The following is a 72089-nucleotide window of genomic DNA, read 5'->3' as shown; positions in this document are numbered from 1 at the left end:
AATCAATAAAATATATATTTTTTAAAAATTGTTAGGGGAAGTGCAGAAGATGGCTGTGCCCAGGTAAACACCTAGCCGCAGCCACACACAACAATTTCAATAAAATACAACTAAAATATAAAATGGACATTACCCAGAACTACAGGAAAGTCGACTGACTGGAAATTCTACAACGAGAAGCAAGGAGATAACCAGAAGGAAGCGCGGAGGAGCTGTAAAAGCCCAAGGTATGGAGACGCAGCGGCGCGCGGAGAGGATGGAGCCAGAGAGGAGGGAGGCCGAGTGCCTGGCTGGTGTTCCCTAGCGGGAAGGAGATAAAACTCCGACTGTGTGGGGCCCCAGTTCTCACTGCTCTGAACCCCAGTTCTAGGCCAGACCCTGAGGACCCAGGCTCATCCATAGGGAGCTGGGCTGTAAGGCGGAACCCCAGGGGAGCGGCAAAAGGAGGTCCCGGAGGCGCACACATTGTGCGCAGAGAAGGGACGGTCGGCTGTGCCGCGGGATTGCCCTGGCCGGAAGGAGACTGGGGCTCCAGTCTGCTCTGAACGCCACCTCCAACTCTACTTCCAACTGAACTGAACCCAATACCGGGCTCACTGGGGGAGAGCATAGACTGTTTGGCAGCAGGCGAAAATCGAGGACACCTATCTCTCAGAGGTGCTTTGCAGCGAGTACTGAAGGACCCTGAGACGCAGGAGCCGCATAGGGCGGGGCTGACGGAAGCTAAGGCTGTAGGCTCCACCCTGAAATCCCGCCCCATCTGTAACTGCGAAATGCAACAACAAAATAGATCACAAATGAAGGAAATGGAGGACAAGAAGCGACTGGATATAGAGTTCAAATCTACGCTTATAAGGTTTTTCAAGAATTTCCTAGAAAAGATGGATAAGACCTATGAGGATATGAAAAGGGATCAACTAGAATTAATAAGGGATCAACAAGAAATGATAAGGGATCAACAAGAAATAAAGAATACATTGACTGAAATAAAAAATATTATACAGAGTCCTAAAAACAGAATGGAAGATCGCAAGAATCCAGTCAAAGAGTTGGAACATAAAGAGCCAGAAGACACTCCTCCACAGAAGCTAGAAGGCAAGAGAATCCAGAAAATTGAAGATAATGTAAGAAACCTCTGGGACAACTTCAAGCGAACCAACATCAGAATTATGGGGGTCCCAGAAGATGACAGAGAGCAAGATATCGAAAACATACTGAAAGAAATAGTGACAGAAAACTTCCCCCACCTGGGGAAAGAATTAGACTTACAAGTCCAGGAAGCGCACAGAACTCCAAACAAAAGGAATCCAAAGAAGACCACACCAAGACACATCATAATTAAAATTCCTAGAGCGAAAGACAAAGAGAGAATATTAAAAGCAGCAAGAGCAAAGAAGGTAGTTACCTATAAAGGAGCACCTATACGATTGTCAGCTGATTTCTCAACAGAAACCATGCAGGCCAGGTGGGAATGACAAGAAATATTCAAGGTGATGAATAGTAAGAACCTACAGCCAAAGATAATCTATCCAGCAAAGCTATCACTCAGAATCGAAGGTCAGATAAAGAGCTTCACTAATAATAAAAAAAAAAGCTAAAGGAGTTCATCAACACCAAACCAGAATTATATGAATTGCTGAAGGGGGTTCTTTCAGAAGAGAAAGTAAATAAAGATAAAAATTATGAACAACAAATATGTAACTATCAACAAGTGAATCTAAAAACCAAGGAAATTAAAAAAATCTGATGAACAATATTAACTGTTGAAAATAATAGAATCAGAGGTATGGAAGGGGAGTGAACTGACGATTCTTGGGGAAAAGGGGAGAGGGGGATGTGGGAAGAGACTGAACATAAACTGTGCACCTATGGATGAGGACAATGGGGAGTGGGGAAAGGGCAGAGGGTGGGGTGGGAACCTGGTGGAGGAGAGCAATGGTGGGGGGGGGAAAATGAACATTTGTAATAATATGAACAACAAAAACTTATTAAAATAAATAAATAAATAAATAAATAAATTGATAAGTGCAAAAAAAATTGTTATGGTAGGCTGAATTTAGGTATCTATCCTATGCCACCATCTTGGTTTCCTCACTATGGTATTTTTCCAATAAAATATATTTAAATAAATAAATAAATAAATAAATAAATAAATAAATAAATAAATAAATGATGTCGTGCTGTATGTCACCTATATAGGCTTCAACAAGGTTCGCCTATATATCACTCATTCACTGGGATTCATTGTGGAATTTCTGGGATTTCCCGCTCTGCTCCACCTCCACCCCTCCCAAGAATATTTTTTATCCCTTTTGACTGAATGGAGGAATGTGAAGCCAGAGGATGTAGGGCCAACAGTATCTCCAGAGTAGGAATTGGGAAGAGAAGTCTGGGCTCTCAAGAACAACGCAGACTGTCTGGCGGAGGTGGAAGAGTTCTGCAAGTAGCTTTCTAGTAGGAGAGAGGGGCCCGAAATAGAAAGAGAGTCAAGTGTAAAGGCTTTTATGAAAGCCCAAGGAATGTTTCAAAAAGGAGGAATGGGGAGGCAGTGCAGTTTACTGAGAGGCCCAGAGAAGCCTGAAAGGCAAGCATAATTCAGACTCTGGTGCCAAAGGTTTGCCCCTCCTTCCCCTAACCCTGCCTTCGACCACAGCCCAGGGAAGGACTGTGAGGACAGGCCTGTGGGCAAAGGAAAGGATGCTGCTGAGCACAGCTGAAAACTCAGGTCACCACCAGCTCAGCACCACACTAACCTTGGATTCTGCTTTCCTCCCAAGAAAGACCACAGAGATACTGGAGCCTGAGCAGGAGGAGGGATTGTCTGTTCCTCTCCTGACTCCTTGAGAGGTGTTTGGGATCAGGGAAAAAGTAGGTACTGTTCTTGCCCTCAGCCTCACAGCTTGGTCAACAGTCCCCAGCCATTCTCCCCTGACGCTAATCCACCCCAAGCCTTTCTCTGCCAAGCCCTCAAAACACAAGCCCATTTTCTGCCCTGAGAGGGCAGCCACACCCAGAATTCCAGCATAGCAGTCAGCCCGCCCAGGCTGTCATGGAGCCCTAGGCATGGGAGTAAAAGCTGTGTGCAGCCTGGGGGCCTGTGGAAGGTGCATCCACACGCCCCGCAGTTCCTGGCCTCCCTGCAAAGGAAGCCCCCACCCCACCATGGAACCCCTCTTGCGTGGATGCCCAGTCCTAAGGAAGCCTGGCCAGCTCTGCTGCCTCAAACTGTACTCCAGCTAAGGATTCACATTCCTGAGCAATGACCTAGTTTTAAGGAGCTTGCTGGGACCTTTTCCTTCAGGGAGAAGCCCTGATTGTCCAAATAATGGAAACTCCCTAGAAACGCCTGCTCTTGCCAACATTATTCAATATTGCTCTGAAGGTTCTAGACATTGCACAAAGGCAAGAAAAATAAATATTAAAAAGACTCTTGTTTATTTGAAAGATGGTAAGATTATTCAGAGGACATACTATAATCAATTGGGAAAAAAAAACAAACATAAGAAACTGGCCAGACATTCTTATACTTAGGCACCTGGCTTGTTACAGAAAACCGGAGAAGAATCAAGCAATACTTAGAGAGGTGGAGTTACATTTATTATGCGTGAGTCCAGAGGAAAATGTCTCTCAAATTCTGGGCCCCAACATGGAAGAACTTTCCCTATTTATATGTTTTTACCTCCTTTGTCTCCCAAATATGGGGTGTTTCTGGCCTCCTTTGCAAGTTCTTAAAGAGCCCTATGTGCTGGGGCCTTGAGACCTCACTCAGAGGCCTGGCCAGGTGCCAGCACTGATAATTTTTTTTTCCTGGGAAGATTTAATGGTCTCTCTGAAGTGCAAGTAGTCTTTTTTTTTTTTTTTTTTTTTTTTAATTTTATTGATTTTGTACAGAGAGGAAGGGAGAGAGATAGAGAGTTAGAAACATCGATGAGAGAGAGTCATCGATCAGCTGCCTCTTGCACACCCCCTACTGGGGATATGCCCGCAACCAAGGTACATGCCCTTGACCGGAATCGAACCCGGGACCCTTCAGTCCCCAAGCCGACGCTCTATCCATTGAGCCAAACCGGTCTCGGCCAAGTAGTCTTATTTTTCTTATTATTTAATCAAGCAAGCATTTACAGAAGCAGAATAGCAGGGTTAAAATTTCAAACAGCAGTTCTTATATAAGATGGATGCTTCAGGTTAGACAGAGCTGTGATTGGAATAGAAATATAATGACCTCTAATGGAACTAATTATTATTTGGTTACAAGATTAACATGAAAATCAGTAGTTTCACCCTGCCTGGTGTGGCTCAGTTGCTAAGAGTGTGATCCTGTGCATCCAAAGGTGGCAGGTTGGATTCTTGGTCAGGGAACATACCCAGATTATGGACCCCATTCCAGGTCCCAGGCAACCTATCAATGTTTCTTTCTCTCTCTCTTTCTTTCTCTCTCTCTCTCTTTCCTTTCCCTTCCTCCCTCTCCTCTCCTGCTTCCTCTTTCTCTAAAAAAAACAAAACAAAAAAAAACAACAAAAAACAACAAAACAAAACAAAACAAAACAAAACAGAAGTTTATCTGTAGACCTGCAATAAACAGTTGTAAATTATATTTGGGAAAATTATTCTTATATGTCAACAACACACATAAGATACCCAAGAATAAACATTTTAAAATGTAAAGAAATATGAGAGGAAAATCGCAAACATTTTTAAAATTACATAAAAGGTGACTTGAATAAATGGAGAGATAAACTCTGTTCTTGAGTGGGAAGATTCAAAGTTTTAAAGAAGCAAATTTATCTCAAATTTAATTTAAGGACTTTGCCCTACCATATGTTAGAACAAATGACAAAGCCAAATTAATTAACGTAACATAGTATTTGCTAGTTTAGTAAAGATTAATAAACCAATAGAACATAAGTCCAGAACATTACCTATGGGTATATAATTAAGAACATATTTCAAATAAGAAAGAGAAGAATAGATTGTCCAATAAATGGTATTGGGACAATTGGCTACCAAACTACCAGTCACAAAATAAATTCAAGATAGATTAAAAATCCAAATATTTTCTAAATTAATAAAAAAAAAACTAAAATAAAATAGAGGAAATTATTAAAATATCAGGAAATGTTTAAGCAAAATATAAAACCCAGAACACATAAAAATATGAAACCCAGAATACAATAAAATTAAAAACCTTTCTACATCAAATAATGAACTGGTACTTTTTATTATTATTGATTTTCAGAGAGGAATGGAAGGGAGAGAGAGATAGAAAAGTCAATGATGAGAAAGAATAATTGATTGGTTGCCTTTTGCACGCCCCCTACTGTGGATGGAGCCCACAACCCGGGCATATGCCCCTGACCAGAATTGAACCTGGGACCCTTCAGTCCACAGGCCAACACTCTAACCACTGAGCCAAACTGGGTAGGGCTGAATTAGTACTTTTTAATATTTAATGAGCTCATCCAAGGCAAAAGGAAAAGGTAAAGTAATAGAAAAGTGATTAAGAAGGATATGAGGGCAATCTGGCTGCCACATCTGTCACCCCATTGATCGCCAGGATTGATTCGGCTGATCTGGCTGACTAGGCGGGTGTCCCCCTCCTCCCTCACCGATCCATGTGCGTCCCTCCCCAAGCTGCGCGCTCGGTCAAAGAGGACGACTTTCCCCCAAGAGGAGAGGACCGGTCTTTGATCAAGGGTATACGAGTAGCTGCGCTCCCCTGCTAGAACCTCCAAACAAGCTCTCAAGAATATGAATAGGCCAGTTACAAAAGAAATCTCTCTGTTAATAAATATTTACCTATCTTGTTCATACATATTTAAAAATTATAATGCTCAACATTACCAGGAATGTTGAAAATAAGCATTCTTTATACCTCATGATGAGAGTGAAAGCTAAATTAACCTTTCTGACATATATCAATGACTTAAGAAATGCAAATCCTGCCCTAATTAGTTTGGCTCAGTGAATAGAATGTTGGCTGTGGACTCAAGGATTCCAGGTTCTATTCCAGTCAAGAGCATGTACCTTGGTTGCGGGCACATCCCCAGTAGGGGGTGTACTGGAGGCAACTGATTGATGTTTCTAACTCTCTGTCCCTCTCCCTTGCTCTCTGTAAAGAAATCAATACCATATATATATATATATATATATATATATATATATTGATATATATTGATATATATTGATATATATATATTGATATATTGATATATTGATATATATTGATATATTGATATATTGATATATATATATATATATTGATATATATATATATATATATATATATTTTTTTTAAAGAAGAATGAAATCCAAATCCTTTGACCCAGCAACTCCATAACTCCATTTCACAGAACTTGGTATCTATAATCCTATCTAATAAAATAATAATATGCAAATTGACTGTCATTCCAATACACACAAGATGGCTGCCCCCATGTGGTCAAAGATGGCTTCCCCCATGTGGACACAAGATGGCCACCACAAGATGGCCTGCAGAGGAGGACAGTTATGGGCAATCAGGCCCACAGGGGAGGGCAGTTGGGGGGTGGGGTGGGACCAGGCCTGAAGGGGAGGGCAGTTGATGGGACCAGGCCTGCAGGAGAAGACAGTTGGGGGAGACCAGACCTGCAGGGGAATACAGTTGGGGGGACCCAGACCTGCAGGGGAGAGCAGTTGGGGGCAACCAGGCCTGTAGGGGAGGGTAACTGGGGGGGGGCAGCCTGCAGGAAAGGGCAATTGGAGGGAACCAGGCCTGCAGGGGAGGGCAGTTGGGGGGTACCAGGCCTGAAGGGGAGGACAGTTGACTAGGCCTGCAGGGGAGGATAGTTAGGGGCAACCAGGCTGGCAGGGGAGGGAAGCTAGGGGCAATGAGGCTGGCAGGGGAGCAGTTAGGTGTTGATTAGGCTGGCAGGGGAGTGGTTAGGGGGTGATCAAGCTGGCAGGCAGAATCGGTTAGGGACAATCAGGCAAGCAGGCAGGCCAGCAGTTGGGAGCCAGCAGTCCTGAATTGTGAGAGGGATGTCCCAGATTGTAGAGAGTGAAGGCTGAGCTGATGGACACACACATCCCTCCTCAGTAATCTATATAATAAAGAGCAAGGTCATAACGACTGTTATAACTGAAGGCTTGACCAGACCGGAAGTCAGTGCTGGGTTATCCTGCCAGGTGGGAGTCAGTACCAGATACCGGCTGTGCCAGGCGGGAGTCAGTCTGGGCTGGAGTCAATCCTAGGTCATGTAGGTGTAAATGGTAAGAAATAGAAACAAGGCAGACCTATTCCCTCCACATGGGGAGATATTGGCAGAAGAATAGCAGGGAGCCAGAACTCCCTCCATCTTATAACAATAATGAATATCCATCCCCCTCCCCTAACACACACACCTTGGGCCAAGTGGGGAACCTGGACTTCTATTCTTTTCTTGAAAAGATGAAGAATTCAGCATAACAACTTATATAGCATCTCACCCTTCCCTTACCAGAGCAGTATCAAAGCAAAGCCAGGTAAAAACAGGGTTGAAAAAGACCCAGAGTTTCATAATGCTCAAAATTTCTAGGTTTCAATTATCAAATTATTCATAGCAAGAAGCAGAAAGATCTAAAACTGAATAAAAAAAATAATAGATACTAACTCTGAGACAGTAGAGAGGACAAAGTTATTTGAGAATAAGTTTAAAGCAGCCATCAATACAATCTTTAAATGAGTGATTTTGAACATTCTTAAATGGAGAAAAAAAAAAAAAAGGAAGATATGGCAAGTAAGTAGAAAGTCTCAGCAAAGAAAATGAAGCTATAAAGAAGAACCAAATGAAAATTATAGTTATAATAACTGAAATAAATAACTCAGTGAATAGGCTGAAAGCAGAATGGATGGAACAGAGGAAACACTCAGGGAACTAGAAAATATAACAATAAAAATATCCAATGAGAATAAGGAGAACATGGGCTTGAAAACAACAGAAAAAGATCAGAACCACAGAAACTAGTGGAGTCATAACAACAACAACAACATAAACAAACAAACAAACAAACAAACAAATAAACAGATCTGTAACATTTAGAGTCCAGGAAGAAATTAAAGGAGATGGAGCTGAAAGAGTACTTGAAGAAATAATGGCTGAAAACTCTTCCAATTGGTTAAAAGACAGAAATCCTCAATTTTAAGAAGATGAACAAATACAAAATGAGATAAACCCAAAGGTATCAACACCCACATCATAGTCAAACTTCTAAAATATAAAAACAAAGAAAAAAACTTGAAAGTTCTGAATGATGCCGAGACCGGTTTGGCTCAATGGATAGAGCGTCAGCTTGCGGACTGAAGGGTCCCGGGTTTGATTCCGGTCAAGGGCATGTACCTTGGTTGCGGGCACATCCCCAGTAGGGGGTGTGCAAGAGGCAGCTGATCGATGACGCTCTCTCATCGATGTTTCTAACTCTCTATCTCTCTCCCTTCCTCTCTGTACAAAATCAATAAAATATATATTTAAAAAAAAAGAAAGTTCTGAATGACAAATAACACTTTATATATAAGGAAAAGTAATTCTCATGAAAATAGGTTTTCCATTAGAAAACATAAAGTCTAAAAATAAAAGAACTGTCAACAGAGTCTTATTTCCAAAGAAAATATCCTTCAGCAATATGGAGAAAATCAAAACACTTCAGGAAAGAGAAAACACAAATGTAAACAAGAATTGATAAAGAATAATATCCAAATCTTAAAAAATATATGAAATATATTCAATATCACCTATCCAGGTAAACTCTAATTTATTGCTCCATTACTTATTTATCAGGCTAGCTAAAATTAAGTAGGTTTATAATATTAATTATTGGCAAGTATCTGCAGGATCTGGAATTCTCATTCACTGCAAGTGATTGTATAACTTAGATAAAAGGATGTAAAACTGTATCTACTAAAACTAAACATATGCCTACAGCATGAGTCATTAAATTTACTACTTTTATATATCCAAAAGACATGAGCATATAGGTCCTCAAAATCATATGTGAAAAGATGTTTAGTGTAGCTTTATTCATAATATTTTAAAATTAGAAACAACTTACAAATCTGCCTACAGGAAAATGGAAGAATGGTAGTAAATTCAAATAATAGAATACTACACACCTACCAAAAAAAAAAAAAAAAAAAAAAAAAAAAAAAAAAAAAAAAAAAAAAAGGATAAAATCCTGATATGAAGAATAACATGGGTTAATTTCATAGATATTATGTTGAGCAAAGGAAGTGAGACACAAATGAGAATGCATCATATAAATCCACTGATAAGAATTTCATGAAATGATGGTACTATCAATGATTATATAGGTCAGAAAATTAAGAAATTCTGAGTGTAATAGCAGAAAGGGAGATGAAAGAAACTTCTAAAGTCTTGAAAAAGATTCTACATCTTATATTGGGTGTTACATATGTAAACAAGTTTGATCTCTACATTTTCTACATACCAGGTGGAGTTTAATATAAGTGTTTTCTAGCACTGAAAGCTGCTTATTATTTGAGCTTGGGTTCCTCAACTTTCAGAGTCCATGCTAATCTTCATTATGTCATATTACCATCTGAAGATAAATAGTGACATCACAATCTAATTCTACAGCTCAGTAACCATGAAAAATGAAAGAGGATTTATCCTGATTAAGAACTCTGGCCCTGGCCAGTGTTGCTCAGTGGATAGAGTGTCGGCCTACAGACTGAAGAGTCCCGGGTTCGATTCCTGGTCAGGGCACATGCCCAGGTTGCAGGCTCCAACCCCAGTAGGGGGCCTGCAGGAGGCAGCCAATCAATGATTCTCTCTCATCATTGATGTTTCTATCTCTCCCTCTCCCTTCCTCTCTGAAATCAATAAAAATAAAACATTAAAAAAATACAGCAAGCATCAACCACATGTGCCTTCTAAAAAAAGAGAACTCTGAAGAAATCATACTAACAATTCAATATAATTCACCAAATATTCTGCATAAAATATCATCCTAAATGGAGTGCCATTTATGATTCAATAATTGGAATTTAAGAGGAAGTAAAAGAGTAGGTCTTTTGTTATTCTCATAGTTTGTGGACTCAGTAGTAATACTGGTAAACTATTGAAAAAGTAGGTGTTTATTTTTCAATAAATATTTAAATTGTAGACTGTAAATTTTTAGCCTAAACATACTTTAATATATTTTTATTGTTAATTTTAAAGAGGAAGGGAGAGGAAGAGAAAAATAGAAACATCAATGATGAGAGAATCATTTATCAGCTTCCTCCTTCATCCCCCACACTGGGGATCTAGCCTATAACTCAGACATGTGCCCTGACGAGGAATCCAACTGTAACTTCCTGGTTCATAGGTTGATGCTCAACCACTGAGAAATACCAGCCAGGTAGCCTAAACATACTTTTAAAAAAGTGACTGTCATATATTGGGAAATGAGACATTAAAGTAATATGTAATCCTATATAATAAAAGGCTAATATGCAAATCAACCAAGCAGCAGAACAACAAGTTGCTATGGCATGCACTGACCACCAGGGCAGACACTCAATGTAGGAGTAGCCCCTAGTGGTCAGTGCACTACCACAGGGGGAAAGCCACTCAGCCAGAGGCCCTAAGCCAGGCTCACTGCTGGCAAGTGCAGCGGTGTGGCAGAAGTCTCTCCCTTGGGGAATGGGCCTAAGCCATCAGTTGGACATCCACCTAGGGCTCCTGGACTGCAAGAGGGCACAGGCAAGGCTGAGGACCCGCCCCCCCCCCTTCCCCAACAAATGCACAAATTTTGTGCACTGGGCCTCTAGTCTATAATAATAAAAGCATAATATGCTAATTAGACCAGATGATCTTCCAGATCCCAGGTGCCAGAGGGAAGCCAGTGCTGGCAGCCTGGGGAAGGAAGGCCCACTCTTTTTTTCTTTCTTTCTTTCTTTATTGATTAAGGTACTACATATGTGTCCTTATCCTCCCATTGTCCCCCCAACCCCCCTCTCATGCCCTAACCCCCCTGTTATCTGTGTCCATTGGTCAGGCTTATATGCATGCATACAAGTCCTTTGGTTGATCTCTTCCCCTTACCCCCACCTTTCCCTGTCTTCCTTCTGAGGTTTGGTGGTCTGATCAATGTTTCTCTGTCTCTGGATCTGTTTTTGTTCATCAGTTTATGCTGTTCATTATATTCCATAAATGAGTGAGATTGTGTGATATTTACCTTTCTCTGACTGGCTTATTTTGCTTAGCATAATGCTCTCTAGTTCCATCCATGCTGCTGCAAATGGTAGGAATTTCTTCATTTTTACTTCAGCATAGTATTCCATTGTGTCGAAGTACCACAACTTTTTGTTTTGATTTTTATAGCAAAGGTGGAAATTTATTGAACAAGTACAGACTCTCTAGTGGGGAGAGGGAAAGAATCTCACAGCACAGACTCCCACATAGGGAGGGGGAAAGAGTCCCTGTACCATAGATTTTTAATTCATTCATCTGCTGATGGGTATTTAGGCTGTTTCCAAATCTTAGCTACAGTGAATTGTGCTGCTATGAACATAGGGGTGCATATATACTTTCTGATTGGTGTTTCTAGTTTCTTGGGATATATTCCTAGAGGTGGGATCACTGGGTCAAATGAGAGTTCCATTTTTATTTTTTTAAGGAAATTCTATACTGTTCTCCACAGTGGCTGCACCAATCTGCATTCCCACCAACAGTGCACAAGGGTTCCTTTTTCTTTTCTTTTTTTTTTTTTAAATAAGTTTTTATTGTTCATATTATTACAAATGTTCCTTTCCCCCCCCCACCATTGCTCTCCTCCACCAGGTTCCCACCCCACCCTCTGCCCTTTCCCCACTCCCCATTGTCCTCATCCATAGGTGCACAGTTTATGTTCAGTCTCTTCCCACATCCCCCTCTCCCCTTTTCCCCAAGAATCGTCAGTTCACTCCCCTTCCATACCTCTGATTCTATTATTTTCAACAGTTAATATTGTTCATCAGATTTTTTTAATTTCCTTGGTTTTTAGATTCACTTGTTGATAGTTACATATTTGTTGTTCATAATTTTTATCTTTATTTACTTTCTCTTCTGAAAGAACCCCCTTCAGCAATTCATATAATTCTGGTTTGGTGTTGATGAACTCCTTTAGCTTTTTTTTTTATTAGTGAAGCTCTTTATCTGACCTTCGATTCTGAGTGATAGCTTTGCTGGATAGATTATCTTTGGCTGTAGGTTCTTACTATTCATCACCTTGAATATTTCTTGTCATTCCCATCTGGCCTGCATGGTTTCTGTTGAGAAATCAGCTGACAATCGTATAGGTGCTCCTTTATAGGTAACTACCTGCTTTGCTCTTGCTGATTTTAATATTCTCTCTTTGTCTTTTGCTCTTGGAATTTTAATTATGATGTGTCTTGGTGTGGTCCTCTTTGGATTCCTTTTGTTTGGAGTTCTGCGCGCTTCCTGGACTTGTAAGTCTAATTCTTTCCCCAGGTGGGGGAAGTTTTCTGTCACTATTTCTTTCAGTATGTTTTCGATATCTTGCTCTCTCTCGTCTTCTGGGACCCCCATAATTCTGATGTTGGTTCACTTGAAGTTGTCCCAGAGGTTTCTTACATTATCTTCAATTTTCTGGATTCTCTTGCCTTCTAGCTTCTGTGGAGGAGTGTCTTCTGGCTCTTTATGTTCCAACTCTTTGACTGGATTCTTGCGATCTTCCATTCTGTTTTTAGGACTCTGTATAATATTTTTTATTTCAGACAATCTATTCTTTATTTCTTGTTGATCCCTTATCATTTCTTGTTGATCCCTTATCATTTCTTGTTGACTCCTTATTAATTCTAGTTGATCCCTTTTCATATCCTCATAGGTCTTATCCATCTTTTCTAGGAAATTCTTGAAAAACCTTATAAGCGTAGATTTGAACTCTATATCCAGTCGCTTCTTGTCCTCCATTTCCTTCGTTTGTGATCTATTTCGTTGTCGCATTTTGCAGTTACAGATGGGACAGGATTTCAGGGTGGAGCCTACAGCCTTGGCTTCCATCAGCACCGCCCTATGCGGCTCCTGCGTCTCAGGGTCCTTCAGTACTCGCTGCAAAGCACCTCTGAGAGATAGGTGCCCTCGATTTTCGCCTGCTGCCAAACAGTCTATGCTCTCCCCCAATGAGCCCGGTATTGGGGTTCAGTTCAGTTGGAAGTGGAGTTTGAGGTGGCGTTCAGAGCAGACTGGCGCCCCAGTCTCCTTCTGGCCAGGGCAATCCTGCGGCACAGCCGACCGTCCCTTCTCTGTGCGCAATGTGCGCGCCGCCGCGACCTCCTTTCGCCGCTCCCCTGGGGTTCCGCCTTACAGCCCAGCTCCCTATGGCTGAGCCTGGGTCCCTGGGGTCTGGCCTAGGACTGGGGTTCAGAGCAGTGAGAACTGGGGCCCCACACAGTCGGAGTTTTATCTCCTTCCCGCTAGGGAAAGCCAGCCAGGCACTCGGCCTCCCTCCTCTCCAGGTCCGTCCTCTCCGCGCGCTGCTGCGTCTCCATACCTTGGGCTTTTACAGCTCCTCTGCACTTCCTTCTGGTTATCTCCTTGCTTCTCGTTGTAGAATTTCTAGTCAGTCGACTTTCCTGTAATTCTGGGTAATGTCCATTTTATATTTTAGTTGTATTTTATTGAAATTGTTGTGTGCGGCTGCGGCTAGGTGTTTACCTGGGCGCAGCCATCTTGGATCTCCAAGGGTTCCTTTTTCTTCGCATCCTCACCAACACTTGTCGTTTGTTGATTTGTTGATGATAGCCATTCTGACAGGTGTGAGATGGTACCACATTGTTGTTTTGATTTGCATCTCTTGGATGATTAGTGACTTTGAGCATGCCCCTCACTGGGGATCAATCCTGCAATCTGGGCATATGCCCTGACTGGAAATTAAACTGTAACCTCTGGTTCATAGTTTGACACTCAACCACTGAGCCATAATGGCCAGGCACAATTTAATTTTTTATATCTATGTCTCTCTCTCTCTCTCTCTCTCTCTCTCTCTCTCTCTCTCTCTCTCTCTTTCTTTTCTATTTTTTGTAGCAGTCCCTTTAGCATTTCTTGCAGTGCTGATTTAGTGGTGATAAACTCCTTTAACCTCTTTTTTTTTTTTGGGGGGGGGGTGGCGTCTGGGAAGCTCTTCATTTCACTATCTATTTTGAATGATAACATTGCTGGATATAGTTATCTTGATTTCAAATCCTTGATTTTCATTACCTTGAATACTTCACACCATTCCCTTCTGACCTGTAGAGTTTCTGATGAGAAATCAGCTAACAGCAGTATGGGAGTTTCTTTGTAGGCAGCACATTGCTTTTCTATTGCTGCCTTTAAGATTCCCTCTTTGTCTTTATTTTTGGCATTTGAATAATGATGTGTCTGCATGTGGGCCTGTTTGGGTATTTCTTGCTAGGGACTCTGTGCCTCCCTCATCAGGTTAAGGAAGTTTTCTGCCATTATTTCTTTAAACATGTTCTCTATCTCCTGTTTAGTGTCTTCCCTTCTGGCACACCTATGTTTTGTGAGGACAGCTCCCTTAAGCTTTCCTCCTATTTTTGTTGTTGTTGTTTTTTGTTTTTTCCATTTTGGTTCTCTGATTGTTGATTTTTTTTCTACTCTGTCTTCTAATTCACTGATCCAATCCTTGTTTTTTTCCTAATATGCTATGCATTCCTTCCACTGTGTTCTTTATTAGTGTCATATCATTCTTTAAAATTACTGTATCTTTTTTTTTCATGCTGTTAAACATCTTTACCATCATTATTTTGAACTGTATGTCTGATAAATTTCTTATCTTTATTTTACTTAGCTCTTCTTCTGGAGAATTCTCTTGTTCTTTCATTTCGGGCTTGTTTGTTCGTCTCCTTATTTTGGCTGCCTATTTGGGTATATGTCTGTAGATAAATCTGCCACGACTTCCAATCTGTAGTGCCAGACAATGTCAGACACTGTTTGTGACTAGCCCTGAGTATTGTTTGGAGCTATCAGCAACACACAGCTTATGGTTCTCTCTTCTGGGACTGGGTGCATTTGGAAAGGACCAATATGTGCACCAGAGTCTGCTTTTCCTAGCTCCAAGCCCAGAAGGAGATCAGGCAAAAACTCAAAGCCTCCAGAGATCTTCCTCTGCCTGCAGTCTGATTGTTATCAGACTTGATTAACCTCAGGCTAATGACCACAGGGTAGGCAGATGGGTTTTCCAACAGGGTGGGACAATTGCCTTCCCCCCAGGCAAAAACTACCTAGATTAGGAAGGTCTGTGGGAGAAAGATGTTCTCCACAACCTGAGGGAATAACTCAGCACAGGAAACCTAGGTGTCTGCCTTCTGAGCTCCAACCCAGATCCCCCCACCCTGAACTCTCCTCACACAGCTCCAGACCATTCTGCCTTCTCTCTGTTGGCCCCCAAGATGAGCGGCTGCACATGAAATGTTGTGGCCTTTTAAGAGAGTTCCTGCATTTCCAGCCATCTTTTGCTGGCTGACAACAACCCTGCTGCTTTTCACAGCCAGATGTTCTGTGGGCACCTTTCTCAGTTCTGGTTCTCTGGGCTAGGGAGCCCAGTTTGTGGTTTAAACCCCAGAGTTCTCAGTGAGCCATCCTGTCAGGACTACAGATGATTTATTTGGAAGCCTCATCAGCCCTTTCATACCTCTGCAACTCCTACCAGTTTATGTGTACCGGTAGATTCTACTTTCCATCCTTGGTTATCAGGGTTCTGTCTAGCTAGTTCTCTGTTAATTTTTCAGGATGATTCTTCTGTAATTTAGTTGTATTTCCAGTTTGGTGATGGGAGTGTCAGCGTAGATTCCACTTATTCCACAGCCATTTTAGAATCCCTGACACTAATACTTTATATATATATATATATATATATATATATATATATATATATATATATATATATATATATATATGATTGATTTTTTTCAGAAAAGAAGGTAGAGGGCTAGAGAGTTAGAAACATTGATGAGAGAGAGACATCAACCAGCCACCTCCTGCACATCCCGTACTGGGGATGCACCCACAACCAAGGTTCATGACCCTGACGGAAATCGAACCTGGGATTCCCCAGACCACAGGCCAACACTCCATCCACAGAGCCAAACCAGTTTCAGCAACACTAATACTTTTCACCATGACTTTAGATAAGCTCCTCCTGTCCTCTGTGCCTTAACAACCTCATAAATTGATTGACATTAAATGCTTACGTACATGGCTCACAGGAAGTGGTTGGAAATTGCAGGTGTTATGATCTAGCTACTGTTGCCAGTCTCAGCACCAACTCCAATAATAACTACTGTTGATCAGCATGTTGGTGAATGGACAGTCTCACATGCTGTTATGTTTAGGGCAGTGTGAGAAGGCTAGATACATTTTATATGTAGATAATCTCAGATCATAAATTCCATTTCTAACAATTTATTCTTAGAAAATAATTGGACACATTTAAATGCACAAGAATGTTCACTGAAGTGTAGTTAGAAGAGAAAAAAATAAGGCATAAAACTATGGTTTATTCATAGAATATTATAGATGGCTATGTAAGAATTAAAATAATATGTATCACCCTAACTGGTTTGGCTCAGTGAATGGAGTGTCAGGCTGTGACTGAAAGGCCCCAGGTTTGATTCTGATCAGGGGCATGTATCTTGGTTGTGGGCACATTCCCAGTAGGGAGTGCAGGAGGCAGCTGATCGATGTTTCTCATCGGCACTTTTAACTCTCTATCCTTCTCCCTCTCTGTAAAAAAAAATCAATAAAATATATATTTAAAAAATAATATGTATCAAGTTGTTTATTAAAATTTATTAAAAACAGGTCTGAGAAACCAAGATGGCGGTTTCATATGCTACTGTCTCGCACAATTTCAAAACTACAACTAAAAGACATAATGGACATCATCTAGAACAACAGGAAGGCTGGCTGAGTGGAAATTATACAACTAGAAGGAAAGAGAAAAGCACACTGAGATCACAGGAGTTGTAAAAGGCAGAGGTACAAAGGAATACACGTGGAGAGGGCTGGCAACTGAGTATGCAGCTGGCTTTCTCAAGCAGGAGGGAGACAAAAGCTCCAAACTGCTCTGAACTGCAGTTTCAGGTGAGACTCTGGGGACCCAGACTCATTCAGGAAGAAACTAAAGGGTCTGGCAGCAGGAGAAACTTGAGGGCGGCTTTCTCTCAGAGGTGCTTGTAGAAATTACTGCAGGACACTGAGAACCAGGGGTCTCTTAGGGCAGGGCTGATGGAAAGCCATTGCTGTCTGCTCTGCCCTGAGACTCTGCCCCATCCAAGCTGAGCACAGAGGCTTTTGAAAGTTTTGTCTCATAAGGGTGTCTCCATCACAGAAGTTCTCCCAGCATAGACACAGCTGATCTTCATAGCCAATTGGCCTAGAGGTCAATTCCTCCCAGTGATACCAACAATAATCAAGGTTTAAATACAACAAGACTGCACACACAGCGCACAAAGGGGTGCACCAAGAGTGTCCACCTCAAATATTTGGGGAGGCTGAGCCACTGGTCCCTAATGGACACATAGCAGACAAAGCCACTCCATCAACTCAGGGAAGCAGCTAAAATGCGGAGACAAAGAGGCAGGTCATAAATGAAAGAAATGGAGAAAAACAAATGACTAGATATAGAGTATCAAAACAACATTTATAAGGTTACTCAAGAATCTTCTAGAAAATGCCAATAAATTTAACGAGACCCTAGAGGATATGTAGAGGATATGAAAAAGGACCAACAAGAAACTAAGCATACATTGATTGAAATAAAAAATATATAGACATCCAACAGCAGACTATAGGATCACAAGAATCAAATCAAAGATTTGGAATACAAAGAAGCAAAAAACACTCCTCTGGAAAAGCAAAAAGAAAAAAGAATGCAAAAATATGAAGATAGTGTAAGGAGCCTCTGGGACAACTTCAAGCGTACCAACATCAGAATTATGGGGGTGCCAGAAGAAGAGAGAGCAAGATACTGAAAAACTATTTGAAGAAATAGTGACCAAAAACTTCCCCCATCTGATGAAAGAAATAGCCTTACAAGTCCAAGAAGGGCACAGAACCCCCAAAAGAATCCAAAGAGGACCATACCAAAACACATCATGATTAAAATGCCAAGAGCAAAAGGCAAAGAGAGAATATTAAAAGCATCAAGAGAGAGACTGGGGTGGGCGGGGGGGGGGGGGGGGTGGCGGGGAGGAAAATGGCAGCAGAACAGACGAACTGGATCTGAGCCTAGTCCCAGAGCAGATAGAAGGAGCGCCTGAGAGTCACTCAGGGAGTGTTAGTTGGCAAGTTAATGGATAGTAGAACTCTAAGAGAAGGAGGGGACTGCTGGACAGGGTTGCCTGACCAAGTAGCCCATACTGTGGTGGAGACCTCTTCTGGAGCTACAGGCTCAGAGGGGAAACTACTACATCTTGCAAGGAAAAGTGGATCTTATCTGAGGCCTGAAAAACCCACAACAGTGGAGACCACCAAACAGCTGTGACGTCCCAATCGGCGCAAACACTTGAATTCAAGGGAGTTCTTCAATCACTCATGGAAAGGTCAGATTTTGCTGGGGATAACATGAGGGATCTGGGTCCTGGTTGTGGTGGCGGCAGCTGAGGCAGCTGCTGCAGCTTTGTGGCCAAGGCAGCTCCAAAAGTGGCAGCGGCCGGCAGAGAGAAATATGTGGGCTGCAAGACCCTGAGAACTGGGGAAGTATGTGCCCACAAAAGCTCCCCACCCCCCTCTGTTGGGTCTGGCGTGATCCGTGATTTTAGAAGGGGTTATTCAAGGTTGCTAACAGAGGAGATCTCTAAAAACCAAGCCATTCTGAACTGACATGGAGGGAGAGCACAAAAATTTGAAAGTGTGCAGACTGCTTGAATTTTCGCACAAACACGTCCTGTGCACACCTGGGCTTGTTCCCCTTCATCTCCTTGCTTCTGAGTACTAAGCAATGACTACCCAGTTTGGCATATCCTGGGAGACTGCAGGGGGAAATTGCCTTTCTGGAAACCGGGGATCAGAACAGGGAGAGACCATCCAGGAGCCAGCTCAGAGGCAGCCCACCTCCACAAACTGGTATAGAGTGCCATAGAGAAAGAAGGCTAGAGCAGCCAAAAAGACAGGGAACTCAATCCAGAAACACTGCCTCCTAGGGGCTGAATTACAGACTGACTTCTTTTATTATTACTTTTAATTAATCAAAAATAAAGGGACATAAGTAACTAAGAAACAGCCTACTTAAAAATAAGGACTAGCTTACAACACTGAGGTGCAGTCGAACGCAGGCAACTGCAATACTGTCTGGACTGAGAAACAGGCGTGCCAAACAGAATAACAGAGGAAGTGAATAACCTTCACTACTGCACATTTTTATGCTAATTTTCCTATTTTTTATTTTATTTTCATTTTTTGCATCTTTTTCTTAAGAAATGATTTTTTTTTCTTTTTTACTCACTTGATTTTACCTTTTTAATTATTACATTTTTTAGTTTCAATCATCATTATTACTACTGCTATGTTACATTTTTTGTTTCCTTTTTCTTCTTTTTTTTAAGTGCCATTTTATTTTCTCTTTTACATTGAGATTAGTGTTTTTCATTCTATTTTCATCTTTCCTATAGCATCGTTTAACCCTATTTCAACTCGACCTTTATGCCATCACTCTCCTCCTAACCTTTCCTTTCTTGGCATCCTGTTTATCTTAACCCTTTCCTGCTTTAGATTTTCCCTATTCTTTCTGTATACCCCCTGCTAAAATTTTCACCCTACTTACCATATTTTCTGGCATATAAGACGACCCCCCTAATTTTACAGTTAAAACATAGGTTTAGGCCTATATTCGCTGTATAAGACTACCCCCCACTTCCGAGGCAACACCAGTTCTTTTTTTAATAGACCGCCTCTCTGACTCTGGCCAATCTGAGCAGACTTTTTTTTGTTTCAAAGGTCGTCTTATACGCTGGAAAATATGGTATATATCTTATTTCCAATCCCCTGCTCCAAGTGCATACATACCACTCTCTTCACTATCTTAACTATCAAAAAAAAATTTTGTTTTTCTCTCTATCCTTTTGTTGTTGTTTGCGTGAACGTTGATTATATTGAATTTTTATGCTTTTTAATGAGATTGATTTGCTTATTCTTTTGTTGTTGCTTAGTATTTTTTATTTGATTTGTTTTGTTTGTTTTTTTACTACTGTTTCCCCTTGCCTTGCTTGATATTAGTAGGTGTTGTAGTTTGTATTAATCACCAAGTACTACTGTTGCTGGAATTTGCTAGGATTAGTGGTTGTTCTATTGAAATTTTCCTCCCATATATATAGTTTGTTCCCCTTTTCTCTCTTAGTCTCTTTCTTGTCTCTCTCTCTCTTTTTTTTTCTTCCTGTTTCCCAATTTAATTTTGACACTGTTTTTTTTTTTCCTTTCTTCTCTTTCTTTCTTTTTCCCTCTTCATATTTCACTCTTCTTCTTTCTCTCCTATCACCTAATTTGCCTTTCTCTAGTGGTCACCTTTATTAGAGGATATTAATATCGCAAATACATTTCTGTTCAGTGCCTTTTGTGTTGTACCTGGTGGTGTTGTATTTTGTGCCTTTAAATCAATGCAGGAGAGAGATAACTACATAACCAGACATCCTAAAAAGAGAGACCATGGGAGACATAGAAATAGCATGCACATGAAAGAAAAGCAGGCATCATCAGAAAAGGAAGTAAACAAATTAGAGACAAGCAACCTATCAGAGCAAGAATTCAGAGAAATTATCATAAGATGGCTAAAAAGAATGGAAGACAAATATGACAATATGAGTAAGAACCAGGAGGAAATGAAGAAGAACCAAGAAGAAATGAAAAATGACATCGTTACTATAAAGAAATCAAAAGAAAGCATCAAGAGTAGACTAGAAGAAGCAGAGAACTGAATTAATGAGCTAGAAGACAAGATGCAAAAAAATACCCAATTAGAGCAGCTTCTGAAAAAAAAAAAATTAAAAAGCAAGAGAGCCTAAGGGAACTTTGGGACAATACAAAACAAAAAAATATTAGAATAACAGGGGTTCCAGAGGAAAGGAAACTTAGGATGGCATAAAAAACCTGTTTGAAGAAATAATGACAGAAAACTTTCCTGAGATAGAGAACAAAAAACCCACACAAATCCAAGAAGCTCGCAGACTCTCTAGCAAAATGAATCCCAAAGACCAACGCCAAGGCACATTATAATTAAATTGGCAAACACCAACAACAAAGTAAGAATCTTAAAAGCAGCCAGAGAGACAGAAAGTTACATATAAAGGAACCCCCATCAGACTAGCAACTGATTTCTCAACAGAAACTCATCAGGCCAGAAGGGAATGGGATGAAATATACAAAGTCATGCAAAGGAAGGGTCTGAATCCAAGAATACTGTACCCAGCAAGGCTATCAATCAAAATTGAAGGTGAAATCAGGAGTTTCACAGACAAAAAAAGACTAAAGGAATTTATCTCCACCAAACTACCAATGCAAAAAATATTAAAGGGTCTGCTGTAAAAATAAAAAATAAATAGGAAGCAAAGAAGGAACACAGGGATATAGAATAAAAATGGCGACAAATAAGTACCTATCAATAATAACTTTAAATGTAAATGGATTAAATGCCCCAATCAAAAGACATAGGGTAACAGATTGGATAAGAAAACAAGACCTGTATATCTGCTGTTTACAAGAAAATCATTTCATAAAAAAAAGACACACACAGACTGAAGGTGAAGGGATGGAAAAGGTATTTCAGGCAAATAGAAATGAAAAAAAAAGCTGGGGTAGCAATACTTATATCTGACAAATTAGATCTCAAATTGAAGGACATAACAAGAGATAATGAAGGCCATTTCATAATACTAAAGAGAGCAATACAAGAAGAAGAAATAACCCTGGTAAACATATATGCACCCAATACAGGAACACCCAAATACATAAAAAAAAAAAAAAAAAAAAAAAAAAAAAAAACTGCTGGAGGACATTAAGGGAGAGATTAATAGCAATACAATCATAATAGGAGATTTTAATACCCCACTATCACCTTTGGACAAATCATCTGAACAAGAAATCAGCAAAGAAACATCAATCCTAAATGACGCACTACACCATATGGAATTAATTGACATCTTCAGAACATTTCACACCAAAGCCACAGAATATACATTCTTCTCTGCCGAAACCGGTTTGGCTCAGTGGATAGAGTATCAGCCTGCAGACTGAAGGGTCCTGGGTTCGATTCCGGTCAAGGGCATGAGCCTTGGTTGTGGGCACATCCCCAGTGGGGGTGAGCAGGAAGCAGCTGATTGATGATTCTCTCTCATCGATGTTTCTAACTCTCTATCCCTCTGTCTTCCTCTCTGTAAAAAATAAATAAAATATATTTTTTAAAAAAGGATATACAGTCTTCTCAAGTGCACATGGGTCATTTTCAAAGATAGACCACATGTTGGGACATAGACAAAATCTCTTCAAATTCAAGAAGATAGAAATCATACCAAGCATTTTCTCAGATCATAGTGGCATAAAACTGGAAATCAACTACAATAAAAATAATCCAAAGAAATCAAACACATGGAGACTAAACAGCATGCTATTAAATAAGGACTGGATTACCAGAGAAATCAAAGAAGAAATAAAAAGAAACATTATGGAAACAAATGACAAAGAAAACACAACAATCCAAAATCTATGGGACACAACAAAAGCAGTCTTGAGAGGGAAGTTCATAGCTCTACAAACCTATTGCAAAAAAACAAGAAAAAATGGTAATAAATTATCTAACTATTCAACTCAAAGACTTAGAAAAAGGGCAACAAGAAAAGCCCAGTGTAAGCAGAAGGAAGTAATAAAATCAAAGCGGAGATAAACAACATAGAGACCAAAGAAACAATACAAAAGATCAACAAAACCAAGAGCTGATTCTTTGAAAGGATAAACAAGATTGATGAACCTCTACCCAGGCTCACTAACAAAGAGAGAGGCCCCAAATAAACAAAATCAGAAATGAAAGAGGTGAAATAACAACAGACCCCACCGAAATACAAAGGATTGTTACAAAATACTATGAACAACTCTATTCCAACAAACTGGACAACCTGGAGGAAATGGACATATTCCTAGAAAAATATGACCTTCAAAAACTCAATCAAGAAGAATCTAAAAATCTCAAAAGACCAGTGACTTAGGAAGAAATTGAAGCAGTCATCAAAAAGCTTCCACCAAACAGCCGAAATTGGTTTGGCTCAGTGGTAGAGCGTAGGTCTGCGGACTGAAAGGTCTCAGGTTCGATTCTGGTCAAGGGCATGTACATTGGTTGCGGGCACATCCCTGGTAGGGGGTGTGCAAGAGGCAGCTGGTCGATGTTTCTCTCTGATTGACGTTTCTAGCTCTCTATCTCTCTCCTTTCCTCTCTGTAAAAAAATCAATAAAATATATATATTTTTAAAAAGTTCCACCAAACAAAAGCCCGGGGCCAGATGGCTTCACAGGAGAGTTTTACCAAACATTCAAGGAAGAGCTAAAACATCTCCTCCTCAGACTATTCAAAAAAATTCAAGAGGAAGAAACACTTCTAAGCTCCTTTTATGAAGCCAGCATCACCCTAACACCAAAACCAGATAAAGAAAATACAATGAAAGAGAATTACAGGCCAATATCCCTCATGAACATAGATGCCAAAATCCTCAACAAAATTCTAAAAAATCGGCTCCAGCAGCACATCAGAAAGATCATACACCATGACCAAGTAGGATTTATTCCGGAATGCAAGGGTGGTACAATATCCTCAAATCAATAAACATGATACATCACATAAAGAAATTGAGAGATAAAAATCATATAGTCATATCAATCGAAGCAGAAAAAGCATTTAATACAATCCAGCGCTCCTTCCTGATAAAAATTCACAAAAAGGTGGGAATAGAAGGATCATACCTCAACATTATAAAAGCTGTATATGATAAACCCACAGCCAACCTTATAATCAATGGGCAAAAACTAACACCATTCCCTCTAAGAACTGGAACAAGACAGGGATGCCCACTTTCACCACTCCTGTTTGACATAATACTGGAAGTACTAGCCATTGCAATTAGACAATAAGAAGAAATAAAAGGCTTCCAAATTGGAAAAGAACAAATAAAATTGTCCTTATTTGCAGATGACATGATGAAAAAAAAACTAATAGACTTAATAAATGAATTTGGCAATGTAACAGAATACAAAATTAACACCAAGAAGTCTATGGCATTTCTATACACCAATAATGAACTTACAGAAACAGAGACTAAAAAGCAATCCCACTTACCATAGCGCCAAAAAAACTAAGATACCTAGGAATAAACTTAACTAAGGAGGTAAAAGACCTATATGTGGAAAACTACGCAACACTGAAAAAAGAGATAGATGAAGATGTAAACAGATGGGAGAACATACCATGTTCATGGATTGGTAGAATCAACACCATCAAAATGTCCATACTTCCCAAAGCAATTTATAGGTTCAATGCACGCCCCATTAAAATACCAATGGCATAATTCACAGACCTAGAAAGAACTCTGCAACAATTCATCTGGAACAAAAAAAGACCCTGAGTAGCCACAGCAATCCTGAGAAAGAAGAGTAAAGTAGAAGGGATCTCAATACCAGATTTCAAGCTGTATTACAAAGCTACTGTTCTCAAAACAGCCTGATACTGGCACAAGAATAGACATATAGATCAATGGAATAGAATAGAGAATCCAGATATCAACCCAAATCACAATGCTCAATTAATATTTGACAAAGGTGGCATGAACATACAATGGAGTCAAGACAGTCTCTTCAATAAATGGTGTTGGGAAAATTAGACAGATACACGCAGAAAAATGAAACTAGATCACCAACTTACACAATACACAAAAATAAACTCAATATGGATACAGGACTTATAAGACAGAAACCATAAAAATACTAGAGGCATCCACAGGCAGCAAAATCTCTGACATATGCCAAAAGAACTTCTTCAATGATACTGCCTCTAGGGCAATGGAAGCTAAAGAGAAAATCAACAAATGGTACTACATCAAAATGGAAAGTTTTTTTTACAGCAAAAGAAACCATTAACAAAACAACAAGTAATCCCACTGTATGGGAGAATATATTTGTAAAATGTTATCACTGATAAATGTTTAATCTCCAACATTACAGACAGTTTATACAACTAAATAAAAGGAAGATAAATGACCCAATTAAAAAAAAAAAGGGCAATGTACCTAAATAGAATCTTTTCAAAAGAAGACAGAAGGAAGGCCAAGAGGCACATGAAAACATGCTCAAAGTCACTAATTATCCGAGAGATGCAAATCAAAACAACAATGTGGTACCATCTCACACCTGTCAGAATGGCCAACATCAGCAAATCAACAAAAGATAAGTGTTGGCGAAGCTGCGCAGAAAAAGGAACCCTCGTGCACTGCTGGTGGGAATGTAGACTGGCGCAACCACTGTGGAGAACAGTATGGAGTTTCCTCAAAAAACTGAAAATGGAACTCCCATTTGACCCAGTAATCCCACTCCTAGGAATATACCCTAAGAAACTAGAAACACCAATCAAAAAGGATATATGCACCCTATGTTCATAGCTGCACAATCTATAATAGTTAGGATTTGGAAACAGCCTAGTGCCCATCAGCAGATGATTGGATAAAAGAACTATGGCACATCTACACATTGGAATATTATGGTGCCATAAAAAAGAAAAAGAAAGAATTTTTTTTTTTTAAAATATATTTTATTGATTTTTTACAGAGAGGAAGGGAGAGAGATAGAGAGCTAGAAACGTCGATGAGAGAGAAACATCGAACAGCTGCCTCTTGCACACCCCCTACCGGGGATGTGCCCGCAACCAATGTACATGCCCTTGACCGGAATCGAACCTGGGACCTTTCAGTCCGCAGACCGACGCTCTACCACTGAGCCAAACCGGCTTCGGCAAAGAAAGAATTCTTATCATTTGCAGCAATCTGGATGTAATTGGAGAACATTATGCTGAGTGAATTAAGCCAGTCAATGACAGAAAAACGCAACATGATCTCACTTATTTATGGATAATAAAGAACATTATAAACTGATGAACAAAATGAGGGATACAGAGATAGTAAAGCAACAAACAGACTGTCAAATTACAGCGGGGAGGGTAGGTAGATATGGGGGAAATAAGAGATGAACCAAAGGACTTGTATGCATGCATATAAGCATAACCAATGGAAGAAAAACTCTGGGGAGGCAGGGCATGTATGGGAGTGGGGGCAATTATAAGATATGTATGCATATAATACCTTAATAAAAAATAAGTAAATAAATAAAAGCAGCAAGAGAAAAACAGTTACTTATAAGGGAGCACCCATACAATTGTCAGCTGATTTCTCAATAGAAATTATGCAGGCCGGACAGGAGTGGCAAGAAATATTCAAAGTGGTGAAAAGCAAGAAACTACAACCAAGATTACTCTACCCAGCAAAGTTATCATTCAGAATTGAAGGGCAGATAGAGAGCTTCACAGATAAGAAAAAACTGAAGGAGTTCACCACCACCATACCTTCTGAAAGGTATTCTTGAAGAAGAAGAAGAAGAAGAAGAAGAAGAAGAAGAAGAAGAAGAAGAAGAAGAAGAAGAAGAAGAAGAAGAAGAAGAAGAAGAAGAAGAAGAAGAGGGAAAAGAAGAAGAAGAAGAAGAAGAAGAAGAAGAAGAAGAAGAAGAAGAAGAAGAAGAAGAAGAAGAAGAAGAAAAAGAAGAAGAAGAAGAAGAAGAAGAAGAAGAAGAAGAAGAAGAAGAAGAAGAAGAAGAAGAAGGTAAAGATAAAAATTATGAACAACAAATATATATCTATCCACAAGTGATTCTAAAAACCAAGGGAATAAAAAATCTGATGAATAGTATTAACTGATGAATATAATAGAATCAGGGGCATAGAAATTGAGTGGACTGACAAGGGGGAAAGAGGTATGGTGGATGGGGGAAGAGACTGCACAAAAATGGTACACCTATGGATGAGGACAGTAAGGAGGTAAGGGCAGAGGGTTAGATGGGAACTGGGTGGAGGGGAGTTATGGGGGAAAAAAGAGGAACAATTTTAATAATCTGAACAATAAAGATTTAAAAAAACATGTCTATTAACATGGACAGACAGCATTATATAATATTTAAAAAAGCATTATATAGAACAGCATCTATACTAATAAACGCCTAGGTGGCGTTTCACCCTCACATCATCACAAGATGGCCACCCATGACATCACAAGATGGCTGCCACAAGATGGTTACCAGAAGATGGCCTACAGGGGAAGGGAGTTGGGGACAATTGGGCCAGCAGGGGAGGGCAGTTGGGGGTGATTGGGACACCATGGTAGCAGTGAAGCATCAATCAGGCCAGCAGGGGAGCAGATAGAGGGCAATCAGGCTGGCAAGCAGAAGCAGTTCGGGACAATCAGGCAGGCAGGCAGGTAAGCAGTTGGGAGCAAGCAGTCCTGGATTGTGAGAGGGATCCCAGTTTGGCAAGGGTGTAGGCTGGGCTGAGAAACACCCCTCCAGTGCACAAATTTAGTGCACCAAGCCTCCAGTGTATAATAAAATAGATGTAGGAAGGATGCTCATAAAATTCTAACAATATTTTTCTTCATGAATTGGGATTTAGGTGTTCTTTTAATTTTCTTTTTTAGACTTTTCCGTATACTAGTACTTGCTTGATTTTTCTGATCACAACAAATGATTTCATTTGGAGCTAAGAATTCAAAAGAAGAAGGAGGATATAGCAAAACAAACAAACAACACAAAAACTTATTCCTAGGGCACAGCAATAAAAATTCCAAATTCCTAAAACATCATTATTCCTACATGGAAACCCTCAGAATCCAACAGAAAAAAAGACATTGATTTTAAAAATAAACTTTGAGCCTGCCTGGCATGGCTCAGTGGTTGAGTTATGAACCAGGAAATCATGATTCGATTCCCCATCAGGACACATGCCCATGTTGCAGGCTCAAGGCAGCCAATCAATGATTCTTTCTCATCATTGATGTTTCTCTCCCTCTCCCTTCCTCTCTGAAATTAATAAAAATAAATTAAAAATAAATAACTAAACTTTGCCAAATCTTCACATATAATAAAACTTATAACACACACACACACACACACACACACACACACACGTAAATTGGAGTAATCTGAACAAGGTTGATGGGTTTATATCAATGTTAATTTTCTGGTTGTTATTGTGCTACTGCCATACACAATTTGGAGAAATTGAGTGAAAAATACATGAGATCTCTGTATTATTTTATACAATTTCATGTAAATCTACAATTATTTCAAAATAAATAGTTTATTAAAAATTAACTTTGCACCTTGAAATGGTAAAATGTTAAGTTTTTCTTAGAGCCGAAACTAAATTATCAGTCTGGGTCTCAGATTCTCAAAACTGGGGCACTGAAGAGAAACTAATTTTTGGTGACTAGGCTATTACATAACCTAAGAACCTTTAAGTGAACCAGATGTGATGGTATAGATGAAGAAAGGGAGGCTCAGATCCAGTAGTAGCTCAGCATTAATTACTGGAGCAAGGATTTGTGTTCAGCTCTTTCTGAAATGCATGCTTTTCCTATTGTTATGTCACACTGACTGCATCTACTAATGACTTAAAGGAAAAGAAAAAAAGTTATTCCATATAAAATAACTAAATAAATATTTAAGTGGATGAAAAAATGGTGGAGTTCTAATTGGGAACAAGGAATATATGTGCCTACATGTGAATATCATCCATCACATATATCACTATAGTCCTGATTATTAGAAAGTTCTTTCCAACACACAAATATGCCTAATTCAAGGACAAACCTATGTCATCATGTTCCTTCCACTATTTGTGTGACCGCTGAAGAGTTTGGGCTATAACCACTTATAACCTCTCTTCTCCTGAGTGATATTGAAAGACCCCATATCTTTCCTACTGCTGCTTTTACATGGAGCCAACTGGTTATTGCCAGTCTCAAAAGCCCTCCATCTTTATGGACCACAGTTGACAGTTTAAGAGACTCTAGAGTCCAGGCAAGAGTTTCAGGGTGGGCCTGGGAACTCTGGAAACTTTGGGCAAAATTGTTATATCTGAACAAAGAGGTATGTATTTGAAAAGAGAGCATTCCATTTTTATTAGATTTTTTAATGTAACTGAAGACTACCAAAATTATAGGAAATACAACTTTAATTTGATCAGCAACAAAATGGATTTAAAATATAAATTCCAAAACTGATTACTTAAAAAAAAAATATTCAGCTAGTAATAAATACCATTGGTACTTTGATTTGGTCTCTAAATACCATTTCCCACTAAAAGGAACCTACACTTCTTGAAGAAGTGGCTGATTCCATATTTGGGGCAGGGAATGCACAAATGGCATAAAATACCTAATCATACCAGAAGGCAAGGAAGCCATCAAAGACTCAGGTTATGGCACAAAGATTCAGTCTTTGAGGGGAAAAACCAAGATGGCGGCATAGGTAAACACCTAGACTGCTGCCTTGCACAACAATTTCAAAAATGCAACTGGAAGACAGAGCAGACATTGTACAGTACCACTGGAAAGCTGGCACAGTGAAAATTCTACAACTAAAAGGAAAGAGAAAAGGACAGTGAGACCCAGAGGAGCTGTGGAGGACAGAGGTGTAGAGACTTGAGCACGAGGAAAGAGCAGGTGGCTGAATATGTGGCTGGCTTACTTGCAGCACACGGACAAGTCAGGCAGCAAGCACGTGGATAGCTTTCTTGCTCTGGAGGAAAACAAAACCTCCCGACTGCACAGAACTCCAGTTCTGGGTCAGATTAATTCAGGGAAAAACTAGACTATCAAGCAGAAGGCAAAACTGGAGAGCAGCCTTCTCTCTGAGGTGCATGCAGCCATTGCCTCGGGACACTGAGACACAAGGGCCTTGTAGGGCAGGGCTGACTGGAAACCAAGGCTGTCTGCTCCACCCTGAGATTCCATCCCATCCAAGCTGAGCACAGAAGCTCTCCAAGCAGAGACACAGCTGATCCTCACAGCCAATTGGCCTGGAGGTCAACTCCCCCTAGTGATACTAACAACAATCTAGGCTTAACTACAACAAGACTGCACACACAGCGCACAAAGGGGTGCACCAAGAGTGTCCACCTCAGGTAACTGGGGAGGCTGAGCCACTGGGCCCTGATGGACACATAGCAGACAAAGCCAGTCCATCAACTCAGGGAAGCAGCTAAAATGCAAAGACAAAGAGGCAGGTCACAAATGAAGAAATAGAGGAAAGAAAATTACTGGATATAGAGTTCAAAACCACAGTTATTAGGTTTTTCAAGTATTTCCTAAAAAAAGGCCGATAAATTTAACAAGACCCTAGTAGGGGTGTCGAACTCAATCAGAGAAGGGGCCAAAATCTAAAATCCAGCCTAAATCGCAGGCCAAATGGTTTACTGAACAGTCATAAACTGACAATGTCATAAACTGACAGCGGAGTGCAGTGATGACAGCGCGGTGCAGGCCACATTGCAAGGCCTGGCGGGCTGGATTTGGCCCGCGGGCATTGTGTTTGACACCTGTGCCCTAGAGGATATGAAAAAGGACCAACTAGTAACTAAGCATACACTAATTGAAATAAAAAATATTATGCAGAGATCTAAAAGCAGACTATAGGATCTCAAGAATCAAGTCAAAGATTTGGAATACATAAAACACTCCTCTGGAAAAGCAAAAAGAAAAAATAATCCAAAAATATGAAGATAGTGTAAGAAGCCTCTGGGACAACTTCAAGCATACCAATTATGGGGGTGCCAGAAGAAGAGAGAGAGCAAGATACTGAAAAACTATTTGAAGAAATAGTGACTGAAAACTTCCCCCATCTGGTGAAAGAAATAGCCTTACAAGTCCAGGAAGAGCACAGAACCCCCAAAAAAAGGAATCCAAAGAGGACCATACCAAGACACATCATGATTAAAATGCTAAGAGCAAAAGACAGAGAAAGAATATTAAAAGCAGCAAGAGAAAAACAGTTACCTATAAGGGAGCACCCATACAATTGTCAGCTGATTTCTCAACAGAAACTATGCAGGCCAGGACATGAGTGGCAAGAAATATTCAAAGTGATGAAAAGCAAGAAACTACATCCAAGATTACTCTACCCAGCAAAGCTATCATTCAGAATTGAAGGTCATATAAAGAGCTTCACAGATAAGAAAAAGCTAAAGGAGTTCATCACCACCAAACCAGAATTAAATGAAATGCTGCAAGGTATTCTTTAAGAAGAGGAAGAAGAAGAAAAAGGTAAAGATAAAAATGATGAACAACAAATACATATCTAACAACAAATCAATCTAAAAACCACGGGAATAAAAAATCTGATAAACAGCATTAACTGGTGAATAGAATAGAATCAGGGGCATAGAAAGGGAGTGGACTGGCAATTCTCAGGGGGAAAGGGGAGTGAAGGGTGCGGAAAGAGACTGGACAAAAAGCATACAACCTATGGATGAATACAGTGGGGTGGGGAGTGGGGGGTAGAGGGGGGGTTGGAACCTGGTAGAGGAAAGCTATGAGAGGGGAAAAGAGGAATAATTGTAATAATCTGAACAATAAAGATTAAATTTAAAAAAATTAAGATTCAGGAGCCTTTGAAAATGAGACAAAGAGTATCAATAAGAATGGTGTCTACAATGAATTGTAACACATCAAATCTTTTTAAACAAAAATGACTCATTGGTCACCTTTTGTGGATACTAGGGACCCATTTTATTATTTTGAAAAATTGTAAATAAAGAGTTTTACATTTTTAATTCTGCCTTTCTAGTACTAGCTATACCTCAGGGTAAACAAATAGTTGAAAGAGGAAACATTTTTTATGGAAAGATTCAAGCCAATAAATGATGAAAGAGTGATAGAATTAGAGCAATATCATTTTACAATCCCTAATGAAATAACAGATTTAAATAAGATAATCATCAGTGGCTGCTGACATCCTCCAAAGAGAAATAACCAGATATGCTTCCTAATGTTCTTCCTCAAGTGCTCAATACCTCTTGAATTTGAGCAACATCTAGACCAACTATTTAAAGGATTGAATTTCTTGAATTGAGCAGAGGAATATTTTTAACACCAGCAAACTTGGAAATGGAACAGGACAAATAATCCTATTTTAATAAAGAAATTGCAATAAAAACAAACAAAAAATGGAAGTTGTATATTGTGGAAAACAACCCCTTCCTTCTGGCATCTGTGCTGTAGCAGGCAGGTCCTCCTTGGGGAGGCAATTTTTTTTCTGAATTACATAGGAAGTTCCATGCCAGGGACTTCTGCTCTCCCCCACCCCACTTTATTTCCTATATTAGTAAACAAGTAGGGAATTCATCAAAGTTTAAAAGGTTGGTGATAGAGAACCAGTGGTGACAAATTGATTTCCTGCAGCCCAAGTGAATTGCAGCCAGGGTGAATAGCAGCATAGTGGCCAAGATGGACTTCATGCCAAAGAATGATTTTTACTTCTCAGAAAGGAAAAACAAATAATTTCCTGGTGTCTGGACTCAGACACTGGGCACCAAAGTGGAAGGCTGTATTGTTCTCAAATTCATGGTAGTTACAGTAAAGAAGAAATCTTATCTAATAAAGAGGAAATATGCTAATTGACCATCATGTCCTCACAAAAATGGTGGCACCTCAGCCAATAAGGAGGAAATATGCTAACTGACTGCCATGTCCTCAAATATGGCAGCACTCAGTCCTCTCAGACCTGCTGGAGCAGCAGCCATGTGTCTGCCTCCAGAGTCCCTCAGTCCTCTCAGCCTCCCAGTCTCCCAGGGTCAGCCTGAGATGCAGGCAAGCTTCAATGGTGGCTGCCCAGCTGACACTGAGGCTTGCCTATGGCCTGGATGGCAGGTGCCCAGCTGCCCAGGACTGCCCGAGGCTGAGGTAACCAGGTCTGGCCACGGCTTGAGCTGCCTGCAGTGGCAGCAGAAGAGGCGTGATCGCTGGGTTGCCTCCTGTCCCTGAGGGCTCCTGGACTGTAAGAGGGGACAGGCAAGGCTGAGGGATACCCCTCCAGTTGCATGAATTTTCATACACTGGGCCTCTAGTTGTAAACAAGAAGAAATGAAATGCCTTCAGAAATAAAATTAAAAAAAAACAAACATGCTGATTGACTGGACGGAGAAGGGCTTTAGGGGGTATACAGTCCAACTGCCCTTACCTAGAGGGTAGAGGTGACACCTTCTACTCACCTCTCTCCCTCCCTACATCTCTGGAAGTCTGCTCTGAAAGGAGCTAGACTTTAGAGCCATCTGGAGGTGTAAATGGACAAAGCAGGCCCAGAGAGAAAAACCTGACTTGTTTCTAAGTCACAGCAAAATAGGAACAGTAATAGGCTGAGAACTCACTTCTGATTCCCTGAATGAGGCCCTTCATGTTGGTCTGATAAATATGGTATGTGGCATTCAAAGACCAAAACTGCGGCTCAACCAGGGTGGAGTCACCCAAGCAGGTAAGTGGAAGAGCTTCAGGAAGGCTGGCTGGCACAAAGCCACCTTGAGTACTGGCAACCTCAACTTCGGGAGGCATCATAGATGAATGAATTGGCACAAAGGTCCTAGGGGTGTCGAACTCAATCAGAGAAGGGGCCAAAATCTAAAATCCAGCCTAAATCGCGGGCCGAATGGTTTACTGAACAGTCATAAACTGACAATGTCATAAACTGACAGCAGAGTGCAGTGATGACAGCGCGGTGCGGGCCACATTGCAAGGCCTGGCGGGCTGGATTTGGCCCGCGGGCCTTGTGTTTGACACATGTGGACTCTGCACTATAGCTTTGAGGACTTGCTTGAGCTAAAAAAAAAAAAAAAAAAAAAAAAAAAAAAAAAAAAAAATTTTTTTTTTAATTTGAAAGCAACCAGTAACATCAAGACATAGATGGGGCCTGGGCTGTGCCCTCGAGGCTATTCAGAACATTCTCCCAAAGGCAAATCAGGAGGGAGAATTTTGATTTGTCCCCAGCAGAAACTCCTGAAAGCTCCAGCCTCTTTCAGGTTCATCCTCTACTATTTGCTCTAGAGCTGCTCACTGCTTTACTGGTCCTGTCAAACTGCAGCCTCACACCTGACTGTGCCTGTCAACATGGATGGGACTGGACTCCAGCCAATGTGATCAGAGGACTGTGGAGGGGGCTTGCCAGTTGCCCCAGTGCTAGCTGACTAGGGATGCCAGGCTGCCCTTCAGAGCTCAGACTGTGGCACCCTGGGAACTCAGGATTTTACAGCCTCACCCACCAGTTCTGTCTTCACCAAATATTCTCCTCTTTCCACCCTACCTTCACCAACCCCTAAAAAAGCCCCATGACCTCAGGGGCAGAGGCCACAATTCTTGATGTCTCACGAAACATCACCTTCCACCTGCCCTGCCTCCCTGCCCTTTCCCCAGGTGCAAGAATTTCCTTCCTCCCAGGGCGACTTTGGATCAAATCTTGAGGCTGAGATCAGCCCCAGCCCGCCCCACCAGGATGGGCCAATGCTTGGGTGTGGCCCACTCATGCCAGGACAGCTCCATGCTGTCTCCTGGGCAGCCCTGGGCCTGATACAATTGCAGCCTGATATAATTGCAGACCCAGCTGGGAGGGCAGGAAAGCTGACACCCTACCCTTGATCAGTAGGGAAACAGCCTTTGGGTGGGGAACAGTCAGGGGTGGGAGTCGATATGGCTAGAGAATGATGAATGAATCAATGAATCAATGAACCAACGAACGAACAGGAATGATGGTAGAGGGTGGTGGTGGACTATGGAGATGTCCCAAGGAGGGTTCTCTCCGGCGCCGGGACCTCCTTTATCCCCACGCGCAGAGCACAGTAGCTGGAACAATGTGCCTAGCTGTGAACACCCCAAAACCTGAGAAGCACAGTTCTTGAGCTGAACCTACATTTCCAGGGGCGGGAAGGGCCTACCTCCGGGCAGAAGGCACCCAGGCGCATCGGGCCCCACCCCTCCCCTCCCCTGAACGAGGCAGGCGGGTTGCAATGCCTTACCTGCCAGCCGTCCCTTGTCTCGCCCAGAGCAGTCATAGATCCCCCTGAAACCCAGCGGCCCACCTCCTGACGCCCATTGGCTGCCCTTATGGGACGGGCCCGCTCATTGGTCGGTCCTTCCCCTCTCCAGACTCAAGGTGGGGCATAGATCTCCACGCCCCTTTCAGAGTCAACCTCCATGCGAGCACAGCAAAGGTCTTGGGTTCCCTCCAGGTTCTTCCTCTTCAGCCTTCTGAGTCTCTTCTCGGAGCTCTGCAACCAATTCCAGCCCTCCTCAAAATAAACCCTCCCAACACAGAATTCCAGGATAGCTTTCCATTTCTCTCTACACCAGATAATTGAGGGTCTGAGTAGGGAATACTAGAGGCAATAATGAAAAACTGGGAGCTAAATGCTGCCATACACTTTGCCCAGAGTTGGAAACTTCACTGTGGCCCAGGCAAAAAAACTCTTGGAGAAGTCTGGGAAGGACTGAAGATGGCCAGGAAATCAAGAGTGAGGAAGCACAAGAGCTGAGATTAGTGGTGTTAATGAGATGACAATGAACTGGGTCTTGAGAATGGGATCAAATTTAGGTTCCCCCAACTTTTTTGGCCTGCAGGCCCCTTCCCCCTATCTCCACCAGGTAGAGCTTAATCCTTGGGAGACAGGGAAAGGTGCAAGTGGATTTGGTTCCATTCCCAAACCTCTCCCACCTCCTTTACCAAGCTGTGTATCACAGAGAGAGGGCATAGGAAGGCGTAAGGGGTACTAACAGAGCACAAGTTTGAAACTGTTCTGGGAACTTTGGAGCAGAAGCTGTCTCAGGAGCCAGATCTCATCCTATAGCTCCCATCAGGGGCCTCTACTGCATGAAAGCCTAGAGGGAGGGCAGGGCAAGGACCACACCAGTGCACAGGACAAGAATTTCAATCAATTGAACCATACCAGCCAGGGCTTCAGCTTTTACACACCGCCTGAAGGGGGCAACCTATGCAAGTCAGCTACTAATGGTTCACCTTGTAATTCAACTCACTATGCAACTCTGCGCTGTGGAGATGGACAGGTTGACAGGTGGCCTGACCTGTCCAGATTTGCCACCAGGAGCCTTGAGGCTCATGCTATTTTGCCCTACTCAGAGGATAGGGATCACCATCACTCCTTTCAGAAAAGAGGCAACAGGTGCTTCAGCTGCTGTTTATTGACATATAGGTAGGCTGTATAGCAACAGGCCTAGAGGCATCTGCAGTAGTGGGGATAATAAAGGTGGAGGATGGAGTTTGTCTGCAGTGACAGCTGAGTGGAGTGCAGGAACAGAGGTGCAGTGAACAAGATGGGAGTTGGGGAGGCTAAGGAGATTAAAGAAGCAAGTGAAGGCCAGGGCCAGAGTCTGCTTAAACTGGAACCACTGCCTTCTCTAGCCAGCCATCTTCTAACCCAGGCCAGGCTTGGGAGTTCTCTGAGTGTCCATTTCTACAGGAAGTGATTGGAATGCACAGAGAAGCAGGAGCTATTGCCTTCTATGTTCAGCTTTGGAGCCTCCAGTCCTGCACCCCTGTCTGTCTTGCTTGGGTAGGGCTGTAAGATGGGCAGCCTGGCTCTGAACTATACCTCACCTGAGCAGGGTCTTAAAAATAGCTACTTTACTAAGGCCCTAATCTTCTTCCCTGGAGCCCCAGTTCATGGGTGGCACACTACAGCCCCAAGTGAGCATTGCAAGCATCGCTGGCCTAAGGGATGGGTTGGGGGAGGGGATGGGACAGGAGCTGGAAGAGGGGTTTTGGGGCCCATCACGGCACAGGCACTACACGCATGGTGTTGGTGAAGCCAGAGCCAGGACGCCACCCGGTCAGCACGATGACCACATCTCCCTTCTTGAAGAAGCCTCGGGCTTTGCCTAAAGGAAAAGAGATGTGGATGAGTAAATGCCAACTCAGGCAAGTATGAACTTGGGACATTGCCCCACTCCCAGAGATAGCAAGCAGGGCTGGATGACTATTACTTCTTTATACCACAAGGTGGCCCCAGATTCAAAGCCAGGTAAAGGGGAAGAGGACAGTCCTGAGATTTCCCTATTACTCAGATGGCAGACTTGGCAGGGACCTTTGGACATCACTCATTTTATGCACCAGAGGATGGAGACCTAAGGTTAGAGCTAGCTGCTTCCTCTCATTCAATGGCACACTACACTTACAGTGGGACAAAGGCCACATCAGTACATAATCTGTGTGTGCCACCCCACAGTGCAGAAAACCCAATAATGAGCAGATGCCAAAGAATGGACAATCCTGCTTATCTAGGTCCTTTGGCTTTGGGCCGTAGATTGAAAGAGTGAGGAGACAAACTGGACTGTTCAGCCCCACAACTCAAAAGCCTTCTTCCTGCCTGGGCTCAGCCCAATACTTCAAAGACGGGGATGGAGGAGTCAGAGAGAACATTCCCACTGACAGTGGCCAACCAGGTCTCTTGCACCCTAAGGTCTGCATGTTCCCTTTCCATAGCACCCCAGAGAGCTCAGTGTGCAAGCACCTCTACCACAGGCTCTAGCCCTTGTTCCCAGTCACGCACCAACATTCATGGCCAAGTTCACCCGGAGGTCCACATCCTCAGCCCAGGCCTCCTGCACTGGGTCCTTACACACCACAGGGAAGATGCCTCGGTATAGGTGGGCCTGGCGAGCTGTCTGGTGATTACGAGTCACAGCAATGATGGGAGCACGGGGGCGGTATCTGGCCACCTGGTGAGCAGACCTGAAAGGGGATGAAGGACAGGTAGAAGATACTGTTAAATAATGTTCCAGAAGCCTCCCAGGGGCTTCAACTCCAACTCACTATGCCAGCCTGAGGCGTTGGCCACTTAAACATCTACTCCCTGGGTCCCTGTGGGAATTCCCATGGCTGGGGCAGCCCCTCTTCCTGTATCTTCCACAGCATAGTTGTGAGACCCATTTGCCCTCCACCCCTCTTCATAGGCCCAGAAATCCTCCTGACCCAGAATGGTCAGTTTCACCCACTTTCCTCACATGGCCCATAGTTGGCAGAATGCCCCCTCTAAACTTTTCCATTCTGGCACAGGAAGGCAGCCCTCATCCAAGCTCACCAGTACCCATTTCTCTAGATGTCAGTAACTCCTACAAGCCAAGTAGCAGGTGACTAGTACCTAACCCTTGACACCTGCAAAGAACAGGAACAGAGCCTACCAACCCCCTGGGTACCTACAACACAAGCTGCCTTCCATACTGCTAGACCCTCCAAGACCCCATGTGGCCCCCAGGTCTCCAGGTCCTGAAACAGTTCCAGTAACTGAGCTCTAAAGATTGAACCAAACCTGAGTATCTAAGTGAGGGCAAGACCAGGAACTGGCAGTGCTGGTGTGGGAGGCTCTGCTTGGACAGGTTCCTCTGGAAGGTAGGGGCCTCTCTGAAGCCCAGTGTTGGGTACTTCCTATATACTTGCAGTTGCAGGAGTTGGAGAAGAGTGTGCAGGAGTGACTGGGCTCCAGAAGGCAAGCTATGAGGACACTCAACAGGTGTCAATGAAACTTACACCGTATTACAGCAAAGAATGCCCAGCTTAAGGCCTGCCTGGCCTCTACAAGACTTTCAAAGGGAAGCAGTTGCTGAAATCAGGACAAGCTGTGACTGAAATCCAAGATAGGAGCTCAAAATAGCCAGATAGTAAAGGTTGGACCTTTTCATAAATGTCAACCCCAATGGTTGGGGCTGATTACCCAGAACTCTCTGCTGAAGGAATCTGCAAAATCCAATATCTGGTTAGTCCCTCCTGCTGCTTCTCAATGCATGGAGACTGCCTGTTTGCTCCTCTTCCAGGAAACCCAAGCTGTCCTGTGGGCAGGGACGAGGAGCATACCCCAAGACTGTCCAGGGGATCCTAAGTCCATGGCCAAATAGGCCCCAGCTTGGCTGCATGACAACATGGTGACTTTTCCTGGGCCAGAAATCACTTGTCTTCGAAGTTCAGAGATAGAGAGGGGCTCATGCACCAACCATCGGGCACGTCAGTGAACAGCACTAATTTTCCAAACCAAGCTTTTAAAAAGCATACAATAACTGAAAGAAGCAAAGCTGGAGGTCTGCTACTATTTTAGAAAACCAGCCTTTAAATACCAAGTAATTAATTGTCGCCGAAACCGGTGTGGCTCAGTGGATAGTGTTGGCCTGTGGACTGAAAGGTCCCGGGTTCGATTCCGGTCTAGGGCATGTACCTTGGTTGTGGGCACATCCCCAGTAGGAGGTGTCCAGGAGGCAGCTGATCGATAATTCTCTCTCATTGATGTTTCTCTCTTCCTATCCCTCTTCTTCTCTCTCTTCCTCTCTGTAAAAAAAAAAAAAATCAATTAAAAAAATATATATTTTTTAAATTGTTGTAAGTCTATTTGTAGTTAAGCAGTGAAGTCTTGATGGTGTAAACTTGCTTTGAAGCCAAATGATTCCCCATGCCTTTTGAGTGCTACCTAGAGTCCTTTGAGCCCAGGGGGGGCTCTGCTCGTTCCTGGACCCTGGCCTGGGGGCTGAGGGAGCTCCTTCCCTTGCAGGGTCCAGGTGGCAGGCAGCAGGGTCTTACCTTGGCTCAGTGTCATCTGAGCATTGTTTAATGCACTGCTCCCAGGACCCCCAAGGAAAGGTGCCACTGAGCAGGGCATTCCCAGGGAGCTGCTGCCACCTCCTACCTGCCAGACTTGGTGAGGACGATTATGGCCCCACTGCAGCACTTGAAGGAGGCCTCCACGGCGCCCACGGCGGTGGCTTCTGTGGGGTCGCTGGTAATGGGGGCCAGGCGGCGGAGTTCCTCAAATAATTGCAAGTGGTAGATGGCGGCCTCTGCCTCACGGGCAATCTAAGGGAGCAACATCCATCCAGAGGAACGAGAGGGGGACAGAGCTTTGTCAGAGCTGTGTCACAATGGGAGAGGGAGAGGAAGAGTTGCACAGACAGCTGGTGAAGGACACATCCCTGGGTGCAAAGGCCAAGGGGAACCCAATCACGGCAGGTTCTGAGCTGACCAAGAACAAGACTCGCAGAAACCAGTCCTTCACCATGTGCCTGTGACACTTGTGCCTACCAAGCTTTGTTTCTGCCCTGCCCTGAGCTCCCTTGACTAGCTTCCTGCAGACGAAAAAAAGAGGCTCTGAGCCCAGGCCCTAGGTGCAGGGCTGGACCCTGGCTGATTTCTAGAGCAAGCTAGAGCAAGATGCTGGTTATCCTTCAGAGTTACCTGCCTTTAGGGCCCTACCTGCCAGACTCCGTCAGAACTATCAAAGCTGCTGCTAAACACTTATAAGAAGCCTCCACGCTGCCCATGGCCATGGCTTCCATGAGGTCTGTGGAGTGACTTGAGCCTCGCACAAGTTCTTCAAACAGCTGGCGGTGGAACATGGCTGCCTCAGCCTCACGAGCTATCTGTAAGGTTTAGGGCAAAGGGAGGCGAGGAAAGGGAAGGAGGAGGGAAAAAATAAGAGACAACAACATGGAAAGACAGAATGGGGAATTAATCAGAAGAGAAGGTAACCTTAGGTTAATTGGCTAAATCTGCCCTTCAGGCAGATGCAATGAGGCAGGGTGATACAAGCCAGTTCAGGGATATGTGAAGAATTTCCAGTCTCAACTGCTGCTGCTTCCCCTCCATCAAAGGGGAAATTGTTCCTTCCATTCTGGAAGTTATTTTGATTGGGAGTGGGGGTGGAAGGAGACAATATGGTGGCAGGTTCCAGTACCTTAGCATGGAAACATGGCCAGACTGGGCCCAGACCACTCCCTGGCAGGACTTTATCACACTGCCTCATGACACAGCTTACAGGAAGAAAACAGGCCATCCCTCCTCACTTGGCTGTCTAGTTCTCCAGGGCTTCCTGCCCAGCTTCCATGTACACATGGAGCATTTGGTTTGGCATCGGGCACAGGGGTGTTCCAATGGCCTCCCATGGAAACACATGAACCCGCTGGAAAGTGAAAGCCATGAGGCTTAACTGTGTTCTAAGCAGGAGGGTAGAAAACTGGCAAATTTGTCAGGATGACTGAACAGCCATGTGGAGACAGAGCCTGTGGAGGCAAGTTGAACAAGACATCTGATTAAAATCTAATTGAAAGTCTTGAGAATGCCACTGAGTTTGCTCAGATAACACAAAAAATTAGAAAGAAAATTTAAGCTTTAGAGGATTATGATGCCATTACCAACAGCTTAGAGAATAATGGGCGAGGGAAGAATCAGTAATATCATCTCATTAATTTGACAGATATGTGGCAGGATTCATAGTTTTCTCTCTTCAAGAATGGAATGCATGCAGCCTAAAGGACAGGGGAGAGGAACAGAAACAGGAACTGAACCAAACCCGGTACTGCCTGGCCCCTAGTTACAGACCATTTACTGCATCAGTTAAGACACAGGAGAAAGCAGTTAACAGTTAAGAGAAGCTGTCAGCCAGTGTTAACTAGGGACATAGAAAGGACAGACCAGCACCACCTGGCCTGGACCCCATAACTTATCTTTTGAGCAGGGCCATGTAATCCGAGCCCTGCAGTTCAGGTGTCCATATGTTATAGGAAAGATTGGGGTCTGGAAAAAATGGACATGAAGTGAGAGCCCAGAGCCTGATTCTTAGTCTCTGATCCCAGTCAAGCCCATGTGGAGACCTGGCCTTACCTCCTGTGATATTAGTGTTATGGTGCAGGACAGAACACTGGCTTTGAAGTCAGATATTGGTTCAAACTCAGGCTTTATATTACTATGTACTCCTCATCTATAAATTAGATAACTTCTATATCACCCAAAGGCTATGAAGATTACATCAGTCTACACAGGGACTTACCAAACATTTATACAGTGAATAGTTAATGCTAAGTCTATAATTAAACATATCCCATCTAATTCATTTTACAGATAAGGTCTAGAGACACATTAAAGTCCCTACATGTTCCATGGTTCAATAAATCAGGTCACTCTTGTACCTGAGGCCATACATCTAAGCAAGGAAATCAGAGACTGGTAATGTGTGGAGAGGCCCATAAGTACACCAGCAGCCACCCCAGAGGTTACTAGTTCAAGGCCCACTGTCTCCTGGAGAGAGAATAGCTCAGGGTGACAAGCATCAAAACAGCAAGTTTGTCTCACAAAGGGGTGCATACTCGCTAGGGCCAAGGTACACAGACATGCCAGGGACAGGATTTCCTCATGGGGAAATCCATGAAGGATGCTAAAGACAGCCGAAAGGACAATTTTTGTTAAGACGTTTCAGTTCACCACTGAAAACGTATGAAATTGTAAATGACCTCTTCTCTGGAAGCTAGTTAAACCTAATAATTGGACACAGAAAATGGGGGAAAGAAAGATACTTAGTCCAGAGGTTCTTTTTGGGAAATGCAGGAGAGGAGGTGTTGCACAAAGGGCATGGGGTCTTTTGTTGATTGAAAGGAAATAGGAAGTTAAAGAAAACCCATTTCAGGATAAGATACAAATTCACTGAGCTACACATTATAAACACTGACCTAAGACTATTGTGGGCAATTTGTAGCATTCATTTTCTCAGGCATTGTAACCCTGATAGCTGGTTCCTATGTCAACACTTCAGTAAGCTCTAGAGCAGGAGAGAACAAGCCATGACACACAACCAAGCAGTGGGACATGCAGAGTAGAAAAGCCTTGAAAAGCTAGTTAGCTTCCTGAACAGGGAGCGGGGGAGGGGGGAGGAGGGGAGAGAGTCTACCAGATGCTCTCACTCCAGGACCAGGCAGGATCAGCCATCCTTCCACCAGTCTTTATTTGTGAACCAGTAGCCTGTCACTTAAACCTCACTTTTTAGTCTGGGGTGAGTGCAACAGCTCAGCACAGCAGGTCCAGCTGCAGGCACCATGCAAGGCCAGCTCACAGTCAACTCAGTGTGGAAAACAGTCTCCAGTACAGGCCCCTGTGGAGGAGGCCCCCATCTGTGGGACAGGTGGGGAATCAAATGGACGCCAAAGAGGATGGCTAGGAGCAGGAGGCACTGGCCTTTTCCAGAGTAGGGCAGAAGTACTAGGTCCTCTGTGCTATCCAGAGGAAGAGGTACAGCTATCTTGATTCTTAAGCCAAGGGAAGAAGCCAGAGTGATTGGGCTATGTCTTATGAAGGAGAAAACTCCAAAACAGAGGGAAACAGGAGGGAGGCTGTGGGAGGGAAGGCAGAACAGAAAAAAAACAAGACACCCCCCGCCCCACTTGTGTTGTGATTTGAAGGACAATAAAAAATGTGGGTGCAGAAGCTTAAATAAAAAGCATGGCTCTGTAAAACAGCTGCCTCCACCCCAGCCTGAGCCTGAGCTGGGGAGACAGACAGGCCCCAAGAACTCACCAGGTGCTGCATGCGCACAGCCTCTAAGGGGTAGTCCCCTTTGGCCGTCTCTCCAGACAACATGATGCAGTCAGCTCCATCCAGGACTGCATTGGCCACATCACTGCCCTCAGCCCGGGTGGGACGGGGTTTTTTGATCATGCTCTCCAGCATCTGAGAGGAGACAGCATTAGTGAGACATGGACTGGGCTGTCTTCAGAGATGAATGACTGCAAGCTGACTCCCTGGAGAGTGTGTATGTACACAGAGCATGGCTTTGGGTAGGTGCACAGGAAAAAGAAACATGTGTGCGTGTTTGTGACGTGGGGAAGGGTCCGTGGAAGAAACAGTGAAAGCATCTGTAGTGAGAAGAGGCACATGCCTGTGTGGCACAGATGACAGGCTTCCCAGCTCGGTTGCACCGCCCGATCATCATCTTTTGAGCAAGGAAGACCTTCTCTGTAGGGATCTCAATGCCTAGATCACCACGAGCCACCATGATCCCATCACTGGCTTCCAGGATCTCATCAAACCTGATGGAAAGGTGGAAAAAGAGAGGTTATGTGGAACAGGGGTCACTGGTATGGTAACGCAAGGGAACTTTTCCTGGGATCCTCTGCCTTAGCTGTCCTTGCAGAAGAGCCACCTATGTCATCACTGATGCATGGAGGTGGGATTTCCAGCTACCTCATTCCCTAGAGTGGCCCAACAGTTTAGTATGCTGGGTTTCTTCAGTACTAGTATGGCTACTTCATTAGGGACAAGGGGAGGGGTGAAGTTTCCTCTCAAGTCCCTCGGGCTCATTTCTTTTCTATCTGCATCTTAGATGGCCCCTCCTGAGATCTCTCTGCTATCTATACTCCCAAGGCAGAAAGGAAACCTAAGGCTTGCGAAAAGCTCCCAACACAAAAGTCCATGGCCTCTTCCAGCCAAGAAGCCCGAAGGTTGCTCCTGGAGGCTGCCGTCCCCACCCCCCAAACTTGCTGAAGGGAAGCAGACATATGGCTCTGCCTGGCCTGGGTCCAAGGTCAGCTGACTTATCAGGATGGCACATCCAAACTGCCTAATACAAAGGACACCTACACGAAGTCAAGGACCACAAGGTCACAACAGTCGGTAGGGCTGCTCCTTCCATCCTCCATAAGCACATGCCTAATCCCCATAAGTAGGTCTAGGGTTTTAGGTGCATTGAGTTGTGTTTTTAGTATGAAACAAAAGAACAGATATCACCACACTGGCCATAATCATTTGTTGGGCACCGGGGAGGTTGTGAGCTAAGCTGCGACAATCTAAACCTAGAGAACCATATGCCTCCCTCAGGAAAGCTGGTATCATGCCTGGTCACTGAGCCAGCTGCTTTCTAAGTGAACACTAGGAAGCTATAATGTTCAGTAACAACCCCAGGCCCTGAGCTTCCTTCCAAATGGCCCTTTCTTAAGGAGCCACCCTTTCCCAGCTCGGTTGATCATATTTTGAACAAGGAAGACCTTCTCTGTAGGGATTTCAATGTTGCCTTTCCTCTGGGTGACCCCACATTCCAGTAAACACAAGTAGTACTCCTGGTTAGGCATACAGCATGATGGCTCCTGATCTTGTGAACAGTAACCCTGTCCTCTCTAAGGTGGATCCCTGGGTCTCTGGAACAATGACATGATGCTAGCATTCCAATCACCAGGAAAGCTTTTATAAAGTACTAGAGGCCTGGTGCACGAAATTCGTGCAGGGGGAGAGGGGTATGCCTCAGCCCAGCCTGCACCCTCTCCAATCTGGGACATCCCTCTCACAATCCAAGACTGCTGGCTCCCAAATGCTCGCCTGCCTGTCCTCCTGATTGCCCCTAACCACTTCTGCCTGCCAGCCTGATCACCCCTAACTGCTCCCCTGCCAGCCTGTTTGCCCCTAATTGCCACCCCTTGCCGGCCTGGTCACCCCAACTGCTCTCCCTTGTAGGCTCAGGTCCCCCCACAACTGCCCTTCCCTGCAGGCCCAGTCACCCTCCACTTCCCTCCTCTACCAGCCTGGTCACCCCTAACTGCCCTTCCCTGAAGGCCTGATTGCCCACAACTACCCTCCCTTGCAGGCCTGGTCCCTCTCAACTTCCCTTCTCTGCTGGCCATCTTGTGTCCACATGGGGACAGGATCTTTGACCACATGGGGGCAGCCATCTTATGTGTTGGAGTGATGGTCAATCTGCATATTACTCTTTTATTAGATAGGATAGAGGTCTGGTGCATGGGTGGGGGCCAGCTGGTTTGCCCTGATGGGTGTCCCGGATCAGGGTGGGGGTTCTCTAGGAGTGTGGAGCAGCCCGGGCGAGGGGCCTGTGGTAGTTTGCAGGCTGGCATGACCCCCCAGCAACCCAAGTGGAGTCCCTGGTATCTGGCGTTTATTTACCTTATACAGTATAATTAAAACTTTGTAGCCTGGAATGGAGCCAAGCCTCCTGCTTGCTCTGTGGCTGCCACCATTTCTGTTGAAATTTATTTTTTATAATTGAAACTTTGTACACTTGAGTAGAGGCCTAGGCCGGCAAGGGTAGGCGGAAAGCTTGGCTTCCTCCATTGCTGGGGAAACTCAAGTCTCCCTTCTGCTCACTCCATGGCTACAGCCATCTTGGTTGGGGTTAATTTGCATACTCGCTCTGATTGGCTGGTGGGCGTGGCCTCTGGGTATAGTACAGCAATGGTTAATTTGCATACTATTCTTTTTATTAGATAGTATTGTACCAATGCCTTCCACTTCTCCCCTACAGATATTCTGGTTTGGTGGGTCTGGAACAAGCTAAGTCTGCATTCTGATACACAGGCAGCCAGGTACTCAGAGGATACACCTGTCACCTCAGAGAGCTGGGCTGGGGCAGAAGAAGGTGGGGACAGATGGTGGGACTTACCTCCGAACTCCTTCATGATTTTCGATTTTGCTGATTATCTTGATGTTCTTTCCTTTTTCTCCCAGGACCTTTCTGACCTCATGGACATCAGATGCCTTGCGAATGAAAGACGCGAATACCATATCTACATTCTGTTCCACCCCAAACCTCAGATCTTGGATGTCCTTTTCTGACACGGCAGGCAGATCCACTGCAGCCCCAGGGAGGTTCACACCCTTCTTGCTGCCCAAAGTGCCACCATTCTCCACTTCTGTTATCAGGAAGTCAGCACCTGTGTAAAATGGAGTAGGTGGGGAGGCAGGGCAATGAGGGCATGCGTCCTCAACATGAAGGGGAGAAACAAAAAACTGCTCCCTCTGTCCCCGGTACAGTGAACTGGGAAGCAACACATTATGGGCAGTTGGAATCATACTGCCAGAGTTCAAATCTCAATTCCACTGATTGTATAACTGTGGGCAAGTCCATTAACCTCTCTGTGCCTCAGTTTCCTCACATGTTAAATAGGAATAATACCTCCTCATAAGGTTGTCTTATAATTTAAACAAATTATCATGTAAAATGCTTAGAATAGTGCCTGGCACTTAAATTAGCTATCATTCTCAGAAACACTGGAGTCCTGTACATATCACATTGATGGATGGAGGAAAGAAGCAGAAAGCTCAAAGCAGTGAGGATGCATAAAAAGAAATCTTATATACTACCCAGGAGCATAATTATGCAGGACTCAAGATTTCTTTTGAGGATAAGGAGATATTATAGAAGTCAGCACCCATGTGAAATGGAGTAGGTGGGAAGGCAGAGCAACAAAATTTAGAAATGGAAGTTAGTTTTAAACATACCTTTCTCCTTCACCTGCAGAGAAATAAGTCCATCATCCACATAGATCTTGCTGCCCACTTCCACCACCTTGCAAATATTCTTGTAGTCCAGCCACAGGGTTTTTTCATCACACTTTTCCATGTAGGCATTATCCAGAGTGATCTTGAGAGTGGCCCCTTTTTTCAGCTCCACCTCCGCGGTGCCGCTCTGCAGACAAGAGAGTAAGTCCCAACTCTAAACTTTAGAGGCGACGCAGGCCCTTTTGGCAGGGAAAGAAATGCTTTCCTCCAGGGAACAATGCTCAAATATTGTGTAGAACTAACAGTAAAGATCTTTGCCTAAGGACTAATCATATTGCCTAACTTAGTATATTTCAAAGAAATAATCCCAGAAATGCCTACAAATGTTCTAAGTTATGCTATTTAATGACAGGGGGAAAGAGACAAATTACTTCCCAAAGGTAGAGATCTGAAAGTAATTTTTTAGAATAATTTTTTAATATCGTTTTTTAGTCAAGTAGATTAAATCAACATTTTCACAGTGATGAATACAACCTTCATTTATACTCCTAAACTCTGAGGAATGTGGCTTCCAGAACAGCAGAGATAGCTGAGGACATCTCTGGGCCCTGACTCCTGCACCTTCTCTCTCACTTCTCCTCAGGATACTCACGCCCTTGATGAGCCCAGTTCGGATCTCAGGTCCTTTAGTGTCCAGGGCCACAGCAACTGGCCGGTAAAGAATGGGATCGGAAGCAAAGCTTTCAGTGGCCGTGCGCACATTCTTGATGGTCTCTGCATGGTACTGGGGGAAGGAGGGGAAATGATAAGCGTCCTCTCCCATGGTAGGTCAGGATCTAGCACTGGAGCTGATGCTGATGACTCAAGAAAGACCAGTGGATGTTCTAGGCCTCCTCCACCATTATCTAGTCCAGCGGTCGCCAACCTTTCGGACCTCATGGACCACCAGTGGTCCAAGGATTACTGGTTGGTGACCACTAGTCTAGTCTCAGCACCATCAGTGCACTGAGTACCCACCCTGCTAATTTCAAGCTCCTTGGCTTCCATCACTTCTACCACAGCACTCATTCACTTCAAGGGTAAATCTTAGAAATTTTTCAGAGTATTGCCACAAAAAAACCATTAAAGGCATGGGTGTGAACATGTCTCAACATAAAGAAGCCTGTGTCCCCAATTTATATATAATAGCTAAGATCTGGAAATAGCCCAAGTGCCCATCAGTAGATGAGTGGATAAAATAGCTGTGGTACATTTATACCATGGAATACTATGCAGGAGTAACAAAGAAGAATCTCTTACACTTTGAGAGAGCATGGAAGGACCTGGACAGTATCATGCTAAGTGAAATAAGTCAGTTGGAGAAAGACAAGTTTTACATGATCCTACTCATATGTGTAATCTAAGTAACAAAACAAACTGATGAAGGGAGTGGATCCAGCGTGGAACTGAGTGAGGAATCTCAGAGGGAACACAGGGAAAGGGGATAGGGGGAGGTAATCAACCAAAGACCTTGTATGCATATATGCATAACCCATGGACACAGACAATAGGGTGCTTAAGACCAGGGGTTGGGGGGGGGGGGGTGCGCTGGAGGGGGTTAATTGGGATAAAAGGGGACATATGTAATACTTTCAACAATAAAGAATTATTAAAAAAAAAAAAGTACTTCCTCTAAAACCTATAGTTCTACTCCTCAGAAGCATTTGCAAAACTTTTTTCCCATTTCTTATATTTGGTATTTTCTGTATATTTCAAAAACAAAGAGGAACTTTGCAGGCTGGGAGCGGCCAGGCCTGGAGCAGCTGGGTCTGGTGCGGCCAGGCCAGGAGCAGCAGCTGCCAGGCTGGGAGCGGCCAGGCCCGGAGCAGCGGCTGCCTGGCTGGGAGCGGCCAGGCCCGGAGCAGCCGGGTCTGGTGCGGCCAGGCCCGGAGCAACCGGGCCCAGAGCAGCCGGGTCGGGTGCGGCCAGGCCTGTAGCAGCAACAGCCAAGTCCAGAGCAACTAGGTCGGGAGCGGCAGTGACCAGACCCGGAGCAGCTGGTTGTGGAACGAACCAGAGCAACAGAGGCCAGGCCCGGAGCAGCCAGGCCCGAAACAGCTCGCTCCTCTCCTGTCCCTGCCCACGGCTGCCTCTCAGACATGGCTGGAAACTTTTGCGGGAACTTGAGGGTCTGCTGAATCAAGTGATGAAGGCTTAGATCTGGATGTGTTGAGTTAGTATAGCGCTGGGGTGTTGATCTGTGAGTGCCTTGGGTGGGGCCTGGATGAGGCTGGTTGACCTATTTGGAAATGTCTTTTGTGTGAAATGTATCATTGGGCATGTGGAGGTATTATTGATATGAGAAAATGCTAAGTAACAGATTTACTATCTGAAAAGGGATTTACTATCAGGGAAAGGGAGGGAGGAAGAGACTGAACATAAACTGTGCACCTATGGATGAGGACAATGGGGGATGGGGAGGGGGCAGAGGGTGGGGTGGGAACCTGGTGGAGGGGGGAAGAAATGAGGAACCTTTGTAATAATATGAACAATAAAGATTGATTTAAAAAAAAAAAAAAAAAAAAAGAGGAACTTTGCAACTATTCTATTGTTGGCATTATGTATCTTTGGCCTTGTTGATTATATATCTTTGGTAGGGTTTATGTACTAAAATGTTTTTCCTTCTTCCTTTTCTATGATCCTCAATAATTTGGGGGCAGTGGGGAGTTGGGGGAGAAAGAGAGAGAAACCTGTGTCCCTCAATGGTTCTCTTTTTCTCAGAACTCATCAAATAAAGCAGAAAACAGGAGTAAAAGGTCCAGGCTTGTTTAAATAATACTGCTCTGTCAATCAAATGCTGAGTAGATTTGGTAATTCTGAGCTTTTCCTCTATTGATTCCAGCTACAATTCAAACCTAAAGTTATTTATTTAAGTAACAGTGGCCCAAGCTAAATAAAAGGTGGCCTATTCCTAAGGTCATGCAGGCCTATTTTCACAATTACTTTCAAGAGACTGAAGTGGAATAGGGAAAGATGAAAATATGCTTTTCTCTGAACTAAATGCCCTTTGCTATTTTCATTTCTCCCTTGCAACAATCCTGATTTCAATCTTCTTTCTTTCTTTTTTAATATTTTTTATTAATATCAGAGAGAAAGGGAGAGGGGAAAAAAGAGATAGAAATATCAATGATGAGAAAGAATCATTGGTCAGTTGCCTCTTGCACATCCCACACTGGGGATTGAGCCCGAAACCCAGGCATATGCCCTGACCAGGAATCAAACTCTGACCTCCTGGTTTATAGGTTGACACTCAACCACTGAGCCACTCTGGCTGGGCCAGTCTTCTTTCTTAAGTCCTTTCTCTTTTCCACTTGCCATTACCATTTGACTCAAAGCTAAGATGTCAAAGTTCTTAAAAAGTGTAATCAATATGACATTGCTGATAACAGAGGCACCTCCCTGAGCACTGTGTGGGCCTTGTCCTTTAACCACCACTGCCCAGGAGAGCAGCTCATGCAAGCAGGAAGCCAGAGAGGAGCTAAACCAGAGTTTAATCTCCAAGCATGGTGTTGCCTAAAGTTTGTGTCTGAAAATCCTCAGCTTCTAATTCAGGCATACATTATAATGAGGACCACTGGCTTTTTTGAGGTATAGGTCCTTATTGTATAATAAGTTATGAAAATTTGTATTGCTGACTTGCAATAAAATAGTACAGAATAGGATACAGAAATATTTTAAAGGGATGGGTGTTGAATACTGTCAAATACCTTTTCTTCAGAATTGATGTAAGAGAATACATTAAGTACTTAGAACAGAAATGAGCACATAGTAATTATTTAATGAATGTTACCTATTATCATCTTTTACTACACTGATCACACTTGAATCACAATGTGAACTGTGTGTCTAAAATAAAATTTACTTGGTCAGGGTCATGACTTTAATACACTACTGGATTTAGACTGTTAAATTTTATTTATGTTTTCTGCATCTTTCTATGTGAGACTGGTCGAGTGTACTAACCTTTAGTACTAACCTGTCTGGTTTTGCTATTGTCCTTGTCTCATTTTAGCCTCAGGCTTTTAAAGAACATATTGGCAGGAGAAACCAAGATGACGGCTTAGAATAGACACCCGAATGCAGCCTACCACAACAACTTTGAATTTAGAACTGGAAAACAGGGGAGGCATTGCCCTGAAGCACCGGATGGCTAGCTGAGAGGAGGCTCTGCCATCTGGGAAGGAGAGAGAAGGCACGCTGAACCTCAGGAACTGTGAAGGTACGGAGAACTGTGCAAGCGAAAAGGCAATGGCTTACTCCCGGCGCGTGGAGAGGGCGGACAGCTAAAGCGCAGCTGGCTTTTCTTGTTCGAGAGGAAAACAGAATCACCATATTGCTCTGATAGACGGCCCCAGTCAGGGAGGTTGGACTGTCAGGCAGCAAGCAGAGATCTCTCCAAGGTGTGTGAAGCCAGAGGCCATTACTGCAGGACTTGGGGAGGTGCCGACAGGAAAACAAAGCTTGTCTGCACCAACCCGAGACTCTGCCCCATCCAAGCTGAGCACAGAAGCTCTCCCAGAGGCTGGCTTTCTCTAAGGAGGGACTGGCCAGAATCCAAAGCTTGACTGCGCCTTTACCAAAGAGGTCTGCGCACCTGCAACCAATCTTCCGAAACTCACCGCGAATAGGACTTTTCTAAGGCTTGACTGACAGGGAACCAAAGATTGTCTGCGCCACCCCGAGACTCCGCCCCATCCAAGCAGAGTACAGAAGCCCTCCTAGCTGAGACACTGTTGATCCTCACAGCCAATTGGCTTGGAGATCAACGCTTTCCAGTGATACCAACAATAAGCAAGGCTTAACAACAAGACTGCACACACAGCCCACAAAGGGCTACACCAAGACTGTCTACCGCAGGTAAGTGGGAAGGCTGTGCTACTGGGCTCTATCAGAACACCTAGCACACAAAACTATTCCATCAAATCAGGGAAACAACTAAAATGCAGATAAGAGGAATGACACAAAGGAAGGAGATAGAGGAAAAGAAAAGATTGGACACTGAGTTCAAAACTAGTTATAAGATTATGCAAGAATATCCTAAAAAAGGCCGATAAAATAAATGAGACCTATGAGAATATGAAAAGGGAGCAACTAGAAATAATAAGGGATCAACTAGAAATGAAGAAAAGATTGTCTGAAATAAAAAATATTACACAGAGTCCTAAAAACAGAATGGAAGATCGCAAGAATCAAGACAAAAGATTTAGAACACAAAGAGCCAGAGGACACTTCTCCACAGAAGCAAGAAAAAGAGAATCCAGAAAGTTGAAGATAGTGTAAGAAACCTCTGGGACAATTTCAAGCGAACCAACATCAGAATTATGGGGATCCCAGAAGAAGAGAGAGAGCAAGATACCGAAAACATACTGAAAGAAAGTGACAGAGAACTTCCCCCACCTGGGGAAATAGACTTACAAGTCCAGGAAGCCCGCAGAACCCCAAACAAAAGGAATCCAAAGAGGACCACACCAAGACACATCATAATTAAAATGCCAAGAGCAAAAGACAAAGAGAGAATATTAAAAGCAGCAAGAGCAAAGCAGGTAGTTACCTATAAAGGAGCACCCATAGATTGTCAGCTGATTTCTCAACAGAAACCATGCAGGCCAGACGGGAATGGCAAGAAATATTCAAGGTGATGAATAGCAAGAATCTACAGCCAAAAATACTCTACCCAGCAAAGCTATCACTTAGAATCGAAGGCCAGATAAAGAGCTTCACAAATAAAAAAAAGCTAAAGGAGTTCATCACTGCCAAAACAGAATTATATGAATTGCTGAAGGGGTTTTTTAGGAAGAAGAAGAAAATAAAGATAAAAATTATGAACAAATACGTAACTCTCAACAAGTGAAACTAAAAACCAAGGGAATTAAAAAATCTGATGAACAATATTAACTGGTGAATATAATAGAAGAGGAGTGACCTGATGATTCTCGGGGAAAAGCAGAGTGGAGTGGGGGTGTGGGAAGAGACTGAACGTAAACTGCACCTATGGATGAGGACAATGGGGGATGGGGAAAGGACAGAGGGTGAGGTGGGAACCTGGTGGAGGGGAGCAATTGAGGGGGGCGGTGAGGAACACATTTGTAATAATCTGAACAATAAAGATTTATTAAAAAAATAAAAATAAAAAAACAAAAAGAACATATTGGCAATATTTCTATACTTATCTTAGCCCTGCAACAGAATAACAAAGGGTTTTACTCTTCCTGATGGAGAGATAGAATTCAACCATCAAAATCACTTGGGCCTGGTGTTCTGAGCAGAGGGAAATCTTAGTCATTTTTTCATTTTCTTAAGGCTGCCAGTCTGTTAATATTTTCTACTTCTTGGGAAATAATTTCATTTCAATAGGAAACCGTTCCTTTTCTATGATCCTCAATCTTGACTACACTTTCCAGTTTTTGCTTTACTGGTTTTTTCTTTTTTTGCCCCAAAGAATCAGCTTGTGGCTCAATTTGTCAAATTAATTCCTTTCCTTCACCCTTTTTAAGTTATTTTAGGTTTCCCCCCTAGTATTTTGTATTAAATATGTATTTATTTCACTTAGTTTCAGACTCTTGCTTTCTCACAAGTGGATTTAAGTTTACAAGTTTTCTGATTACTAAATTAGACTTCACTCTCAATTTCCATAAAAAGATAAGCCAGAGAATGTGGTTTATATAATTTCTACTTTATGAAACTTTAGTTTTGGTGGTCTAACATATTTTTTAATTATTAGCATATTTTCTTTTGTTTTGAAAAAATATTTTTACTGATTTCAGAGGAAGGGGAAGGGAGAGAAATATTTAATGATGAGAGGTCATCATCAATCAGCTGCCTACTGAACCCCCCTCCCCACACTGGGGATTGAGTCTGCAACCTGGGCATGTGCCCTGACGACAACCTCCTGATTCATAGGTCTACATTCAACAACAAAGCCACATCAGCCCACATCAGTGTTTTTAAATAAACATGCATTTATGTCTTGTAGACAAAATCATATACACATATCAATTAGATCATCAGGTATTATATTACCAAATCCACTAAGTGGGTCATTTTTTGGTAGGCGTACTGAAGTCTTACACTGTGGCTGTGGCTTTGCTGGATGTTACCAGTTGGTAAAGAATTGCATCACTTGCCGAAGCCGGTTAGAGCGTCGGTCTGCGGACTGAAAGGTCACGGGTTCGATTCTGGTCAAGGGCATGTACCTTGGTTGTGGGTACATCCCCGGTAGGGAGTGTGCAAGAGGCAGCTGGTCGATGTTACTCTCTCATCGATATTTCTAGCTCTCTCTCTCTCCCTTCCTCTCTGTAAAAAATCAATAAAATATATTAAAAAAAAAAAAGAGAAAGAAAAAGGATTTGCATCACTCAATGCTGCCCTTGTGGAAAAGTCTAAATTTAGGTTAGTCAAGTCAGTATTTCTGGCCAAAATGGCATTATGGGACCACATGTTCAATAACAACACATCTTGCCCATGTGAAGTGATAAAAGTGGGGGCTAGAATACTGTGGTAAAGCTGTGAAGAGATGAAACGCAGACAGTGGATATTTCTCTGTCAGAGTGAGGGAGAAAAAGCAATTTCAATGTTCTGCTTAGAAGAGTATTTAAAATGTTAAGAGCCCAGCTGCTAGTCTTGTACATCAAGAGCCATGATGTACAGTCAAAGTATAACTTGTTTACATTATACCCTATATAATAAAAGCCTAATATGCAAAATGGCCAAACAGCCAGCTGGCAGAGGGGCAGGGCCAGCCCACCAGTCACCTCTGGTCACCTCCTGTAGAGAAAGGCAACCGGTGATGGTCGTGGTGGTGGTAGTGGTGCAGTGATGGGGGGTGGGAGGTAAGGGGACAGGCCGGCTGCAGAGGGAGACCAGACTGCAACTTAGGGCTCCCTGCCATCAGTTCAACATCCCCCGAGGGTTCTCAGACTTTGAAAGGACACAGGTGGTCTGAGGCGCCCCCCTCTCCCCGAGTGCACAAATTATCACACACTGGATCTCTAGTTTTATAATATGAGTAACCCTGGGCACGAATCCATGCAGGAGTAAGCTCACTGCTGCTTGCCTCAGCTGGCCAGCCAACCCACCGCTGTTCATAGCTCTCCACTGCACATAGCTGCCTGCCCTCCTGTAGCTTTCCCCAGCTCATAGCTCACTGCCCCGCCCTCCTGGTGATTGGATCATTATGTCCAATGATGTAATGACCATTAGCATATTAGCTCTTTATTATATAGGATTATAACAATTTCAGATCAGCTTCCAAAGTCCAGATCCCAGGGACAACCTCATCCTGGCCAAAAACCAAAAATAAACCTGCATGAGGGACTTGGGCTTTTTTTTTGTTTTGTTTTGAAATTTCAATTCTAATCTGTGAATAAGAGTTAAAGCACAGATTGCCTCCAAATGTCTCTTTAAGTTAAATCCCAGAGCCAGCCCCCATCCAGCAGGTGCAGCGGACAGCACTTGCCCTGGCCATGTCAGGGCTGTGCGGTTTTGTTTTACTGGGTGGAAGAGGCCACAAAGCTCAGTTAAAGGTCAACATATTAAACTCTATTTCTGCTCCCTGCATACAGGGGACCCTGAATCCCTGATCCAGCAGCAGGGATCAATAGTGAATCCATTTTCACTAATGTCTTTAGCTCTCTTTTTAGGCTAATTCCTGGTGACTCCTGCGAAGGACCCCAACCTTTGGAAAATTAGGGAATGTCATGGTGTGTTTAACTGCCAGAGGTGCCTGCTGAGCAGTTCTGCTGAACTTGGTCAGGTCCCCATGACATTTGGAGGGCGGCTACCTGCCAGGCCATAGGCTGTTTATGGGAAATGGGTTGGGAACCTATGATAAAGTCTCATGTTTCCAAAGAGGAGGAATTCACCTCTTGGATTGCTTTTCCTGAGGCTTTATTTTTAGTCTAAACTTAACACCAACTTCCAAATACCAGAGAACAACCCCTCACCTCCTGCCCATATAGGGTAGCATTCTCTTTATTCTGAATAAGAAGTACAGAAGGCACGAGTGGAGAAAGTTTGGCCCTAGTCAGTTTTGCTCAGTGGTTAGTGTCAGCCTGCGGACCAAAGTCCATCAGGTCAAGGGCATGTACCTTGGTTGCAGGCTCTTCCCCAGCCCAGACCTTGGTCGGGGCTCATGCAGGAGGCAACCAGTGGATGTTTCTCTCTGTCTTTCTCTCTCTCTTCTACTCTCCCAACAATCAATGGAAAAATATCCTCAGGCGAGGATTAACAACAACAAAAAGAGCAGGGAAAGTTTGCCTCATCCATTATTCTTCTTTCAATGCCAGTGTTAAGTTCCAGGACCTATGGTTGAGCCTGAAGGCTTTTATAAAAGGCATTCTGACCTTGGGAGCAGAGCAGGAATGAAAGAGTTCCCAATAGCTGCCACCTGGTCCTTGGTAAGGCCAAGTCAGCTTATAAACAGCCCCAGCTTCCTGGGAAAGTGTTAGGACTTGAACCCTTGGGAAGGGAGAGATTGGGAACACAATGTTGATGAACTGGGGAATTAAATGCCAAATAGTATTAGTTCTTTGTGAGATTGATGCTAACAGGGCACCTGCTAGTGCTTTAAACTCAGTCCTTAACTTGCCATAGTGGAAACCATTCTCCTGGACCTGCCCAGTTATCTCGGTCTAAACTAGGCCAGAATCAACATGCAGGGTGACCTTCTGGTTCATCACTGCATTATGAGCTAGTACAGAAACCTGTGTGCGAGTGTCAAGACCTTTGGCCAGGGCACCTAATGGCTCAGGGAGGGTTCCAGTAGAATCCTTCCACTTTCCTTTGTGAGGACTAATGGTAGCCCAGGTATGTGAGAGAATCATGGCCATTGACAAAAGTCTTTGTTTAAGGCAACATGGCCAGTTGAGATGTCAAGAGAGAGGAAAAGGAGAGAAGGAATAGGCTAGTGAAGGCCATTTTCCCACTGGCTATAAACCCCAGCCTCGTTCATGCCTGGTCCACTGGTGCCAAATAAAAACTGCATCTTGCAAGACCAATCAGTGGCCAAACTGCCCAGCCAAGGCTCACCTCGTGAGTTCCATGAGAAAAGTTCATGCGAGCCACATTCATTCCAGATTTAATCATCTCCTTCAACATCTCCACTGATCGGGAAGCAGGGCCTAGTAAACAAAGTTTTAAAGACGTAAGTCTTAATTATTCAAAGAATTAATACTAGACACTTGCTTAGGATTAAAGAACTCTTAATATGTTGCTCTCCCTGAAGCCAGATGTCCAACCACAGAATCTTGGTTGCACAGAAAATGACAAGAAGATCTATCCTTTGTCTTGGAGATGATCTTACAGAGATACTAGAAGGGAGATGCTGTCTTAATTTTGCTTTAGCAGAAACAAAGCATACTAATTCTTTATTGCAGCTTCCTATGATATGAGTTCCTACAAGAATCTTTGTAGAATCTCACTCACTACCCAGGTTTGCTACATTTATTCTTTTTAGGAGAAAAGATCACTTCAACATGAAGTCTTGTTTTAGAGGAGAGATACGCCCACTCACCAATGGTACAGATGATGCCAGTGTTCCGGGCTGTGATAGGTGGCGAATCAATGTCCAGGCGGCACATGTGCTCGAGGAATGTGTCAGCCATGGCTGCATGCAACTGCTGTGTCTGAATGAAGGCAGTCCCAACATCACTATGGGGCTTCGACATGGCTTCTGAGGTCCTGGGTCCAAGGGAATTGAAGAGCATGATGAGTTTGAGAAGCCTGGGGTGTTCTTCGCTGCTTGGCACAAGAGGCCATTTTCTGCTTACACATTAACTCAATATGTATGTTTTGTGCACAAGCCACAGGGTGCCTTGCATACTCTGACAATGTGGGTGTTCCTTAAGTCAGGCAAAGGGCTCACGGGACCATGAGCAAGTTAAAACCTCAGACTCAATGCATGTACTTCCCAGGCATCCACTCTAAGCAGACCTCCCTCACACTGGCCTAGTTTCTACCTTGACAGCTTTCCTCATAATCCTATAAAAATTATCATTTTACATGCCCGGAAGGAGCTTACTCAAAACAAAATTGTAACCACCTTCCAGTGATATAAACAACTGACTCCTAGTTTAGAGCCTCAATAAATCAGATCTTCGTATAAAAAGTTGTCTCAGCCGGGACCGGTCTGGCTCAGTGGATAGAGCGTCGGCCTGCGGACTGAAAGGTCCCGGGTTCGATTCCGGTCAAGAGTATGTACCTTGGTTGTGGGCACATCCCCAGTAGGGGGTGTGCAAGAGGCAGCTGATCGATGATTCTCTCTCATCGATGTTTCTAACTCTCTCTCCCTCTCCCTCTCTGTGAAAAAATCAATAAAATATATATTAAAAAAAAGATTAAAAAAATAAAATAAAATAAAATAAAATAAAAATAAAAAGTTGTCTCAGCTACAAATATCTGCAATGGGTGGGGCATTCACATTACCTCTTAACAACCCACACAAACCTCAAGTGATGTTCCTAGTTCTAAAGACAACCACCACCCAGGCAGTCCTCCTAGTCCAGAGTCCTAGATTTTCACTCATCCAAAGCACCATATAAATTCATTCAACTTGCCCAAGTAGGACCCAGCCCACTGATGGGCAATAAAAACCAATCCCCAGCCACGAAGCAAAGTCCCACCAGAATTGTGAATGCAAAATCTTTTGTCCCAGGAGTATGTGCCTAAAAACCACATCTACTTTTGCTCAGGACTTTAGGATATGCAAAGCAATTTGCATAAAACCAAGGATAACCACAATGGCTCTAGTCTAGTTCTAAAAAGAGCTATATTTGAACAAGAGATTAAAGTTGTTTATCAAATCTTTTTCCCCAACTGATTTCCTGATGCACCATCCTGATTCCCCTTTGAAGTCTGACAAGCACACCACACCCAGTAGCAAAGACCATCTGATCTGTTCCAGGTAATTAACCAGCCAATGTTACAATTCTGACAACTGTCCTGACCTTTGCTTTTCTGCATTACTAACTTTTAACTAAACTCAATCAGCCAGCTAGCTGATTTGAGACAAAAAGTGAGAAGCTTGTGGTCAGTGCTCCGAAGAATTGTTAGGCAAGAATGCAGCAGAAGTTTGACACTCCTCATCAGTAGGCTGTCCCTTTCCTTCAGTTCTCAGACCAAGGGCTATTCTTCTAAAGCCCTCAAGCTTAAATGCTTTAGTCCAGGCCAAGAACAAACCCCTTTTTAGCCCTGGTCCACCTCTTCTTCAGTCTCAGGGCTTCAAATACCCGCAAATCCCTCCCAATACATATAACCTTTTTACTTCTCTTCCTCCATTCCTGACTTTGTGGGCTTTCTGGGTAGATCCAGAGAGCATGCAACTAAACTCATCTTGGCCATCTTCAAGATATCTGGTAAAAGTCCCAAAAGCTTTGTAACCAGTTGTAAGCAAATCTTTTGTCAGCTGTTAAAAACGAATGGCTATAAGTCTTCAAATACAAAATTTAAAAGTTTTAAAATAAAAAAACAAAATATCGGCTAACTATTTCACATAGCAAATACACTGTTCCTTTTCAATGTGCATTTTCTTGTAACTCCCTAATATTTACCAGGTCCCCCAAAATCAACGTCAACCCTCTCCTCCATGACCTATTTGGTTCTGTACCTTTAAGCACTTGGACATATCCCAGTGTCTATCAAATACCTTTTCGTGTGTCATAATGCCTCTCTGTCAAAAATCAAAGTTTTATCTCCACCCTCCCATGCCAAATCTGATTTATGGCAGGATGGCTGGACAGCCAAATCCCTGTACTTGCACTTACAGTTGAAGCAGGGCTTGCACGCCTTCAGAACACCCAGCCAAACTTAAATAAGTATGGCTGTTAAGGGAACATGACTGAGGAGATGTATGCTGCAGGTGGCATACAGAGCCAAAAAGGCCTCGTTGGGGCCTCCAAGTAGAAAGAGCCATCCAACCCAAAGACAATGTCATGAACAAAATAAGGTCTGAATGACTGGGTTGGAGTAACTAACCCCACTCTTCTTTAAAAGCATCAGCTGGCCCTTCACTAGACCTGAGACATTAGGGTCTCCTTGCAAAGATCTGGCTGGGGCCAATGATTATTGGTCATACCTCATGTTCTCTTGGCTTGGGCTTCCGGTGACATAATGCTCTTTTTTTGGCCCACTTGGCCCCACTTGCAAAGACTGCTCGGAGCTGAGTAAGGTTTTCCCTGCAGAGCTGTACAAGGATTAAAGTGAAAGCCAAGTGTAACTAAAGCTCTTTGGGGAAATGGAAAAATTACTTTAATAACCAGGTATCCTGGTGGTACCTGCTCCAAGAGATTCAGCTATGTTACAAAGAAAACACAGGCTTCCCAAGAAATGTCAAGAAACCAATAACAGAAAATTCACAAGTAAAAGTTAGTTCTTACTGGTCCCTCTATGATGCTTTATCCCATACCCTAACACAAGATGGCAGGCAGGGGAGGGCAGTTGGTGGAGATTTCTTTCCCAGTAAAATCTTTTACTACTGCCCTAGCTGGTTTGACTCAGTGAGTAGAGTGTCGACCTGTGGACTAAAGGGTCCCGGGTTCGATTCCGGTTAAGGGCACATACATGAGTTGCAGGCTCAATCCCAGTAGGGGGCATGCAGAAGGCAGCCAATCAGTGATTCTCTCTCATCATTGATGTTTCTATCTCTCTCTCTCCCCCCCTTCTCTTCCTCTTTGAAATCAATAAAAATAAAAAATATATTAAAAAAATATTTTACTACTATACAAAAACCTGATTCCTCTTCCTTCTTTTCAGGTGATACGGACACTAAATTAAACATACATAAAAGGACTACCCAAATATTAACAGTATATTATCAGTGTGATAGGAGTACAGCAAAATTTTTCTTGTTATTGCTAATGAAATTACCAATATGAAAAACTTTTATAATAAGAAAAATTATAAATATATCTCTTCTAAAAACAATGTATTTACAAGCATCCTGGTAAAAGTGTTGAACTTAAAAACAAATATGATGCTCTGGCTGGTTTGGCTCAGAGGATAAAGCGTCAGCCTGGGGACTGAAGGGTCCCGGGTTCAATTCCAGTCAAGAGCTCATGCTTGGATTGTAGGCATGATCCCCAGTAAGGGCCATGCAGGCGGCCATGCAGAATTAATGATTCTCTCTTATCACTGATATTTCTCTCTCTCTCACTTTCCCTCTCTGAAATCAACACACACACACACACACACACACACATGAGGCCCAGTGCATGAAGTTTGTGTGTGTGTTGGAGGGTGTCCCTCAGCCCAGTCTGCACTTTCTCCAATCTGGGATCCCTCTTATAATCTGGGACTACTGACTCCCAACCACTCGCCTGCCTGCCTGCTTGATTGCCCTTAACTGCTTCTGCCTGCCAGCCTGATCATACCCTAACCACTCCCCTGCCAGCCCAATCGTCCCCAACTGCCCTCCCCTGCTAGCTTGGTCCCCCCCAACTGGCCTGATTGCCCCCAACTGCTGTCCCCTAATTGCCTGATCGCCCACAACTGCCCTCCCATCGACCATCTTGTGACCACATGGGGGCGGCCATCTTTTGTGAAGATGTGATGATCATTTTGCATATTACCTCTTTATTATATAGGATATAACAAAAACAAAACACAAATATGAATCTCCTGATTCAATTGCTGTTTTATATACTTCAGGAATACTCTGTTTGAGTGTAGCAGGTAAGATAATGCATCTTAGGCCCTAGGTCACAATTGGACAGTTTCACTGGACTACAAAGGTCAACCCCACCCTGCCAGTGTTGCTCAGGGGTTAAGCATTGACCTATGAACCAGGAGGTCATTCCCTGTCAGGGCACATACCGGATTGCAGGTCTGATCCCCAGGAGGGGGCATGCAGGAGGCAACTGATCAATGATTCTCTCTCATCATTGATGTTTCCATCTCTCCCTTCCTCTCTGAAATCAATAAAAACATATTTTAAAAAAATGTCAACCTGATACATTCAGAATCTCAAATCAAATAAAATAAAAATATTAATAATATAGTTCATAGCCCTAACCATCTGGCTCAATGGATAGAGCGTCAGCCTGCGGAGTGAAGGGTCCCAGGTTCGATTCCGGTCGAGGGCATATACCTTGGTTGCAGGCACATCCCCAGTAGGGATTGTGCAGGGGGCAGCTTATTGATGATTCTCTCTCATCGATGTTTCTAACGCTCTATCCTTCTCCCTCCTTCTCTGTAAATAATCAATAAGGACCTCCAGGAACCTCTTCTGCAGAGCACAAGCTGCCAGACCCTCCAACCACCTAGAATTTTGCCTAAAACACTTTCTGGAAAGCCACAGCCCTGGTTTCTCAGGGCCCGCCTCTGGGAAGAGCTCCCCTCCTCATGCTGGCCGCCTGGACAGTGCCTGCCAGACATGCCGCCCAGCCATGTCAGGCTGACTCACTACTGCATCCTCCTCCTTGGGAGGCACAGACATGCAGAGCCAACCTCCGGGCAGCAGTGGAAGCGCAGTGTATCCACTGATGGTGGCAAACGCCGTGCCCAGGTACAGGAGCTTTATTCTTGAGCCTGAGCCCCTGTAGTAGGATCTTCCACAGAACCATTTCTCCTGTGTTGGAAACAAGACACCATCAGAGGCCTCAGGACAGGCTGACAGGACAAAGGAGGCAGTCAAGTCAGCTCAGCTCTAGGTGCTCCTATTTCCACCTTTCCTTTCTTATCAAGTGGCTCCTGGCTCTCTAAAGCTATTGTATCATTCATCCCACTCTTCAGAAACCAGCAGGGAGTTGGGGGATTCATACAAAAAACCCCAACATGCTACTTCTTAGAGTCTATACTGTTGGCAAGCTGTTCTGGGAAAGATTCACACTTCACTTCACCAATGCTATGACTCAGAAAGGCCCAAATCATTCTGCTCTAGTAAACACCCTCACCAATGAACTTATACGTGCATATGCCAATTTTTAACCAGCCAGAAATTTCTGCACCAATTTTGCTTTGATGCCAGTCTCACCACACAGACTAACTCAATAATGATGACGTCTGATGCCTACAACTGTCTTTCTCACTCTCACATCAATTTCCTACTTGGGCCTCCAAGTCTCTAAGAGAGCATGAAGGCCTTTCAATTCCCAAATCTTTAGAAGATCAACATTCATTGCAAAGTTTACATCACAATATCTTGGACAAGGCTTCAGGATAGCCTGCTCTCTAGCTCTGTCTCCAGATGATGGAGCAGAGAAATATAATTCCCAAGGGTGGCCCTTATCTGACTACGGCAGCAAGAAGATCCAAATGGGTGCTGGGCCAGCCACAGAACCTAGAGTGTGGAGTGAATGAGCATGCATCCTGATGTTCAGTTAGAGTAAGGACAGTGTATTTGCACATAAAGTGGGTTATGGAGGGTAAACAATTTTTAACTAAGAGATGTGAATTATAAGTCATTGCTACCTTCAGCAGGCCCATAACAGAAAGCAAAGTCTAGTTTACTTGGTTACACAAAGTGGGTTCAAGTAAAATTCCCTTGCTTTTTATTTATTCAGGGCTAGAATGAAGTGACTTAAACCTTATAAGCAGGAACCAAAGGTCATTTTTTAAACTAGAGTGTGGAACAGGACACAAAAGGGCCCAACCCCAAATGGAACAGTCAACTCCAGGGCAGGAAGTCCCATGTCAGGGAAACTTCCATGTCCTCAGATGCCAAAGATTTCTTGGTTTGACTGCACATGCTCAAAGCAGAGAACTTGTTTCAGCCCAAAGAAGGAAGTTTGGGTGAAGCTTTGCTGTGTTATGTTACGGTGCTTCCTACTAGGCTTAAGGTAATAAGCAATGCTTCCAGGCATGGATTCATATTTTGGTTTGGGCTCTTCCAAGTCAAGTACAACCAGGCTGGGTGGTAGCCTTAGCATTTAAAGGAGGAGCCGACCTGCATCATAACTGGAGGGAGAAAAAGGAGGGCAGTGCCATCTGGCCAAGAGCATTGACCTAGTTAGTATGACTGGTCTTCTTACAATGACCTTAGTAGGTTTACTTCTTTGTTTTGAACTAAAGAAATATTAACATCTGTATATCTGCCACCAGAACTGACCATTAACATTTAGCCAAATTTCTTTTTAGACTTAAAAAAAAACAATTACAATTTTATAGTTTATTCTTCTCCATCCCCAGGTCCCTTCAGCTCTTCCACACCATCAAAAACATTGACACCAACCATTACCACACATTTTTTATCATTCTAGTTCATTTAAGTGTGTCCATAGCTATACTGAGCCCTGTAATATTGCTGTTCTCTACAATGCACTTAATAGTATACTGTACAAATATCATTACATTTGCCTTTTAATTCTGCACATTTAACATCTATGCAGTTAATATATCTAATAAATTCATGTGAACTAATACACCAGCCCACTGCACAGCTAGATGCTTTATTTATAAATTCCCTTACTGGTTGGCCATTACCCCCCACCCCCATTATGCCAATTTCCCCCAGCTTTCAATACTGTAACTTTCCTAGTATATGTCTCAGAGTGCAGGTGTGAGTTCTAAATACCTAGAAATAAAATTCCTGGGCCACAAGATATGCTTATTTTCTACTTTACTAAATATTGCTGAATTGCTCTCCAAAGTGGTTATATCCATTTAAATAACCAGTATATCAGCTCTTCCCTTACTACCCCTTCGCCAGCATTTATACCATCTGATGGGTAACTTTTGTTAGTCTGCTCTCTAAAATAATAAAAGAGGGATATTAGATATCAAATCTTTACCTCCCTACATTTTACCTAGAGCAAAACTCTAGAGCTTCTCCAAAATGTTCACGGTTTTGTCCCATACCAAACTGATTCAGCTGACTCATACCTGAGACAGGAGAGACACCTGTAGTCTAGAGTGAAAGAAATATTATCTCTCTGTAGATTAATTAAAGATGTTTAGAAGGGATGGGCTTCTTTCAGAAAAATTTTTAGACTCTATCAGCTAACCTGTCTCATACTCAGAAATCCTATGACCAGCAACCTCACTGCCCTATCACAGTGGGGTCCTGGTATCTCCCCACCACAGTCCCTGCCTGACTTCCAAAAACAGCTTGCTGACACCAGGAAAGAGGCTTAGTGCGCCAGAGCTTTGCCTGTGGTCAGAAGTGGGGGAGGTTAATCTCACAGGCCACCAGAGGTATTGCAGTCTCACTCTCCTACGTGCAGACTGGCACAAACCACTGCAGGGGTGGAGCAGCACTGCTCAGTGGCCCAGCCCAGGCTGCATATACCACCAACTACCCCCTTTGGCTCACCTTTTCCCAAAAAGCTTCTTTGACAAAATTCTGAAGAAGCAGATTATTCATTTATTTAGTCTAAGGTTGCCTCTCAGAGAATGTATGGTGGCATTAAGAATGGTCTTCATTTAGCTCTATCCCAATCTGTACCAGAATGTGATGCTTAAAGTGATGATTCAAGGTACTATAAGACCTTTTATCAAATAAATCACTATACATCTCACAAGATTGCAAGAAAGCTCTGCTCACATTCTTGTGGGGTGCCAGTCAATTGGATTTTAATGTGGATCCTCAAAATTATTCAGAAATAATAGTATCAAATGAGTCACTTTACCCACCTTGATCTTAGCCTTAGCTATGGGTCAAAATAACATCTCATCATGTCTTCATAAAAGCTGAAGCAAAATAGATTAAAACTTATGTAGTATAAGGTTTTGTTAAAAATATATTTTTATTGATTTCAGAGAGGAAGGGAAAGAATCATTGATCGGCTGCCTCCTGCATGCCCCCTACTGGGGATCGAGCCTGCAATCCAGCTTGTGCCCTTGGCTGGAATGGAACCTGGGACCCATCAGTCATCAGGCCTACGCTCTATCCACTGAGCCAAACCAACTAGGGCTAGTATGAGTTTTTAATGCAAGAGTGGGACTTTTTTCTACCTTCCAACTTACAACCATTTCCTCATTTCTTCCATTGCCTCAACATTAAGAAATAAAGTTTTAAAAAATGAAATGGTTTTCCCTGACTCCACATTGATGTCCCAACATTCAAGGCACAGAAATAACTCCCATAACGTACTAGCTGTTTGGAGTCACAGCTACCAAATTTGCCAAATCATTTAGGGCGCATTTCTTAAAGACCCACTAATGCTCTTAGTTAAACTGTAAATTCAACACTAAATTTACTTCTAATGCAGTGATTAAAATGAGAGCGGCTATAGTAGACAGGAAGAGACTAATGTCCATATCATCCGACTCAAATCCAGTAACTCATAAATGAGTTCAAGGACATTCTTCCATGTCATATTCAAGTCAACTATAGCCCTTATCTCAAGAGTTTGCCACACCCACCACAGAAGGCTCTGGAATGCAGATGCACAGACTGGATATAGGTGTCTGCTGCACGGCAGTTCTGCTCTTCGGAACAGTACTGAGCTGCGGCCCTGGACCAACTATTTTTCACTTAGCTGAGATATTTTTAACTAGGAAATGCATGTTTCATTATTTGACTCATTGAAAGGAAAGAGAGGACTTTTAAAACCTGCAAAAATCACAATATAGTTTTCCACTCACCCAACGAAGAGAATTCTCTCAAAAGCAGTTAAATTGAAAGGCTGAGTCATCTTCCCCACAGAGCCTCCCTGCCCCCACCCCCAAAGATGCTGCAATATACCAGACCTTCTGAACAGCCTCACTATATTTCCCAGCAGCATCCTTGAATAACCAGAGGACAAATTATTTGCTAACAATGCTTCAGAGTGGTAGTCCTGACCTAGGCCCTCCTATTACCCTAGCGAGTGGCCACACCTCAGTACAGCCAGGAGGAGGCTACTGCCATCCTAATTTCACACTTACCAGCTGGCTGGGCAAATCCTAGAATCTAGGCAGATGAGAGTAGAAGATAAAGATTTCAGTCTTAGGGTTGCAAATTTGTTTCTTATAACCAAACACTAAAGACTGAAATCCCCCATTCCCTTGCCTTTTTGTCTAGAAGTCCTTATTCTCAGGAGACCAAAAACAAACAAACAAACAAACAAACAAAAAAACACGGTTGCAAATGGAGTTTCAAAGTAACACAGTTACTTTGTAAGCACTGTACCAGGATCCCTGAGGAAATATCTGGCATTTAGAGACTCCCAAGGATAACTATGAACTGAGTATGGGGATGACATGAAGATGAGCCTTCATGCCCAATTATGTATTCATTTGTTCAGTGACTAAAAGTATACATTTGGAGGCATTTCTTTTTGAGATCTCATCATAGATTAGACACTGCACTGACAGTGATGTAAGTGTCTAAAAACCAGTCTCTCCAACAATCAGGAGGAAAATGTTACTCCAGGTTTCCACAGGGAATAACTGAACTCCTGAGGCCAAATTCCTTTCATTATTTTTATCAGTATGTTAATGAATCAAACCTAATCTTAAAAGCTTGCTAACAACTTCCCAATGCCTCTATCCTTCAGGCTCTCTGGTACCAGAGAGGACTAATATCCTGTTTTGAAGACATGCATAAGAAGCCAAGGGTACCTTTCCATGACCTTGCCTTTAAATAACCTTCAGATCATAAGGTTCTTTCCTATTAAACTCAGTGTGATGCCACCTTGTGAGGCCTCCTGGCACCCACCACCCCCTTCCCCAAGCAGGAAAGGCGTACCTTCCTCAGCACGTTAACCAGTGATAACTTCTCTATTAAGATTGTGAACCAAATATCAACAGTACGACTGAAATTTCTTTTGAGAGCCGAAAACCGACTTCTGCACATGAGCCACGAAGTTTCAACGGCAATGTATTTTGTGGAAGAGCCACACTCAAGGGCCCAAAGAGCTGCATGTGGCTCTTGAGTTGCAGTTTGCCGACCACTGCCTTAGCCGGTGAGATAGTGTTGACTGAAGGGTCCCAGGTTCGATTCCGGTCAAGGGCTTGTACCCTGGTTGCGGGCACATCCCCAGTGGGAGGTGTGCAGCAGGCAGCTGATAAATGTTTCTAACTCTCTTTCTCTCTCTCTTCCTCTGTTAAAAAAAAAAAAAAAAAAAAAAAAAAAAATTTAAAAATCAAGAATTATTTTTTTTTAAAAGATTGTGAACACTGTGGACTATGACTGATCTAGTCATCCCTTTCCTCCAAACAACTCCTAGCACACAGTTTTTATTGAATGATCGCGGTCTGTGGTGCCAAGCCCACACCTACCCCATCTCACACAATCTGGGAGCATCTGTTTGGCAGCGGGAAGCAAAGGCGTGGCCTCCGCGCCGCCTGCGCGGAACCCAGGCGGACACGGGGCGGTCCCAGCCCGCCGCTACGTGCAGCTCCACCGCGGCGGGATGGAGCCCGGCGACGCTCTCGCAGAGGTCGCAGCGCCGCGGTCACCCCCATGGAATCTGGGGCGTCCCAGAAGCATCCACCTTTTCTTCTCCTGAGGCGGGAAGGTCACAGGTTACATAACCCGGACCATCGCTGCATCCCGGCCGCACCGGGGCCAAACCCGCCCATCGCACAACCTGCACTTCGGGCGGTGACCGGGCCATGCGCCCGGGGCTCCGGAAGAGCCCGAGACGGATGCGTGACGGAGAAGGGACCGGACGGAGATGGGAGATGGGGGCGGGGAGTAGACGGACGTGACCGGAACGGAGTGGGAGGGGAGAGGATCGCGCGGCGCGGAGAACGGAGATGCGGAGGAGCAGACGGAACCGGAATGGAGGGGAGGGGCGAGAAGCGGAGCAAGAACGGGGTGGGGGTGGGTATGCAGAGGGCACAAGGACTTGAGTAGGAAAGAACGGGGGGATGGGAGCTAGAGGACTTTCATGGAGAGGTTACAAGGAAAGCATCAGAATGAGGGGTTAAAGAGCAGATTTAAGATGAGGAGGCGAAAGGAATCGTCTTCAGAGTTAAGGGCCAGGCAAGCAAGGGAGCGGGAGGGGGAGAGAGGAAGAGGGGAGCAGATTAGGAGGGAAAGGGGGGTAGGCAAAGATGGGGCCCGAATGAGAGTAGGGATTGAGGCAGGAAAGGGGCTAGCTGACCCATTTGACTTTGGAAGAAACGGGAGCTGGGGTCTTTGCTTTGAAGAACAGGCCCTGGGTGCGAGCAGCTTCTCCTCTCCCTCAACCCAACCAGGTCCAAGATGCCCAGGATCCAACGCCGCCGTAGAATGGGTGCCAGGAATCCGCACTAGCCGGGCCGATGGGGTCTAGGTGGGCACGCGTGGCGCAACCCCTGCCCCCGCTCACCTCTGGCGTGGTCCGGCTGGAGCTGCAGCTGGCAGGTCGGGAGGCTCCGGAGGCGTCGCTGCTATGCGGACTCTGCAGTCTCTGCCTCAAGGTTATCCCGACTGTAGGGCCGCCGCAATCCCTCCGCCGCCCCGCCCCCGACCCAATCCTGGCTTCCCGCTCGCCCGGCCCGCCCTTCTGCGTGCTCACGGCAGCAGCCACTTCAGAAGGAAGTGCCTCGAGGCCGGAACGGGCTTGCAGGTTGTCCTTTTGGGGAGGACTAAATTCTGTGGCGGAAGGACACCGTACATTGACTCACGGTGACGCTCGGTGGAGGCCAATGAGGAAGCGAAGAGGCGGTAGGATCCGCCCTCGGAGCTCTGCAGACCTCCCCCCCGCCAGACCCTCGGGCGCCTTGGCCACCTGTTGCCGCCAATTAGCACGTTGGAGGAGGGATTCTCTCCTGACCCTCGGTTCAGGTCACCCTGATGCCCTGGCCTATTGGGGCAGTTCCCAGATTTAGGGGTCCCCCGACAGCATTCCCTCAGCTCCGCCCCACCCCTTCGGATGCCCTTCCTAATGCACAGTGGACTGAGTTGAAGAGGAAGTTAGGGAGCCTGAGATGGAATCAGAAGGTGGGGAAGAGTTGGATATCTGTGGCTAGTTGGAGGTTGGGCCCTCCTTTGGGGCGCTCGGACTTGGAAGCTGGGGGTAGGGAGAACTGGGGAGGGTGCAATGTACTTGGAGCGCGAGCGCAAAGCCCTTTTGTTCTAGGGTTAGGAAGGACAAATTGGGGTTATGTGAATACTTTAGTAGGACTGGAATCCCTGAGAATAGAAATCCTATAGAAGGTATTAATATTAGTGCAAAACTGACCATCAGGAAATAAGAGTCAATGATCTTTGCTGGAGTCAGCACTTCTGTTTTCTACCTTGTATATTTATATCAATATTGTTGTTTTTCTTACATTTTCTCCAAGGCATTTTCCAGTTTCAGAGTAATTAGCTACCAACCAGTGATAACAAAAGTTGTATTAGTGAAACAAATGTAAACCCTTGCCTTTATTCAGTGAAGTTTTGAGAGCAGATACAATATTGCTTCATTAAAAATCGTTAAAAGACTCTTCTTTAGGTTCTTTGCTTTTCCTGGAAAATTAGACCAATGGGTGTGACCTGCTCAGGCAGACACTGCCTGCAGCTGAATCACGGGCCTTCATTCTGCTTTCCATTAACTTAGATAAGCTGGGTGGAAAAAGTGAACCCAAAAAGTAAATTTCTGTTTGGGACAAAATCTCTTAATTTCTTCTGTGAGCCTATTTGGGTCCTTTAGTTGAAGACAGGAAGTAAATGCTTGTTTATTGAAGTAGTGAGACCACATGAAGTTGTTGAAAGAAAAAAAGGCTATGCTCTACTAGGAGAATCATATTCTTCCCTAATCAGAGAAGGAGGAATGGCATAAATGGCCCTCTTTGGCTCTTTAAATAAGTACAGCACTGGAGATATGGGGATAGTGATCTTGTCAATGTACTATGTTGCATTTTGAAGTTCTAAATCTAGATATACAGTGGAACCTTGGTTCTTAAATATAATTCCTTCTGGAAGGCTATTCAAGAAGTGATTTGTTTGAAAACCAAATCATTTTTTCCCATCAAAAATAATGCAACTTGAATTAACTCTTTCCAGACCAAATGATTCCCTGTTTTAACCATTCTTATATAATGTTTAATCTATAACACTTCTTTTCTTAAAGTTATCAAACCTCCCCCTACTAGCTTTAAGTGAAGTTCTTTCAGCACATGTTCCAGGGGTGTCTTTCAACATGCAGCATCTTTGTTTGCTCATATATCACTGCCTCCGAAATGCTGTCAGTCTGCTTTTGGATAAAAATGTTTTTCTAGCACTGGCTGGTTTGGCTCAGTGGATAGAGCGTTGGAGTCGGGACTGAAGGGTCCAAGGTTCGATTCTTGGTTTTGGGCTCAATCCCCAGTTGGGGGTGTGCAGAAAGCAGCCAATCAATGTTCCTCATCATTGATATTTCTATCACTCTTTCCCTCTCCCTTCCTCTCTGAAATCAACAAAAATATATTTAAGAAAATGTTTTTCCAAATCTATAACAGTTTTTCTACGTCTTCAATTGCATATGGTCATTGTTTCTTTCACGCCTTTAGCAACATTAGCACTCTTGATAGCTTCCTTATGTTTTAAAATTGTGCTAGCAACAAAATTTTGCCAGCAATGAAAGCATTCTCTCCTTTGTTGCCAGACAGATGCTGTCTTGCTGACGTATCAGCAAGAAAAGGTTGTCAGGTCAAAAACCAAAACAGAAGTTTGGTTCACAACCGAGACATTTTTTCTTTGAACAACTTGGTTGAGATTAAAGATATTCAAGAACCGAAGTTTGACTATTTCCAATATTGAAATACACATTTATTAAACTAGAGAGTTGGTTGCAAACTATTGGTTATAGATGTTGATCATCCAACAGTTATAAAAATGCTGTCCATGAAACTCTGGCAGAGATAAATCCAGCATATCTTTGCTCAGATTAGATGCATAGAGAAAAATTTGTCACATTGAGTTTAAGTTGATTGTCATTTTGCTGAAAAGCAGCATAGTATAGAAGCTTGTGTTTCGTCGTCATATCTTAGTTCCAATTTCATTCACTAGCCCTATGGCTATATCCTGGAATTTAATGTGTAAGAGTCCAGTTCCTTAAAAGTAAACTGAACAATGGACACTGAACAATGGACACAGACAGTACGGGGAGGAAAGAACATGTGCTGGGGTTT

General features: G+C 43.5%; 1 protein-coding gene across 6 annotated transcripts; it reads right to left on the bottom strand.

Moving 5' to 3' along the window:
- Positions 1 to 36247: 36247 nt before the first annotated feature.
- Positions 36248 to 69578, bottom strand: PKM (pyruvate kinase M1/2). 6 transcript variants are annotated; one of them, XR_014796232.1, is made up of 13 exons: positions 69323 to 69475; positions 60223 to 60330; positions 57664 to 57830; positions 57180 to 57271; positions 47767 to 47898; positions 47115 to 47301; positions 46276 to 46546; positions 43768 to 43918; positions 43407 to 43559; positions 40317 to 40483; positions 39754 to 39920; positions 37633 to 37814; positions 36248 to 36961 (listed from the first exon to the last, which is right to left on the bottom strand). XR_014796232.1 is itself a non-coding variant. In XM_084897956.1 (12 exons), the coding sequence occupies exons 2-12, from the start codon at positions 60225 to 60227 to the stop codon at positions 36855 to 36857; spliced, it is 1614 nt and encodes a 537-aa protein (XP_084754082.1). In that variant the 5' UTR covers positions 60228 to 60330; positions 69323 to 69473; the 3' UTR covers positions 36248 to 36854. The 6 variants fall into 6 exon arrangements, 4 of the variants coding, with proteins under 4 accessions (XP_084754082.1, XP_084754081.1, XP_084754084.1 ...); XR_014796233.1 differs by lacking the exon at positions 60223 to 60330 and having other exon boundaries at positions 69323 to 69473; XM_084897956.1 differs by lacking the exon at positions 39754 to 39920 and having other exon boundaries at positions 69323 to 69473.
- Positions 69579 to 72089: the final 2511 nt, after the last annotated feature.

The sequence above is a fragment of the Pipistrellus hanaki genome (assembly GCF_964339955.1).
Source record: "Pipistrellus hanaki genome assembly, chromosome: 1".
NCBI lineage: Eukaryota > Metazoa > Chordata > Mammalia > Chiroptera > Vespertilionidae > Pipistrellus > Pipistrellus hanaki.
Note: the sequence above shows the minus strand (reverse complement) of the source record. Positions and strands in the feature narration are given on the sequence as shown.

Excerpts from the sequence above, each read along its gene's own strand:
- PKM (XM_084897956.1), bottom strand. Across the intron at positions 47,302-47,766 it reads GAACTGGGCTCATCAAGGGC|AGCGGCACCGCGGAGGTGGA; the intron begins GTGAGTATCCTG and ends TCTTGTCTGCAG. Across the intron at positions 46,547-47,114 it reads TCTGCAGGTGAAGGAGAAAG|GTGCTGACTTCCTGATAACA; the intron begins GTATGTTTAAAA and ends CATTTTACACAG.